A 64,159-nucleotide genomic window follows, 5' to 3' on the forward strand; every position below is an offset into this window, starting at 1 on the left:
TGTCGATTGCCAAGGTACAACGTTCAAGATTCATTTTCAGTGTGCAACGCACAAGTACCAGCATTGCTGCTCCCTTCCGTTAACTATGCATCCGAAAATGATCAAAGTGGAGCATCAAAGGCAATCCCAATGTCACTGCAGAATTTGTCTATTGATGACTGTGGCAGTTTGAACACTGCAAATTCCAAGGTCAGCCAGGTAAAGAAGCCTGAAGGAGTGAAGGTTGTTAAGAAAAGAGCCAGGCCAGGTGAAAGCACACGGCCAAGACCAAAGGATCGACAGCAGATACAAGAGCGCGTCAAAGAGTTACGTGAGATAGTCCCGAATAGTGCAAAGGTAAGAATTGACCACAATATCTTTCTTTGTGTTTAACCTGGTGATTGATGGCTGTCTCTTATCTCTTATTCTGCACAACAGTGTAGCATCGATGCTTTGTTGGACCGAACAATCAAGCATATGCTCTTTCTACAAAGTGTAACAAAGTATGCGGAAAAGATTAAGCAAGCTGATGAACCAAAGGTACGTCATGCTGAAGAATGTAGATACCTGAACCTTCTAAATGTTAGCTTCCTTGTACTGACTTTAATCTGTATTCATGTGAAGATGATAAGCAAGGATAGTAGCGCAGTGTTAAATGATAACTCAAGTGGTGTCGTCCTGAAAGATGATCCAAGTGCTGGAAGCAATGGAGGTGCCACATGGGCCTATGAGGTTGCAGGGCAGACTATGGTTTGCCCAATAATCGTTGAGGATCTTGCACCGCCTGGTCAGATGCTTGTCGAGGTATGGTTCCCAAATCACGGGTGATCTAGTGCTCTTTTCACATAATGCAGAAGTTTGAGATGAAATGTTTGCTATTTAACAGATGCTATGTGAGGAACGTGGATTTTTCCTAGAGATAGCAGACACCATACGTGGATTTGGACTGACAATCTTGAAGGGACTGATGGAACTTCGTGATGGCAAGATAATGGCTCGATTTCTTGTTGAGGTAAATAAACTCTTCTTTTGGGATGTTTTTCCATTTCTGGTGAGCTTCTTGGCAGACATTTTAGTGTGTTGGTGATTTTTCAGGCAAACAAGAATGTGACCAGGATGGATATATTTTTATCACTTGTTCAGTTACTGCAGCAGAATAGCCACAATAGATCTTCGGACCAGCTAACTAAGGTTATTAACAATGGCGTTCCATCTTTCGCGGAGCATCAGCAATCTCCTATATCAATTCCAGTCGGCCTTGCCGGGAGATAGCAATGACCAATATTTGGAGTGCCGATTAGTGGTTGGTGATGACCGTCAGGTGTTGATAGAGCTGACAATTGTTAAGGATGTAGTGAACGCACATTGCGGTGTGAAGAAAATTTTCTTAGAAGATGCACAAATTATCATGTGTCGAGTTTAGGAATATTGCTGCTGTGGCTTGTAATGTGGACACTGGTACGAGCTTATGCTGGTTAATTAGTTTGTGTGTAGTCATTATTGTTTGACGTACAAAAAAATTGTGAAGAAATGTGCTATTATCTTATCTGAAATTCTAATCAAGTGTGGCAAAATACACTGCTTACATGTTTGGTGCAAGAAAAGAAAGGGAGAATTTCACGCTCAGGAGCCAAAGTTCGTTGTCATTTTCAGTACACCTAAGTGATTATTTTTGGGAGAAGTTCAAATTACACCCTCGAACTATCGCAAAAATCCGATTTTCAACCTTCAATTACAAAACCAGATAACATAGGTCATCCAACTGTTGTGTCGCTGCGGGAAATGGGCGACTACAAAACTACTCGATTGCTCGTTTGTTGTGCGCTTGATCGGATATAGTCTAGCACGCAAGGACTCAAGGATTTAGACTGGTTCGGACCTGAAATGCCCTATGTCCAGTATGGGGGTGGTGTTCTTGCTCTATTGCTCTCGAGCCCGGGTGCTCAAAGTTCAGAGGGGAGCTTACAAGCTGGTCAAGCAGTGTCGAACCCGTCAGAGTCCAACCCTTTTCTACATGGGGGGCTTTCCCTTTTATAGTCCAAGGTGGGGCCCCCATTTACAGATATCTAGCGCTATGTCTTGACACCACCGGGGTGCAATTCGTCCTTGTCAGTCGTCTGGGCCCACTCGGTCGGTCGGGAGTGGGCAGGCTTGATCCTGGCGATCTTCTGGGGGCAAGGGATGATCTTGGCAATCTTCTTGGGCGATGCGTTCCCCCGGTGCTGTCCCATTCTGGCTCAGTCGGGGCGGCGCGGCCATTCGTACGGTCGTTCGGGGGTCTCCTCCGGTCTTGTCCGCCGAAGCCCGTGTTCCTTACCCGCGGGACTATCTTACGTAGCTTTGTCACCGGACAGCGCACCTGGTGAGGGGTGTCTTACCGAGGCCTTCCCGGTGGCGTCCGATCACACTCGCTGGCGTAATGAGGTGGTGCACAGAGGCCACCATCATTACAGCGAGGGGAGGCAGCGTCTGCGGACGCCCCCTCCTGTTGTGTCGCGGGGCCCGCGCGAGCGGCGCTGTCCCCTTGTCAGGGAGTCCTGCTGGCTTAGCCCTTACCGCAAGATAAGGATGGCTGGCGTCTCGGGGCTTGCATGGAGCCTGTCTTGGCCGACACGCCTTCCAGGAGGCGCGGCGCCCTTGGAGCGCACGTCCCGGGTCACCGGCATGGCTCTGACCCGGGGTGCTAGGTCGGGGGGCCGCCACGTGTCCTGGGGGGGTCACGCTCTCGGACTTGTTGGCTTAGCAGCGAAGGCAGTTCCCCGCGCGGGTTAGCGGGCCGTCCCGTTCTTGGCCCAATAGGTTTGCTGGGCCTTCTTTTACATGGGTTTGTATCCCCGTCAGAGGCCCCCGAGCGGCTCTATGATTTTAAATAATCGTGGAGCCGCTGGACTTGGTCTTGATGACCCCTGACCGGGGCGTCCCATCCAACTGCCCGCGCCCTCAGCTTTCGGCGTGTGCCAGTGGTGGCGTGACGGGATCTGGCCCGTCTTGATGGCCGGATGACGAGTCGTGGAATCTCGAGGCCGGTCGTCGCATCTTATCGCTGTGCTGCAGATGCCTCGTTTTCTCCCGCTCGGGGTCGCCTCCCATTGGTGGGTCGTGCGGCGATCGTGCTCCGAGTGGCGCGGCGGTTGCTCGGCGTGCTGGCGCCGCTCCGTCGGCATTTAAGAGGGGGTTCAGTTAGGTGAGGGCCTTTGGTGTGCCCCATTTGGCCGGCCAACTGACTGTTGGGACCGTTAGTGCCCACGTTTGCCTATAAATAGGGGTATTGTGGATACATGGTTCCACACAAGTAAACGGATCACGGAAATCCCTTTGGTAGTTCTCTTCCTCACACCCCACACCTGTCCTCCAGATGAGAGTGGGCGTGGCTTGTTTTTCTGGTGCTAGAAGAATGCTTGCAAACGGCATGGGATCTTCCTCAGGCATGAACTCGACAGCGAGCTCATGCCGCCGACCGCCGCCCGACGCCGAGGAGTTCGAGGGCTTGCCGTTGGAGTTAGGCAAGCCAGGCCACTGGTCTGCCGGCTCCCTTGCCAATCGGCGAGGGGGGCTCTCGGCTTCTGGTGGCCTCCTTGGACTCCTCTCGGCACCGGCTCGGAGACTTGGTGGTGGTGTGGACCCTCCCTGTCGTGGGGGTTGCCCCTCTGCGTCCTTCTTGCGGCTGCCGCTCCCCCGAGATCTCGGGGGGGCACCTCACGCGTCGTCCACTGCTCCATCTTCCAGCTACAGCTGGAAGGCTGCACAGCTCAGTGCTGTGCTTTGCGGCAGCGGGGGACGGTCACGGGCTTCTTGCTCATCAGGCAGGGTGGTCTTGCAGTCAAGATGGGTCTCCGTGCCTCTCTCTGGAGGCGAGTGGTTAGAGTGGTGCGCCTGGAAGACGTCGTGGCCAACGGAAGGAGATCATGGCCCATCTTCCAGCGCCCGAGGAAGATACCTAGAAGCAGGCGCCGGCGGGGAATTTTGGTCTAACCTCAGCCCCATTAAACTCCACTCGTCGGCATCGTCTGCCTCCACCTCCGCCAGGGGTTTTTCGGCGCGGCTGATGCTAGGAGAAGGCTTGCGAGGTGCTACAAGAAGTCTTGCGATGTTCTTTGGCCATGTCCTCTAGCTTGCCAGGTAGCAGCCGTTGTCTTAGCCCCTTTTTGTTGCTCCCTTGGTGGGAGTAAATGGATTTGATCCATTATATCCGCCGTTTCCCCGAGTCGAGGACAGCTAGCTTTTGCTTGATGTAACAGCTTTCGGTCGATTGTTGTAAGGAGATGATTGATGAAATAAAGTTTTGCCTTAGGGCGTTTTCATATGTTTATTTTCCGCACTGTTTTTTCATTTTCATGCCTCAACGATGAATGGCTCCATTGCGATTTGTGGCGATCGGAGGAGGTGAACCCTACCACTTGACCTAGATGGCCCAGAATGGCGGGTTCGGTGAGTTCGATAGTGGACAATCCGAGTGAAGTCCGACCCTGCCGCGGACGACAGGGTCGACGGAGCCCTATTGGGAGTACTCAACTGCTCTACAGGCCGCATCCCAGTCAGATACTCGAGCCGTCAGCCAGCTCGGGGGGGCTAGTTGGCCTCCCCCCTGGAGGGGATTTCGTGGAACGTTAGAGGCCGGATCGGACAAGAAAATTTGAGACGACCCGACTGCTGCCGGGGCAGGTCGGGCTTGGGCCGCTTGGTGCTCGTCTCGGTTTTTCTTCCCTGGCTCTTTGAGTCAAGGCGGTACGGAGCTCTCAGCGGTATGGCCTTCGAACCTTGAGATCGAATCGTGCAGTTGTGATTCGTTTGAGACATGGAAACGGTTCGTCGTCTTCCCTGCAATTGGAAACGAATTGACGACGGGGATTTAATTGGAATTGTGGAATACGCACCCGTGGAGTCGATGCGTCGCGCCGGTTGCTGTGGAGAGGCCCGCCTGTGGAGGCTCACATCTCAAGGCGTCACTTCGCTCGGGAACCGCTGCGGAGTGATGACGATGATCGCCTATTTAACCCTCTGGCTCCCGTCATCTCGTCTTTGTCGACATTGCTCCCTGCCATTTTCTTGGAGAAAGGACACAGAGAGGAGGGCGAGGTGAAGACGCAAGGAGAAGGAGAAGAAGGAGGAGCGTTAACAGCGTTCGTCGTCATCGTTGATCTTCCTCTGATGGCCGACAGCAAGCGTCCCCGCGACGAGGAGTCCAGCGCCAAGCCGCGTGGTTTGCCGTGGGTATGCCGCGAGCTCTTCCGGGGGAGGTATCTTTCGGCTTCATCCTCATTCTTCTGTCCCTACATTTTGTCTTGCTGCATACATGGTGATACCTGTGCGGTGGTTAGGGTGCCGTCGTCGGGTCCCGGAGCGTGGATTGCCGGTCAGGCGGGCGTTGGGCCATCGGGCGGCCCCGGGGCCTCCGAGTCCTCTTCGTCCCGCGGAATACCGGCGCGGGGTGGCGCTGGAACGTCTGCTACTGCCACCGGTGGCTCGGTGTCGTCCTCCGTTGCGCCGCTGCCGCCGATCGTTGCAGCGTCGTCGGTCCGCCGCTTCCTCGGAGTCCGGTTCCAGGGAAGTCAATTCGGACATACTGGCTCTGCAGCGGGAGTGCTTCTCGGCCACCTCGGTCGAAATCGAGCACCTGCGGGACAGCTTGCAGGCGGTCGAGGTGGCCGGGGTGCTGCCAAGGGGGAGGTGCGCGCGACAAGGTACGCCGCGGTGGACGCCCAAGCTCGTGCCTTCAGTGAGTTCTATTCTTGATTGCGTCTTCCATCCCCTGTTTTCCTTGCATTTCATGGTTTTTACCTGTAGTGCTGGAGGAGGGGTTGGAGGCCGTCCGCCATGAGGTGACGGACCTGCAGTGCCGCCTTGGCGAGGTGGAGGACCAGCGCGAGGCCCTGGAGGACGGCGCGCTCGCCGTTTTCCCTGTGGTGGAGCCGCAGGCGCCCATGCGGGTGGATCAGCTCCACGCCCTCCCCGAGATCATTCGCTCGTCGGTGAGGCTGGGGATCTGCCATGGCACCGCCACTGCACTGGCCTCCGTCCGTCTGCGCTCCGGGATGCACCTCGGGGGTATCGACCCCCGGGTTCCCGGAAACCTCCAACGCGGCGGTTCGTCGACGGACCATGCTGGACTTCGCCGGGTTCGGATGGGTCATCGCGGCGGAGATGGACGTCGACGACCTCCTGCGACGCGGCGCGGACCCGGAGCTGGATGGGCCGTAGGGTCTTGGCGGGATGGCGACGGAGTGCGGGGCCGGCCGGCGGCCACTTTTTATTATGTTCAATTATGATAAGTGTGTAAATGTTGTGCCCCAAGCCGTTCGTGCGGCTTGGGTGAACATCTGGGGCGTTCACCGTGTGCGTGGTGCCCTTAACTTATGTTTAGATTTGTGTTCGCTTTTCGTTTTTGCTCTGTTTCCGTCTCGCCCGAGTTTGTTTTTCGAAAATGTTCTTGCGTTTGCTTTTCGATTTGGTTGCGGGAGTTTCTGTGTGTTGTGTGACGAGGGAAACTGGTGTGTGCGTGCTGCGCGGTTTGTCCCAGTGAGGCCCTGTAAGGATCACTGGGGTGTCTGACCCTAGAGGGGGAGGGGGTGAATAGGGTCGCTAATTCGTTTTCTAACCTAGGGCTCAATCTACTTGCATAAGATAAACCTAACACGTCCTACACATGCTAGTTATGACTATGGTTTATCTATGCTACTCTCTGCTTACCCCAAAAGACTTGCAACCTATACCCAATCCTAATCAAACTAACTAGGAAAGTAAAGGCACACAAGATAGAGTAAGTGCGGAAACGTAATGCGGTAAGTAAAGAGGTAAGTGCAAGATGGATGCAAACTCCTGAGTAGACACGGTCATGTAACGTGGTTCGGCTCAAACGCCTACGTCCACGTGACACCGAGGCTCTTCCGATCACCGTCTTGCACTAGGCCACCAAGGCGCACTGGCAAGCAAAGGCAAGTGCCCACAAGACACCGAGTCTTGTGCACCGCCACCGTCTCTCTCGGTCACCCGGCCGAAATCCACTACGGAGCTTCTCCACCAAGGAGGGGGTGTCCTCTTCCCCCGTACAAAGTGTCGGCACCGCTCCACACCAAGTTGGAGGGTCATCGACGGGAATGCTTTGCTTGCCTCGGCAAGACTTCTCTTAAGCTAGCTCTCCCAAGAACTAAGCCTATACAAGTGCACAAAGCACTCTCTCAAAGCTTCTCACAAGCTAGATATGACACTAAGAACTTCTAGGATGGTTGGTGATGGATCTTTGCTTGGGCAGCACTTTCTTCAGCTCTTGAGGCTTCCAACCCTATGTGACAACCAGCCATGGGGGTATATATAGGCAGCACAAGCAAATATAGCCGTTGGAGAAAAGCTGCCTGAAAAGCCCCTAACGCCGGTTAATCCGACGCTCCTCCAATAGCCATCGTCGGTTCAACCGGTGATACTAAACTGCCCGCCTCAAAAACTAGTCGTTACGTGTTCGGGCAATCAACCGATGCTGCGTCGGTTTAACCGGTGAGTGTAGTTGTCCTGTGAACTCTGAAAAACCAACTCTCTGGACAACTGCACCGACGTTCACCAAGATCCAATCGTCGAGTCATCCGGTGTATAGACCTTGCCTTAGCTTCAGGATCCATTGCACCGACGTATTCATTTTTCCCATCATCAGTTCATCCGGTGCACTCTGCTGACTGAGTCTTCTCTGAACTCATTGCACTGGTGTATGTAATTTGCCTCACGTCGGTTTAACCGGTGAGGGCAAATTACCTCTGTCTTGGTCCTTTCGACCTGATTTCTTCGGGGTTTTGTATCTTTTCATCCCTTGGACCTATAAGCCTGATAATGATCATCTTAACACATATATTAGTCCAAGTGTTGTGTGTGTCATCAATCGCCAAAACATTATATTGAAATATGGCATGAGAGGCCATTTTCGCTACAGGCCCCCGAGCGCCTTAGCCTGAGAGTGCTCAGGGCTAGGGCTGTAGAGGTGGGAAACAGCTGAAAGTAGGATGGTCGAAGACCATGGTCTGGCCCCCGAGCGCTCTGAGCCAAATGTGTATGGGTCGGGGTTCTAGAAACCAGATGGCTCGTGTGTGCTGTGAGCATGTAAGAAATTCAGGTGTACGGCCCCCGAGTGACTCCGGGCCGCGGGTGGTCGGTTCGGGATGCCGTGTGAGTGCATTGTGTTGTGCGGGGAGAAAAAATAGACAGGTGTCGGGCCCCCGAGTGCTCCGAGCCGGAAGTGGCCGGGTCGGGGCACTTGGGCTGAGCCACTAGTGCTGCTTACGGGAAGAAACGCCGTAACTGTTCTATATTCCAAGAGTTGGTCAGAATATTACCGTCAGAGTCTTTTAGCTTGTAGGTGCCTGGCCGTATCACCTCTGTGATGCTGTAGGGTCCTTCCCATGGCGGCGAAAGCTTGTGCTTGTCCTTCATCGACATGACCCGTCGTAGCACCAGATCTCCGGCCTGCAGTATCCTCTCCCGTATGCGCCTCTCGTGGTACCTGGGTAGAGTCTGTTGGTAGCGAGCCGATCGGCACAGCGTAGCTAGCCTTGCTTCCTCCGAGACTTCCATGGCATCCCTCTGGGATTCGGCTGCCGTTGTCGGGTCAAAGTCTTTGACTCTTGGCGCCCCGTAGTCCAGATCGGAGGGCAGGACGGCCTCGGAGCTGTATGTCAGGAAGAAGGGTGTTAGTCCTATGGACCGGTTAGGTGTGGTTCGCAAGCTCCAGAGCACTGCCGGCAGCTCTTCCACCCAACGACCCGCGAACTTTTTGAGCATGTCAAAAATGCGCGGTTTGAGCCCTTGGAGGATTAAGCCGTTAGCTCTTTCTACTTGCCTGTTCGTGCGCGGGTGTCCGACCGATGCCCAGTCAATCCGGATCTCGTATCCTTCCGTGAACTCTTAGAAGTAGTGACCTGTGAAGTTGGTCCCGTTGTCGGTGATAATGGAGTTGGGCACACTGAATCTATACACGATGTCCAGGAAGAACTTGACGGCCTCCTTGGAGTCGATCGTGGTTATCGGTTTTGCCTCTATCCATTTTGTGAACTTGTCAATTGCGACAAGTAAGTGGGTGAACCCCCCTGGTGCCTTCTTGAGTGGCCCCACCATGTCCAGACCCCATACTGCGAATGGCCATGTTATGGGGATGGTCTGGAGGGCTTGGGCCGGCAAGTGGGTTTGTTTGGCTTAGAACTGGCATTCTTTGCATGCACGGACGATGTCTTCCGTGTTGTGTAGGGCTGTTGGCCAGTAAAATCCTTGCCGGAAAGCCTTTCCGACCAAGGAGCGTGGCGCAGCGTGGTGTCCGCAGGTCCCGGCTTGTATCTCGAGAAGTAGCTCGTTGCCCTGGGCGATGGGGATGCACTTCATGAGAATGCCAGTCTCTGAGGGGCTGCGCTTGTAGAGCTCGCCGTCGATCACAGCGAAGGTTTTAGCTCGTCGGGCTACCTGACGGGCTGCGTTGCGTTCCTCGAGGAGGACATCGTGGAGGAGATAAGCCAGCAGGTCGGCTCTCCAATCTGTGTTGTCTGCCTGGCTTGGGTCGGATTGTCCCGTGGCGAGACAGGCTGGGCCCCCGGGTATCTGGTCGGGGGCTGGGTCGGAGGGAGCATGCTCTGTTTTCTCTGCACGCTCTGTTTCCCCTCTTTTTGTCCTGTCTGCTGCTGGCTGTTTCTCTCGCGCCGACGGCGCGTTCAAGTCGTTAATGAAAACACTGTTGGGTGCCGGCCTGCGCTCGGCGGCCATCTTTGCGAGAGCGTCCGCACCAGGGTTTTGCTTCTGTGGGATGTGATGGAGCTCCAGACCTCGGAATCTCTCTTCCAGCTTGCGGACTTCCTGGCAGTACGCGTCCATGAGAGGGCACTCGCAGTTGGCATTCTTCATGACTTGGTCAATTACTAGCTTGGAGTCGCCATAGACGTGCCATAGACGTACAGGTGGGTTGCCCCGATGTCGATGGCTATGCGGAGGCCACTGATGAGTGCCTCATACTCTGCAACGTTGTTGGATGCAGGGAAATGGAGGCGAACCGCGTACTGGAACTTGCCTCCTTATGGGGAGACCAAGACGACCCCGCCCCCCGCGCCGGGTCCCATGACCGACCCGTCGAAGTAGAGGGTCCAGTATTCGTGAGAGATTTCTGGGGTCGGAACTTGGACTTCCGTCCACTCGGCGATGAAATCGGCCAGGGCCTTGTGGCGGAACCACCCGAAACTACTGGCCCCGGGTGCACTGATCTTTGTTGCTAAGCAACTCTGACCCAAATTGGCACTCACCGGTAGTTCCTCGAATGAAGCCTCGATAAAAGCCACGCTATTCCAGGATCAGCAGACAACACTCACACGAAGGTGAGCCCAGAGATTACAACACCGAACATTTCATACATCTCAGAGTGATTGCAGCGGAAAGGAAATTTATTACAAACCAGGTTCAGAGTAGCAAAGTACTACAGAGTTCCATCTACTCAAATTATTCAAGTCTCATTGTTCAGCAGAAGCAGTAAAAGATAACTAGCGAAATAACGTGACGCATCGATAAAGCCCATACGAAAGCGTCACTCGGCGGGAGGGTGGTCAGCACTGGCTGAAGGACCATCCCACTCAACAGACCAGCCCGGAGGCAAGGTACACGGCCAAGAAAGACTTGCAAACAGACCTTCAAAGTTAGTCCCTGAAAAACAGTGCCACAAGCAAGGCTGAGTATACTAATACTCAGCCAGACTGACCCGTCACCGGATATAACATAGTCCGATAACTAGACATGCAAGGCTTTTTGGTTGTTGGGGTTTGTTTTGCCAAAAACGCTACTAAATGTTGATCCTTATTTTCATATTTTATTTAGCCATCTTCCAGTTGAATTAACCATTCTAAGTTTGCATCTATCTCTACTCAAGCATGGTAGAGCAATCATTTTAATCAACTAGTAGTATTATCATCATCATGTTCCACTTGTTACTTTGTGTGACCGAAAACATTAAGCAATCTCATACCGTGAGAGGCGGACGATTCTGAATCGAATTTCAACCTGGCCAGGGGAACCTAACACACACGTATGGGAACCAAGTCACCCACACAACTTTTCCCTTTTCTTTCCAGTCCGTGGATCCGGGTCACCCTCCCCGACTAAAGAGTCCGACGTCTCTGCACCCGTATGTCCGGACAAAAATAAAACCTACTTCTACTAAGAGGGTGAAAGGTCGTTCCACTCGCCGGTCCAATGAGGTACTTAAGCTTACCGATTACCATATTTCTCGGCATGTGGCTAGTACTTTCAAACGCTTAACGAAATGAGCCACACACCGCGACCTTAACCATTTTCGACTATACCAGCGGGGTATCACAACTACACAACCCCGCCCGTTGTCCTTATATTTCAGCAGAAATTAAAGTCATTACAATTCCTATTTGCTCGCGAGAGGCAGGAAACCCCTCGACTTCTACCGTACCTAATTAGCATGGCAAATAGTCGATAAAAAGATCCGGGTATCAAACATAGGTACCTAGGGATCATGCATCTAAGATTTTCGATCAACGCCTAGAAAACTTAAATGCTTGAAATAAAATTATTACAACACATTATAAATAGCTAGATGAATAATAACTCGGAAAATAGTGGGATTATGCACCGGGGCTTGCCTTTTTGTGCACTGTTCAAAAGTAGCCTTGGGCTCTTCCGAACATTGGTTCGGGTCTTGATTCAAGTCAGTATAATTAAGAGAGACACTCTCCGGAGTGGCAGTATTCGCGGGCACCAACTCGTAATCACCGTCGAGTAGATTTATCGTTTCTATATGCATGCAGAAATGATATTGTTACAATATGATATAAACATATTTCTTTCCTTCACTATAAAGTTGTAGTCCGGTATAGCATGTGTTTGTTGTGGTGGTCTTAGTTAACTTTATTTTCTGGGCAATCGTTTATAGATTAGTTCTTAAATTCACTTTACTTCATAAAAGAGCTGTGTGGCGGGTTTTATATTAAATGTAAACACCTAGTTGTTTGGCTATTTAACTTCATAAGTTAGGATTAGTTTCTGGAGCTAGAATTTTTATGTGAGGTACTTCGTCAACTCAGCTACTCCCAGTAAAAATTTCAACTAAAAACAATAAAGCATCTAGCCATGAAAATTATCCAAAACTGAGCATGTACTAATGAAGATGTATTTATCCAGACTCAACTACACTAGATCTGGAGTTCAAAATTTAACAACATCAACTAGACACGATGTGTGCTGAACTGTAATTTTTCCAAATTTAATCTGCGCACATAACATGAGATATAACATCGGCAAATTTAACATGCATTGATCAAACTTAAATTCTACAAAGAGTTCTACCAGGTTTCTGCACACAAAACTTTTACCAGAGCTTAACTTCTATCTAACCATGGTGTAGTAAAAATATGAAGGATTTTCATCACAATTAAAAATATCAAGGAATAAAACAATGTATACACATGCATTATTATTCGAATTATCAAGTTTGTAGTAAAGCATGTCAAACTTTTTCTATAGCATCTACACACACTGTTTAGTAAAGGAAGCAAAAATCATGAGCATTCCAGCATTATTGTTACCAGGACAAAAATAACAAATCTATTCATGGCATAACATGCACATTTTGTATCTACCGTTATGGTCATCAGATGGATCTCAAATTTTGTAGACATGCATTTATGACTAAAAGAGAGTCCCATAAATATTATTAGATTTTTCTACGCAAAGAAACTATTTATCACAAATAAAGCCTACTCATCAAGCATTAACTCAAATATACAGTTAGACTGATCTAAATTTCTCAAACTTGCGCAACAGTAAGGTTTTAGTGACATCACACAAGGAAAAAGTTTCATACACAAAGCCTCATTATTTCTACCAGCATAAATACATGAGCAATACTAGTAGATTTAGGAATCTTGGAACTTTGACCTAGTTAGTGGTGTCACAAGGCATTCAAATTTTTATGAAGTACTATCCACATTGCAAGACATCACCTAGCCAAAAACCAGCTATGGTTACTGAGCACAACTCCTAGAACATTTAGAGTCTATTTAATCTAACCTTTTTCCTAGATTAAAATGCAGACAGATTCTGAACATGTGCATGTAACAAAACTTGCAGATCTTGTTTAAAGGATTCCAGAACATTTTAGTTTGCATTTTTTCTGATTTTTATACGATTTTCTAGGCATTTTTGAAGTTTGCTGTTTTGAGTTCATTTACAACTTTTCATTTGGACCCCTAAACTTTTGTTTCTTCTCAAGGGAGGTCCCCGGCGGACTTGAACAGAACAGGGGAGGGTTTGTGCGGCGGTTCCCGGCGATGAGAGTCACCGGAGGTAGGGGAAAAGTGGGGGAAAATGGACAGGAGGTCGAGGCGCACCTTCCGGTGGTCTTGGGAGGAGCGGAGGTGGTCCGCAGCGGCGGCTCCACGGAGAGGGGCGGACGGCGACGGGTCTGCTCCGGCGCGGTGGTGCTCTGGCGACGGAAGGAAGGGGCGGCCGGGCTCAGGAGTTTCAGTGGAGCGAGGTGAAGCTAGTGGAGCCGTTGGTTTGGAGAATGTGGGGCGAGGCGATGGCTCCACGGTGGAGCTTGGGTAGCGGCGCTAATGGCAGGCCGCCGGGCGGGCTCACGCGCGAAGTGGCGAGCTGTGCCTTTTATAGGCAAGGAAGGTGGGGGAGGTCGAGCCGGGGGCGAGTTTGCTGGGGAGGACGGTGCTGGGGGAGGCACGCACGGCCGTGGCAGCTCGGCCGGCCATGGCAGTTGCCGTGGTGAGCGCAGGGGAGGGCTGGGCGCGTGTCGAGCTCTTGTGGCGCCAGGAAAGAGTGGGTTTGTGAAACAGGGGGCGCTGGGGGCTGGTTTGGCCAGGGTGAGGCCAAGTGGCCGGGACAGGTGGCCGCGCCGGCGTACGGCGCCGCCGTGGGCACGGTGCAGGAAGGAGCATAGGTAGGAGATGAAGGCAGGGGCAATTTTGTAAATAAATCAAAGTTCAAAAATCAGTTCTGTAATTTCGAATTTTCTCCCTCTTCTGGGCCTCAAATGAAAAAGTGTTGAATACCACTTTTGCTCAGTTTTTCGAGTTCTAGAACTTTTGTGTTATGCACTTTTTCATTAGAGCAATGGTTTGAGAGTTATTTAATTATTTCAAAAACTGCCATTTAAAGTACTTATCATTCCATGTGAGTTTTGGCACTTTTACTCCTAGGCTTCAACTAGACTTTTGTTTAACACGACATGGTGAATATGCCTATTCATTTTCATAGGCTTATTTGCATTGGTTTGAAGTTATTTTAACTTCCTTAACACTAGAAATAGAACTCTTGTTTATTTGAATGTTTAAATTTTGAATTAGCAAAAAGTCTTTTTAAATTAAACTATGTGCCCCAAAAATATGAGTGTGTCTTTATTCTATATTTTTGTGACCAGTTGAGCAAGAAAATTCAAGAATATTAAAGGAACAAGTTTTATATCCACACATACTCATATACAAGGATGCATTATTGTTTTGTATAAATATTTAACATTATGTGCTAAAGGAATGTTTAATCCTTTGTTCGAATTTTTATTTTGTTCCATTACTCTGAGTTTTCATTTGAGAATTAAGTTAATACTAAATATTTTCTTATTGGACCTCCGAGGTAAGTATGGTCTTTATGTCTTCTTTTCGTTAAAAAGATTTTCAACATTTCAAACTACTTGTGCATTGAATATTTGTGGCCTCATTTTATTATTTTGTTTGAACTAGCAGATCTTCAAAAATCATGAATGGTTCCATTAACCATTTCATGTGATGGTTTTCCTGTTTGAATTTGATTTGCATAGAAAGTTTATAGATCATTATGAAAGATGTATTTTAGTGCCTTATTCCCACTCATGTCAAGTCAAGTTTAAAAGTGTACCAAAAATTGTTTTTCAAGCACATTGCACTCAAACACATGCACTCATACATTTACACACAAGTTTGCAAGAACTAGACATAGGGTTCTTATTTAAGTTTTCTTAGCTCATTTGTGTGTGAAGTTATGTTAATTTCCTGGCTTTGGTTAAACTGACACCAGAGGTGTCACAGGCCTGGGATTTTATCGCCGTGCGTGGCACGAACTTGATGTCATAGCCCATAAGCTCGACTGCCCATTTAGAAATCCGTCCTATGGCATCGCAGTTGCGAACAACTTCTCCGAGTGGAAACGAGGTGATGACCGACACCTCGTGCTCGGTGAAATAGTGTTGTAGCTTCTTGGCCGACATGACGACGGCGTAGTGAAGTTTTTGCGTCTGCGGCTACCACAACTTGGTGTCGGTCAGTTCTTCGCTGACGAAGTAAACGGGTCGTTGTACCTTAAGGGCATGTCCCTGTTCTTCCCTTTCGACCACCAAGGCGGCACTGACCACATGGTTTGTGGCTGCCAAGTAGAGCAAAAGGGGTTCGCAGGGGTCCAGTGTGACGAGCACCGGTGGAGAGGATAAGAGAGCCTTGAGGCGGTCGAGGGCCCCGCCTGTGCCTCATCCGTCCAGACAAAGGTGTTGGATTTCTTGAGGAGTTTGTATAGCCGCATGCCTGGCTCTCCCAGTCGGGCGATGAACCGGCTGAGCACCGCCAGGCACCCGGTTAACCTCTGGACGCCCTTAACGCCACGAATGTATCCCATGTTGGTGACGGCTGCGATTTTATCGTGGTTGGCTTCGATGCCACGCTCGGACACCATGTACCCGAGGAGTTTGCCCTTGGGCACACTGAATGTGCATTTCTCAGGATTCAACTTGATGTTGAATCTTTTGAGATTTTCGAACGTGGCCATCAGGGTGGCGACTAGGTCGTCCGCGTGCGGTGTTTTGACGACAATGTCGTCAACGTAGACCGCGACCGTTGCCCGTGGCGGGTCCAGCCGGTCGGGGTCGATTGGCGGATTGATCTGGTCGGAAAAGCAGGCTTGCATGCATCGCTAGTATGTTGCCCCTGTGTTCTTGAGACCGAACGGCATCGACACATAGCAGTACGAGCCAAACGGTGTGATGAAGGATGTCGCGAGCTGGTTGGATTCCTTCATCGCTATCTGGTGATAGCCCGAGTAGGCGTCTAGGAAAGACAAGATTTCGCACCCGGAGGTGGAGTCAATTATCTGATCTATCCTAGGCAAAGGAAAAGGGTCTTTGGGGCATGCCTTGTTCAGGCTGGTGTAATCAACACACATCCTCCATTGACCAGTTTTCTTTTTACAAGGACTGGGTTAGAGAGCCAGTCGGAGTGGTAGACTTTCTTGATGAAGCCAGCAGCTAATAGCTTAACTATCTCCTCTCCTATGGCCCTGCGCCTCACGTCGTCGAAGCGGCACAGTCGTTGCTGGACGGGCTTGGATCCCGGCAAAATACGGAGCTCGTGCTCGGCGACCTCCCTTGGGATGCCCGGCATATCGGACGGCTTCTAGGCAAAAGTGTCCTTGTTGGCGCGGAGGAAGTCGACGAGCGCGTGTTCCTATTTGGCCGGCAGCTGGGACCCGATCCACACCGTCTTGGTTGGATCGGCATTGTCGGTGTCCTGACCCGGGGGTCCGGATCCCAACAAGTAAATGCCGTGTGTTTCCTCGTCCCAGATGTTGATGCAAGAGGCAACACAGTAACGCGCGGGTTTATCCTGGTTCCGGCCACGGGGCCGTACGTCCAGCAAAGGGGTGTGCGAGGGCACTGTATTATCTTGCACCCGGAGTGCTTGTAGTAGGGGGTACAAGCGAGGCGAGAGAGGGAGGGAAGCTCCCAAGTCTCCACTAGAAGAGGAGTCAGTTGAGGTGAGAGCTCAGTGGTGCTGAGAGGTGACGATGATCGTGAATGTGGATGACTGTGTTGCTGATGTCCCGAACGTCCCCCTTTCAAGGAAGCCTGCCTCCTCCTTTTATAGTCACAAGGAGGGACGGTGTACATGAGTAGGGGAACGTGAAAGTCGTCGTCTTCCCCCGAATCGCGGGGGGTGCAGTGGTCGAACACTGCGGGAAGTACACTGTGGGGCATGGCGTCGGGCGTGGCTATCGTCCTGGATGTCGTCCGTGGTCTTGCGGAGATCGCGCCGGCGTCCTACCAACCCCAGCATGCGGCATGGTCGTCACTGTAGGATGTTCAGTCCTCCATATGTGACATCCCGTGGGCCCTGCAGGTCAGGGTCCTGCGTGCTCCAACGGCGGCGGAGCACGCGGCGGTCCCGGACCCCCATGGATAAAGTGCTGGTGCGCGCACTAAGGAGGTCCGAGGGTTGCGTGGAGGTCCCGGACCCCTCGAGGGGGGAGGTCCGGGACTCCGGCCGCGTGTGCTGTGCATTCCTCTTGGTGGGGCACGTGGCGTCGCCAGACCCCTTCCCAAGTAGGAGGTGGGTCCGGGGCCATACGTGTGATGAGGTGGAGTCTGGTCGGCCGGAGTTGGCAGAATAGTACAGGAGCAGTGCCGAGCATGCTGCGTCCCGCGTCGTAGGTCCCACAGTGCTGCCACAGCATTCGGGATGGCGGAGCAGTGGCCGGAGTTGGCGGATGGGACTCCGGTCATAGCCACTGTGGAGAATGGCGGCCTGATGCCGTCTGTCCTGAGCACTGTGGAGGAGTGGTTGACACTTAAAGCCTCCGTACGACGGGCAGGTGAGCGGCAGGGCCCTTTGTCCCTTATGCCGAGGGGTGGCCTCGTGCGAGGCGGAGATGGTTTGCCCGCGCGAGGGTAGGTTCGCTGCCCTCGAGCGAGGCGGAAATGATTTACCCGCTCGAGGGTAGGTTCTCTACCCTCGAGCGAGGCGGAGATGCGGGGCGCAGTCGAGGGGTCTCGACGGGAGCCCTCGAGCGAGGTGGAGATCGTTCCGCGGGCCCGAGAAGGGGGCGAATGGGCCGTATGCTGGGCTTCTTTGAGTTATTTCTGTGACACCCCGGCCCATGGCTTAATAGGATTAAAAAGATACTCATACCAATAAGTTGCAACTTATTTTCCGGAAGCCGGTCTCCAAAGAACTCCGAGGTTAAGCGTGCTTGGCCCAGAGTAATTTGGGGATGGGTGACCGACCGGGAAGTTATTCCCGGGTGCGTACGAGTGAGGACAAAGTGTGCAGAAAAGACATGTGTTGGTCTGTGAGGGCAGTCTATGTCCTAGAAAGCTGTCAGATGTAAGCGGGCCCGGCCTCGGGGAGGCGGGACGTTACAGAATGGTATCAGAGCCGACTCTCGCGGTTTCACGGGCACGTACGGGGGTAAGTGCGGAGGCATGAGCACGGGTGCGTGAGGGCGCAGATGCCACCGGCATGTGCACGGGCGCGTGGCGGGTCAGTGCGTGGGCATCTGGGATGCGCCGTTGGCACTGGACGCACGGACGTGGCATAGGGATCGTTGGCACTGGACGCACGGACGTGGCACATGGGCTGCTGGCACTGGACGTACGGGACGTGGCCAAGAGAGGACGTTCCTAGCTTGGGATTGACCGACGAGGACGTCGGTCTCTTAAGGGGGTGAGTATGTGACACCCCGGCCCAGGGCTTAATAGGATTAATAGGATACTCATACCAACAAGTTGCAACTTTTTTTTCCGGAAGCCGGTCTCCAAAGAACTCCGAGGTTAAGCGTGCTTGGCCCGGAGCAATTTGGGGATGGGTGACCAACCAGGAAGTTATTCCCGGGTGCGCACGAGTGAGGACAAAGTGTGCAGAAAAGACATGTATTGGTCTGTGAGGGCAGTATATGTCCTAGAAAGCTGTCAGATGTAAGCGGGCCCGGCCTCGGGGAGGCGGGACGTTACACTTTCCTTTCTTTCAGATCGGAAGGAGGCCGTGGGCCTTCGTGGGCCCAATTGCCTTAATCATGTGTTTGCGTTTTAGAGTGATCTTAGTACCCCAATTAGGGTGTCCCTAATCGTGATACCCGACAGGCGTTGTCGACCACGATCGTCTTGGTCTCGTTGGTTGAGACGAAGGCCGGTGCCTGGCTAGGCTTGCCAGGGTCAGGGCGGCATTCGGGAGTGGTGGCACGAAGCCGGCCAAGCTCGGCCGAGTTCGCCGCGGTGGTGGCGAGGTCGTAGTACTCGCGGCTGCTGACGTAGGGCTGCTTGAAGGAGCCGCTCACGGTGATGATCCCGTTTGGGCCCGGCAGCTTGAGCTTGAGGTAGGTGTAGTTGGGCACCGCCATGAACTTGGCCTAGGCGGGGCGCCCGAGAATGGCATGGTACACCTGGTCCACCACCTCAAACGTGAGGGTCTTGGTGCGAAAGTTGGCTTTGCTGCCAAACGTAACCGGCAAGTCGATGTTGCCGACCGGGTACGCCTTCATGCCCGGCAGGATGCCGTAGAAGGGGAAGAGGGATTCCCGCAAGCAGCCTCGCGGGATTCCCATGGCTTCCTAGGTATCGACGTAGAGGATGTTGAGGCTGCTGCCTCCGTCCCTCAATACCTTGGACATGCGCATGTTGCTGACGACGGGGTCGACGACGAGAGGATAGCTCACAGGTCGAGAGATGCTTGCCGGATGGTCGTCCTGATCGAAAATAATGGGTGTGGACGCCCACTTCAACTTTCTAGGAATGGAACTTGCGGCAGCACATACCTCGCGGAGCCAAACCTTCTGTAGTCGTCTGGAGCACTCGTCCTCCAGGCCGCCGATGATCACCAAGCACCGATCCACGTCCGGGAACTCTCCATCCGCCAGCTTCCCTCTGTCTTGGTCAGCGTCAGGCCTCTTGTCGCGGCCGTCGCCGTCGGTCTTGACTGTCCTGCGGAGGAGGCGCTTCATCATATCGCAGTCCTAAACTTGTGGTTCACCGGATAGCCATGGTTGGTGCTTGGCTTTTCCAGGAGTTGGCTGAAGTGGTCGTTTCTCGGCGGGCGCTTATCTTGGCGTTCTGTTGCTGCAACCTCACCGGCAGTGGGAGGTCGACAGTTCTTCTTGCTCTTCCTGTCCTCGCTGCTCGAGGAAGGCCTGTCGCGGTCACGTTGCTTTTCTTTCGCCGCGTGCTGGTAGCGCTCGAAGACGGCCCCAACCGCCTCCTCGCTGGAGGCGTGGCTGGTGGCGATCTCTAGGAGCTCGTGCATAGTGCGCGGCTTCTTGCACCCTAGTTTGTGGACCAGGGTCTTGCAGTGTGTCCCGCTAAGGAGCACGCCGATGGCGTCGGCATCGACGACGCCTGGCAGTGAGTTGCACTGCTTGGAGAAGGGCCAGATGTAGTCACGCAGAGACTCGCCGGGTCCTGCTTGTAGTTCTTGAGATCCCAAGAGTTGCCAGGACGTACGTACGTGCCTTGAAAATTGCCGATGAAGACTCTTTGAAGGTCTGCCCAACTGCCGATGGAGTCGGCGGGCAAGAAGTCCAGCCAGGCGCGGACGTTCTCTCCCAGGCATATAGGGAGGTACTGGATGATGAAGCGGTCGTCGCTTGCCCCTCCGGCCCGGCATGCAAGCCGATAGTCCTCCAGCCATACGCCGGGGTTCGTATCCCCAGTATATTTTACGACGTTCGCCGGCGGCCGGAAGCGTTGAGGGAAAGGCGGCCGGAAGCGTTGAGGGAAAGGCACCCCCCGGATCGCTCTGGAGAAGGCATTTGGCCCGGTGGGGTCCGGGCTCGTACTCCGGTCGCGATCCACGTCGGGGTCGCAGGGGCGTCCCTCGCGCCGAAGCGGTGAACACTCTGGGTTGGGCGCGTATGCCCGCGCATCTTCTGCTCGAGCGGCCGCACGGTCAATGTCGGCGTGGTGCCTCGCCTGCCGCCGGCCTCGGATCACGCTGCGCGCGTTGTAGTTGGGACCGACGCGGTCGTGAATCGGTGGCCTTGGCGGGAGAGGGGCGGATGCCGCCGCTGGGGCTGGCGCGCCGCCCGCGTCAGGCTGCCGTGCAGGTGGGGCGCGCTGTACTTCAGATGGCTCTCGCCCACTGTGGCTCGCGCCGCCGGCGGGACACGAGGCAGCGGCCTACCGACGGTTTAGCGAGGAGCTCTCCACCTGTTGGACGGCGGCGAGTTCCACCAAGTTTCTCACATGGCGGTGACGGTCCCTTTGGGCCGGATCCTCCGGCTCTGGCAGCGTCTGCAGAAGGATTGCGGCCGCTGCGATGTTCTGGCCTGCACGGAACTCTTGCAGGAGTTGCATGCGGGCGTCGTTGATGATATCGTGGTTGACCCTGTGTGCACGCCGGTGTGCGGAACCCGCGAGGTTCATACCTTTAGACCCAGAGGGGGGCCGCAGATTCTGGTCCGCTGGGGTGTGCGTCTGCTCGGACGGCACCAACTCTGGCGGCGGGTCGCCGTCGGCCATGGCGCACATGTGTGGTGGTGCGGATGTGCCCTCTAGGCGGTTGTCCCCCGTGCTAAAGGAATCGCTCAGGGGATCCTCATAGCATAGGAGATCGTGGACGGAATCAGGGTAGCTTTTCGTCATGCCCACGAACTGTGAAGCGGTCTGGAACCCTTGAGCGGCTTTGTGCACCTCCCGAGCGTAGACGCTCGCGGCGTTGCATAAGCCGAACGGAAGTCGCTCTGAGAACGAGCGGGGTGTCGAGAGCGAAGGCCCGCCCACGAGCTGTCGAGATACATTGGCCAGAGAAAAGAGGGCCAAGTTGACGTCCTCGACGGCGGGGTTGGAGGCCATCATGAGCGCGATGCGGAGGAGCACCGCGCGGGTTGGCTACGATGGCCCACGCTTCTTGATGCGCCAGCGAACTGATTGCCGACGCCTCAGGTTGCGAGGCTTCGGGGGAGCAGAGGGCTCCTCTGTGTCCGCCGGAGCGGTTTCCTTCTCATGGAGGTGCAGTGCGCCGAGCTAGTCGGTGACGAACTCCAGACTTCCGAACTGGAAGGTCTGGGTAGGCGGGAACGGTGGAGGTGCCCACAATCCGTTGCGGGGGATCGCGGGGAACTCCAGGGAGCCGAAACAGATTGTCTTGCCGCGGCTCGCCGCCGGAGCAGTGAATGGGGTGATCGAAACCATCCGATCGCCGAAGCAGTGAACGCACAAAGCGCTCCCCACAGACGGCGTCAAAACTGTCACTACGGGAAATGGGCGACTACAAAACTACTTGATTGCTCGTTTGTTGTGCGTTTGATCGGATATGGTCTAGCACGCAAGGACTCAAGGATTTAGACTGGTTCGGGACTAAAATGCCCTACGTTCAGTATGGGGGTGGTGTTCTTGCTCTATTGCTCTCGAGCCCAGGTGCTCAAAGTTCAGAGGGGATCTTACAAGCTGTTCAAGCAGTGTCGAACCCGTCAGAGTCCAACCCTTTCCTACGTGTGGGGCTTTCCCTTTTATAGTCCAAGGTGGGGCCCCCATTTACAGATATCTAGCGTTGTGTCTTGACAATGCCGGGGTGCAATTCGTCCTTGTCAGTCGTCGGGGCCCACTCGGTCGGTCGGGAGTGGGCAGGCTTGATCCTGGCGATCTTCTGGGGCAAGGGATGATCCTGGCGATCTTCTTGGACGATGCGTTCCCCCGGTGTTGTCCCATACTGGCTCAGTCGGGGCGGCGCGGCCATTCGGATGGTCGTTCGGGGGTCTCCTCTGGTCTTGTCCGCCGAAGTCTGTGTTCCTTACCTGCGGGGCTATCTTACGTAGCTCTGTCACCGGACGGCGCGCCTGGTAAGGGGTGTCTTACCGAGGTCTGCCCGGTGGCGTTCGGTCACACTCGCTGGCGTAATGAGGTGGTGCACAGATGCAACCATCATTACGGCGAGGGGAGGCAGCGTCTGCGGATGCCCCTCCTATTGTGTCGCGGGGCCCGTGCGAGCGGCGCTATCCCCTTGTCAGGGAGTCCTGCTGGCTTAGCCCTTGCCGCAAGATAAGGATGGCTGGCGTCTCGGGGCTTGCACGGAGCCTATCTTGGCCGACACGCCTGTCAGGAGGCGTGGCGCCCTTGGAGCGCACGTCCCGGGGTCACCGGCATGGCTCTGACCCGGGGTGCTAGGTCGGGGGGCCGCCACGTGTCCCGGGGGGTCGGGCTCCCGGACCTGTTGGCTTAGCAGCGAAGGCAGTTCCCCGCGCGGGTTAGCGAGTCGTCCCGTTCTTGGCCCAATAGGTTTGCGGGGCCTTCTTTTACAAGAGTCGGGCCCGTTAGGGGTCCTGGGTTTGTATCCTAGTCATGTTGAAACCGAGCAATTTTGGCCCTTGGGTAGTTTCTAAGGTGGTTTTGTATTTTTTTAAAAAAAATAAAAAAATCTTATTACCTTTTATAAAATCAGAAAAATATGAAACTAGTACCAATTTTTTAATAAAAATGTAATATTTTTATTATTGCTCTATTTGAATCTTAGTTATTTAAAAATAATAGACATAATTACAAGCAACTAAATACTATGAAAATAAAAAATTGAATCTGAATAACTGACTGTACCAATAGATAGGTTACATTTTTAGAAAAATTCTATCCATTTTGTACTTTTTTATTTAAATGAATTACTTATAAATTTTTAGTCTAAATTTGAGTATTTTTAATTCTCACAAAATAGAAAACCACCCAAATTTGCCCGGTTCAACAGTTGGATGGTCGTTGTTATCCGGATGGTCGTTGTTATCCGGTTTTGTAGTTAAAGGTTGAAAATTGAATTTTTATGATAGTTCAAGTGTGTAAAGCGGATTTCCCCTTTTTTTAGATTAAGACTCCTCATGATTATACAGCTGAAATCACTTGAGTGGAAGCTCAGAAATGCATCTGATGGCCTAGTTATACGACTGTATTTTTGTGAAACGTAAATACATGTTGAACGCTAGCTTGGACCTGCAGCCTGTAATATAGCGCAAGGCCTGTATTTTACAAGTCTATTTACAAAAATTCGCACCATGCAATGTGAACACGAGCAAGTTCAGGACTCCAAACTTCTCTGAAGCGATCCAAATGGCCGAACCAGGGAGAAGGCAGAATCCATTTCCAGTTAGAGTGAACCGCGAGCAGTCGCGTTTCGGAAAATGTCCCCAAGCACGCCGTCCATTTCCAACCCTTCAGATATTTGCCTGAATGGATCCCGATGGCAGTCAGAGTCGAGGAGCAGGTCCAGAAAATTGACCCGGACTAGTCCCCAGAGCCCCACACCGTTATGGAACCCGGCAGATTTTACTCCTGCTGGCGGCTGGCCCTTCTTGACTCTATCAACCAGTTGCGGCGCAGAAGAACGGCGAGCGCCGAGAAGACTCGAATTGTAGGCACGACTCGAGGACTGGGCGACTGGCTGTCGTCGCCGGTTTAGCCAAACGGATGGAGAAAACGATCTGCCGGCGATCGGGCGATGGCCGGCACGGCCGCACGGGTACGGCAAGTGGCAGACCTCTCGCCGGCGTGCCGCCGGCGAACGAAGTTGCCGGAGCACCCAACAACAGGCCTCTCGCCTCGGTCCGGCAACAAGGTATAGCAAAAGTCCGGCGCGCGGCCAGCGAATCCAATCGGAAACAGGCCGAGACGTGAGGCCGGCCCACGAGAGCCCAAAACCCCTCTGCTCCCACCATCTTTGACCGGGTCCCCCCCTGGCGACGTCGTCTTCCTTCCCCAGTCCCATCCATCCCATGCGCCCGCTCCTCTTCCTCCTCCCTCCCTCCTCCATCTCACCCGCCCCTCTCACCGCCTTGTTAATTTTTCGCCCCCGTCTTTGAACGCCGCGGCCTCCATCTCCACCCCTCCCTGGCCTCCTCGCCCCCCTCCGATCCCGCGCCCGCCTATAAATCCCGCCACCGCAGCCGCAGCCGCCGCAGCGGACCCCGCAAGCGCCCGCACAGCTCGCTGCTGCTTCCCCTCCCCGCCGCGCCCTGTCGTTCTCCCGTCGGCCCGGGGCGGAAGGGGGTTCTCGCGAGGCGGTCGGGCGGGCGGGCAGGCGGGGATTGCTCGGGTCGGGAGCCCCCCGCGCGATGGCGAAGCTGTACGTGCAGGCGTTCCCGCCCGCGGATCTGAACAAGAACACCGAGTGGTTCATGTACCCGGGCGTCTGGACGACCTACATCCTCATCCTCTTCTTCTCCTGGCTCCTCGTCCTCTCCGTCTTCGGCTGCACCCCCGGCACGGCGTGGACCGTCGTCAACCTCTTCCACTTCGCGGTAACCGCCTCTCCCGATCCCTTCCTTGGCCTCCCACGCCTCGTGCGCGCGCGCGTGCGGGGTCCCGGTTCGCTGCTGAATTCGTGACGGCCGGAGTCCCTTCGCGGATCTGGACTCCTCGAGAGGCTGTGACGGATGCCTCCGTCCGACCAGCTGTGGGTTTCATGGAGGGCGTTAATGCGACCGTCCTGTGCGGCTGGTGCTTGTACGGTGTTTGCTCACGTATGCCGCGCTAAGCTTGTTTCGTGGTCCCGCAATCGACAAATGGATTGATGAGGACATCCAAACATCTAGGAGTGTGTACTTTAGGTCCTTCCACCTGGCAGAATTCGGTTGAGTAGTTGTTTGTGTACGTGAACTTTTGGTATGCCTCGGTTGTTATAGTTGGGATTGGCCGGTAACTTGTGAATTTCATGGTGCTTCAAAATAAATTGTTTCTGTTCAGAGCAGTGAGCGTGTAGTCTAGAACACAAACAAATATTCATGTTGCCATCAATTGTGGGAACAACCTTGATGGCTTTCCACACCTGCGCTCGGTTAATATCTGGTTCAAATTGATTGAGTTCTATCATTACGGAGGGAAAGGGAGGTTTGTAACTCATACTGACCGAAGGCCAAATTAACATAAATACCCAGATTGATGACATTGCTACTTGTTCTGTTAGTTTCACATGTAGCCCAGTCAGTTTGTTCAGGAACATATTGTACATTTGTACACAGTACTGTAAAATCACACATTAATGTTGTTGCTTCGGATGATTAAAGTTCTCATATAAAGCCAATCGAGATAACATTGCAAGTTGGTATCAGTGGAATCTCTACTTCGTTAGCATGCTGGTGTTTTAAATGTTTCATGATATCTTTAAAAGAAGCAGCAATACAATGCGTACGCATTAGCCATTAGTACAAGGTGCAGTTTCTTGAAGTTTAATATACTGTCTCTTAAACATTTCTCTGTGTGACTTCCTCCAACTAACTTTCTTTCCTGAATGTTCTTCTATTGAAATATTGAATCCTATTTTTTAGATCACATACCACTTTTTCCATTGGAAGAAAGGAACACCTTTTGCTGATGACCAGGGAATGTACAATGCATTGACTTGGTGGGAACAAATGGACAATGGCAAACAGCTTACTCGTAACAGGAAGTTCCTCATTGTCGTTCCTGTAGTCCTGTAAGTACTACCTGCTATTTTTTCTGTTCCATTTGATTTTCATTGCTTAATCCTTATGGCTAAATTTAGGAGAAATACTATGTGATATACACACTCACGATGTTTCCTTGACCTAGATCACAATGTCGCGATAGATATTTGAAACTGCTAGATGCTGATTTCTGTAGAATATGATCTATTGTTAACACAACTGAAAATTATAATTTCTTTCCAGTGTATTAGATAATGGATGGGCATTCTATTTTTTGTTTTATAATCTGGATTCATTCCGTGTTGTGTTTTGTTTTTCACTTTTTTCATATATAATTAATTGTCTGTGCACCTCTCTGACGTCGATGTTCTTGTGATGGTTGACTTAATAGGAATATTCCAAAATCAGCATCTTGATCTGAGGCAATTGTAATATTAAGCTAAATTAATATACTCCATTAGTGCACTACATGTTCCTTTAAAAAAAGATTCTGCAGTTGCTGCAGTCATATGCCATTTTTCAATCTATTCCACACTAAATTTTTCACGGATACTGTAATCATTATGAACTCAGACCTGTCAATGATATCTTATATTTCAGAAGTTCAATTGTGGCAATTATTTTGGAAAATTTCACTGTTTGCTACCCTATTAGCCCATTTCCAACATTGTTTCATGGAAACCATAATCTGTATGACCCCAGACCTGTCGATAATATATTATATTTTAGAAATGCAATCAAGACCACTATTATAAGAAGTCTTACTCTTTACCCTCATCAACTGTGTTGTTTGAGGTTTGACATATGGTCCATAACCCTATCCTTGCTTTGTAGAAAATTGTAATTTGTAAAGTTTTCTGTGTGTTCTCTAATTCCATTAGTGCGCCATTTCTTTTGCACATATTAGTTTTTTATTTCGTCATTTCCATATCCGCATCTTTTTATGCAAGGAAATCCTGCTACTCAGAGACACACTTTGTGTAGGCAACTGTGAGCTATTTACCCTAATAGTTGACCGTGTTACCATCCCTGAGTAGATATGACATTAAAACCAAAAGAAGGCAGCCACAGCCACATTTTTTTCCCTACAGTGGGCGAACCTGATTAAGGGTTGTTTTCTCTTAACCTACCTACCAAAACGATCAAGTTTTCTGGCAATTGAGGGCCAGGGTTGCTGATCGTGAGAATCCCTGAAGCATCTACAAAGGTACATAATGCCTCCAAAGACTTCTACTAGATAGAAGCGGCAGTCATTAAATCCAGCCAACCTAACCACAGAAGTAACAGGAAACCAAACACGCAACCTCATAGCATAATCCAGAGTTATTGGTGTGCTTCCAACATTACTGTATCAGCACCATCCTGATATCCTCCTGTGTGGCACCTCTTACACCACCGCCTTCAGGACCGCCGCACAAGCCTCCTGTGCCTCTTGATCTCCTGGTTTCTGTAGTGACTACAATGTGCCAGCCACCGCCACATAGTAGTAACTATATGGCCTAGCTGTCCAGTAACATGGAACTAGGATGCCATCTGTTCGTGTAGGTACCCTATTAGTCGTGTTTTAAGAACAGTACCGTAGAAATAGGTCATGGAAAAAAATCTAGTATAAGGTGTGACCTGTTTACATGTGTAACTATTATCATGGTTCTGAAGGGATGAAATGAAAACTTTGCTGCCAATTTAATCCTCTGATGATCTTGTCCTAGGAAAATAGTCATAACTTTGCCCTTCGGAGATTAAAATTTTCTTAATATAGGCTCCTTGCAGAGAGTCAGAAAAATTCCTGTGACAAGACTTACCTTTTTATGCCTGGTAGCTTCTTACTATGACTTTAGCAGCGATTTGATTCTGTTAAACATTATTATGAGCTATCACAAAGGAGACTTTGTGCATGTCCCTTTAATGGTCTCAGTTGTGCAATATGAGTGCCTGATTTACACTCAATATGGAGTGCTGGAGTAGCATTATCTTTTGCTCACCAAAGACAATTATGGTTTCCACGCCCATTTGATGACATTATTCACTTAGGAAAATTGCCTCTACTTGCTATTGCTACTAAGAGGAAAAGGACCATCTTAAATGAATTAAATCATAATATGATATTTTAAGAAATCAAATGTTCACTTTGTGTAGCAGCCACACTTTCTGTTGAAAGCAGCCTAGTTGGCAATTTTGAATCTTGTACTGTGTCCTAAGTTTGGTTCTCGATGCCCACACTTGGAAGCACTGGAAAAAATTTGCTCCTTAGACTTTGTGGTGATCTCTTTCAATTTGGGAAATAATGGTTCTAAATTAGGCTATGTAATTGGCTTTTGTCATTCTACCAGCCTGCCAGTACTCTGGGCCTACAAGCACGAACACATTTTTCTTTCACTGTCAAGAAAGGAACAGACTGCACGTGAAAAACAGCTTGTGTAGCATTAACATAAAGCTATAGTTGATTTTCATGGAATAAGCATCATTATGAATAAAATTGCTTGGGAGATAAACCGTGTTGCCGTGTAAGTGGTGGAGCACATTTTCTAGTTGTAGCGCAGAGTAATTTGAATCTGTCTGCCATAATGTATACTATACTACAATTCAATGCTTTACCTACAGTGGCATAGTATAATCATAATGTTGTTCAGGATAGTGCAATGCTGCAATAGTTCTGACAGATATTGGTCAGCTTGTACACATTAACATTATTGACTGTTCATAATTTCGAGTGTGTTATACAACTGTAGAGCTGTAGAGCAATTAATATAGACTGATCTTTCATGTGACTTCTGCGTTATCCTGTTGCTAATATTTTCAAGCACTGCATCAGATTCACATGCATGCTAGATTGTAGTCAACCCTAAAGAATTACATTACAGACTGCTTTTCACACCCAAGCCCTATTCATTACTATTCTTATGCTAATTGCGAATGAGAAACTTAATGTAAAATCACACTATTTTTAATCATGATGCCACTGATACTTTCAGCTAGATGATGCTTTTTTCACTAAATAATAATTGTCACTAAATGCAGCTTGTTTTTTCCCCACATTTCCTTGACAGGTATCTGATAGCTTTGCACACCACAGACTACCAACAACCTATGCTCTTTCTCAATACCCTCGCGGTTAGCGTGCTTGTGGTCGCAAAATTACCGAATATGCACAAGGTTCGGATTTTTGGAATAAATGCTGAGAACTAAGCAGCAGCATCCTTCAGCAGACATCTACCTATATGCTTTCTCAGAGTGGTCTGTATGTTCCCCTTCTAGTGCTTAGTTGGGCTCATGGGAGTACCAGTGAGTAGTGTTTAAAAGTTGTTAGCAGATGGGCCTTGGTCGTTGTATAGAGAAATGCTCAGAGGCTGGAAATGTGGCTGCTGTACATTTGACGTGCACGGATTCTGTAGACTCTTAATGTTGCTATATGCTTTGTTGCAAGCATCTGTCAGTTGCTACATGTACAGTATCATATTCTTCGAGAGCAATATTTCCTCAGCTACCATAAATCCAAGATAGCAATACTGTACTGCCTGTCTCTATGGTGATGATGGATACAGGGGCAAAATTATTACAAACAGTTTGCATAGGCCATTGAGAATTCCTGTTTTTTTGTTTTTTTTTTCTGTGCGTGTGTGGGGAAACTTTGCCTAACATTGGCACAAACGAATCAGATGAATCATGCTCCGAGTCGTATGTCACGAGACTCCACTCTGAATTTGTTGGTGAAAAACCCGTCTGGGCTTAGTTGGTATGTCAATTGCTTGCATTGTCTTGGTGAAGGTTGAATTCAGGCATGGAGTGCAGAGTGCTGAGAGCAAGCAACTCCTGCCGGACGAAGGTTGAATTCCGGCATGAACCTAGCAGTTACCAACTTACCATCAGCCATCAGAAGGTGGCTTCCTTCCGGACGAAGTCTAGCAGAGTGACCCGCCACGCGGTAACAGTAACGTCCACTGCAAGACTCGCGTGTTGCACAACGCCGGCTCTAGCCAGCACAGGTATCGACGAGCTGACGAGGCGAGACAGGTTCGCTGTCGTCTTTGGACTCATCAGAGAGCCCGGCCGGCCGGCTGCTGGCTCACGCCTTCTCAACGAAGTCGCTAGCAAATTCGCTTCGTCTATCGATCGGCCATGACATCGCCGGGCGGCCGACCGAGGTGAATGGAGCGGCTTTTCCGCTGCCGGCCGGCCCGGCCGGGGTCCGCCGGGATCGCGGTGTCCGCCAATGCCAGTGCGCGGGCGACGGTGAATGAGAGCGCTGGCAGTGCCATCGCCCGCGATTCCCTGCGGGTGGCACGCGTTTTCACCGAGACGGGGAAACTTGCCCGACCTTTTCTCCCTGCCACAGTGCGAGGCATGCTTCCCCTCTCCCCGTCTTTATCAAGTCACCTGCCGAGCAACTACAGTCTACAGTCCGCGCATGAAACATGTTTCTTTTTGGCAAAAGCATGCGCTCCAGTGTTCTCGCTGTTTCTTTCTTTCTTTTTTACTGTGAAGGGCGACACGCGACAGTGAGCTGCTCACATTGACACAGGAGAAATGCCACATCGTTTGCAGTATGGACTGAAGCGGTGAAGCATCTACCCGACCGAGACTCCTGCCGGTTCGTACTGAAAAACAAAACTGGTGGAGAAATTAGCTAGTGGATCTTCCAGCACGAGCTGCTGCAGCGAGTAATGGCGTTCAGCTCTCAGCTGCACACCAGCTGCTCAGTGCTGACTCCCGAGGTTCCATGATTGTGCTGCTCCAGCCATTGCTGCCACGAAGGAGAACATGTCTAAATGGACAGCAGCGGCATGCACCGGCACATGCATGCACGCCGGTCCTTGCTGACAGGAGCAACATTGCCCGCGCTGCATCACAATGGCCGCCCGGTAGCCAGCCTTCCACTTGTGTGTAGTCTGCCGTTTTTATGCTTGCACAGGAAGTGTTCTGCTCGTCTCGTATAGATCACGTCCCTGCTGCCAAGGGTGGACGCAGGATACATTTCCTCGTCTGCCTTCCCCTTTTCCAGGCCTTCCTCCTTTCTGTCCTTTATTTTTCTCTTACTTATCATTCCTCTTCCCTCTCTCTTCTCTCCATGGTGCATGTAAATGGTTATATATGAAAAATGCAAGATGATGATACTAAATATGTGGTCTATTGAGATCATACACAGAGCAAAAATAAGGATAAACTTCGACAGAAAATTTTCCACTGGAAACTACGACATGGACTTTTTTTCATGTTTGAATATACCTTTGGATATTCTATTGATGCTTAAATGTAAATAAAAATAGAGTAAAATGCACTGGGGGTCCTTAAACTAGTTGGTCTATTCTGTTTAGGTCCATGAACTTCGAAAATGCATTTATAGGTCCACAATCTATTCAAGTGTGTCATCTAGGTCCAATTCAGCCACGCCATACCCTAGAAGCTGATGTGGCAGGTTGACTGTGCGGTGACGTGGATCCTTACATGTGGGGCCCCTATGTCGGCCTCCTCCCTTCTTCTTCCTCCTCCGGCCTCAGCTCCACGCTGCCGCGGCCTCTCCCCTCCTCCCTCGCCGCGCCGCCCCGATCCTCCTCCTCCCTCGCCACGGAGGCGCCCCGCTGCCGGCCGGATCCGCGCGCGGCGCGGCGTTGCCCCGCCCCTGGCAGCGCGGACCGAGCTCGGGCCGTCTCTCTGGCCGCCGGCCATGGCGGGTCATGGCGCGGCCATGGCAACGGCGGCCCCTCCTCCCTCCCTCTCCCTTTCCCTCCCTCCTCCCTCCCTCTCCCTCTCCCTCCCTCCTTCCTCCCTCTCCCTCCCGCTCGAGCTCACGGGGGGGGGGGCAGAGCAGGGCGCCGCCGCGGCCCCTGCTCCGTGGCGAGCAGGGCCGGGCACGCGCGGCGGGCGAGCGTCCTCCCTGCTCACGCAGAGCAGTGAGCCGCGCCGCCCTTCCCCACCTCGAGTTGGCCCACGCGCTGGCACCGGCGGCGCATAGGAGGTGCGGAAGACGGCGGTGTCAAGGAGGCGGCGGTGGGGCGCCGGCCAAGGCAGGAGGTGGCGCCACCGGATCTCCGCCGAGGAGGTAGGAGCGCCGGATCCCGTGGGATCCTGTTCGCGCCGCCCTCCCCGCCGCCCTCTGCGAACGCCATCCGCGCAAGCCGCTCGCTTGAGGAGCCAAGCCGCCGGGGGGCAGGAGTGGGCACCGCGAGCTCCGCCGCCGGGGGCAGGGGCTAGCGCCAGCCCGCGCACGCGCGGAGCTCCGCCTTGCCGCCGTGGTCACCCCGCCGTGCACCCGCGCGCCATGGCCGCCGTCCCGCCGCCGCGCAGGGGCTCGCGCAGGCCGGGGAAGGAAGAAGAAGGGAGGAGGCCGACATAGGGGCCCCACATGTAAGGATCCACGTCACCGCACAGTCAACCTGCCACATCAGCTTCTAGGGTATGGCGTGGCTGAATTGGACCTAGATGACACACTTGAATAGATTGTGGACCTATAAATGCATTTTCGAAGTTTATGGACATAAACAGAACAGACCAACTAGTTTAAGGACCCCCAGTGCATTTTACTCATAAAAATAACAAGGATACACTACGAATATATTCTTTTTGGAAAAGTAAGTCCATTCACTTAAATTCTGAACTTCGAAGTTATTATTATCCTTGATAAACCTAATCGTTTCCGTCTTTGGTATATATCCTTTGAATCTTTAGCATCATTCTAGTTTTCAGTATGCTTATCCTTATGAGTAAGTATATAAAATATACACCTCTTGATGAAATCATAACGACTTACTTCAATTTTGACCCTATCATATCGGTATTTATATAGAGTTACTTTGATTTTGACCCTGTCATATCAGTGTTCATATAGAGCTAGACCAGATATTTCTTGAAATATAGCCCATGATGATGGTGTATCATGCTCTAGGTGAACGCAAAATGTTCTTTTACTCAAATATAGCATACACTATTTTGTTCGGCATAGTTTCTCCTATTTTTATTTTTATAAAAAAAAGATGTTTGAGATAGATGTACACTCCATGAAACCCGAAGTAAAAATATACTCGTTTATCAAAGTAATGATGTAAAGATAATAAAATAGTCTATCTTGCCTATGATATTTATAAATACCTTATTCTCCTAATCTGTTTCCCCCCACTTCAGCATCCATGTGAAGATTCAAAAATATTAAACCGGACATTGTCCTCTACATTTAAATTTTATACCATGTTCATTCCTATGGTGGTCAAAATGTGTCTTATATTTTTCTCTAAAATTAGATAAATAAAATTTTTGTTAATTATAACAATACTAAACTAAATAGTGTGGACAAATTAACTAGTTATAGGATCTCAACTTACTAGTTCAACTCAAGGAAAATATGCTGAATAAAACAAGCGGATGGGTCAGTGGCCTATACTACGACTGTAGGGCGTAGGCCATATGGTGCACACTTGCTTGCACACACACACCCAAATTTAGCATACCTTATCCTCCTTATGACCGGTTTCTATCAGCACATTCATATTGCATTGGGTAGTTTGTTTATTATAGATTTATAGGGCGACCAAATGCCAACGAAGGCGGAGTTGTACTCGGCAGGGCCTCATCCCTAGGTGAATGTTTTGGTGGTCCCACAATATTAAGAAGGGCTCTTCCATTCGGTGGAGAAGTGTTGCTATAGGGCCTGACCATCCACTGAAGAAGACACGCACAGGCCTGGCCAAGGCCAGAGCATGTACATGGAAATGGTAAAGTGGGTGAAAGCATATAATTTGATGGCAACTTTCTGGTGTGGGCAGTTGAACTCTGCAAGTGAATGCTCAACTAGCTGCAAAAAAAAGTGTAATGTGTTCATCTTCTATACACTTGGCATGAGAGCGAGGTGCAGGAGAGGGCAAAGGAGCATAATGGTAAGAATGAGGGGGCACCCTTTTGGTTTAGAAAATATAATGGGTTGTAGTACCAATGGCCTGCAGAAGCACTTGCAGATGGCCTAACATATGATTATAGTACCATGTGGAGAGACAGAGGGTGCAAAAGCATGGAGTTTGCCATACTTACATATTCCTTTCCCCTTTCTCCACGACGGCCCTCTTCTTCCTGCTCTTCCCGGTAGTGCTTTTCATGGCTGGAAGATTCTTGGTTTCGTGCATGATGATGGCGTCGAAATATAACATCTCAGAGCTACCCTGCTAGAAGAAGAAAAGGGCTACTAGCACACAAGGAAATGGAGATACATCTAGAGAGAGAGAGATCAGAGATGACTGATATCAATAAAAGAATAAAATAATGTACGAAGAATAAGAAGACAAATATAGACGACGTATACTTGTATAGACGATACACAAGGGCTAGTTGAACACGATATAAATGAGCCAACCATAAAATATGACTGTTACCGGGTACCGTAAGATAGATCAGCACAGCACTGTATGCTCCCTCACATGATCTACTGATCTAGGACTCAACACTATACCGAACCAATTAACCAACTGTAGCACAATATGATCGATCTCTGATGATGCATGTGCATGTTCACTGCTGGCAGAACCAAAACAAAAACGACCAGGAAGATTATGTGTTAGTATCAAGCAAAGGTTTAAAAGCACAGCAACACGCACACAAACCTATGTGGTCCGTACATGTGCTTTTAACTTAGAACAATGTAGTAAAAGCCTGCTCAATTAATACATTCTCTACATGCACAACATTGACACATAATTAACACAGCTTGCTCCTTGGATTACACGATCAAGAATGATAGATCGTCTAAGAGAGAAGCTGTAAATCACAGGTTCATCACCACCCTTAATAATCTGTATATCCTGCTGTGTTAGCCCCCAAGTCGATCGCCACACACATGAACAACACCAAGAAACCGAAGAAGAAAAAAAAGAAACCAAACAACCAGAGAGATCAAACGCCATATGGTAACACTAATCACCTCCACCTCTTATTAACTCCGATCCTTGTCTTCTCTGTCTCTATCCCTATCTCCACATGCTGACAACGGCGCGTGCATGAGCCATGCATGGCGCGCCGCCTTACCAAGGCCCGCCGCCGCCATTGCTGCTGCCGTTCCCGAGGATGCTATTGCTCCAGAATCCATGGGCCTCGTGGCCGCCGGTGACGCCGCTGGCCCCGCTGCCGTCGCCTGCTTGATCTTTGCTGTGCTCGTACTGATCGGCTCCATTGTTGGTCGCGGCCCCGGCCGCGGTCACCGCCGGCTTCAAATCCTCGAAGGGGAAGAGCAACCTGCCGGCCGCGCTGTCCTGCACCCCTTGCAGCCCGGCGCTGTAACCCCCGGCCCCCGTGCCGTGCGTGTCCAGCGAGAACCCGAGCAAGCTCTGAGACTGCGGCGGCGGGGGCATGCGGAAGTCGCCGAGAGCGAATCCCGCGGCCGCGTACTCGGCCGGCATCCCTAGCTGCACGTGCTGCAGCGGGACGTAGCAGCCGGTGCTCCTCAGCAGCTCCATCGCCGAGAGCGCGCCCACGCCCCTGCCAGCGGCGCCGCCGTTGCCGGCCATGGTCGCCCCGGGGTTGCACACGCTGCTGCTCTCCAGGCTCGGGAACGCCGCGAACTCCGGCGGCTGCAGGCCGCGGCCGTTGTGGTGCGGGAACGCCAGGTTGAGGTCGTGCGCGCCCTCGTGCATCAGCTTGGGGTTCTTGGCAGCGAGCCCCACGGGGATCGTGCCGGACACCGCCGCGGAGGTGGAGACGGCCGCCGCGGCCGCGGACGACACGGCCGAGGACGAGCGCTTGTTCTTCCTGGAGCCGCCGCCCACCGGGACGTTGCGGAGCGAGCCGCCCTCGGTCCAGTAGCGGCGGCACGTCTTGCAGAAGTAGCGCGGCTGCTGCAGGCTGTAGTTGTTGTAGTAGCAGAACTTGGTGTTGGTGGAGTTGCACCGCGGGCAGTTGGGCGCCTTCTCCTTCTGCGGCCGCGCCCGCCGCTCCGTGCCGGCGCCGGCGCCGGCCGCCCCAGCGCCGGGCGCTGCCGCGTCTGCTGCCGGAGCGCCACTAGGCCTCTGGGAGCCGGGTGCCGCCGAGGGCGCGGCCGGCGGGGGATTCGGATTCTGGTTAGGATTTGTGTTTCCAGCCATGAGCATCTCCTCCATAGGCTTCCCTAGCCCTAGCCCCTGGTGATGGACACATATTGCTCATCGTTAGATGTTACCAAGCTTGAACAATGTTAATAAGAGGGCAACCAACAACTACTCCTATGAAGCAAGAACATGTAGTATGGGAAAATGAAGAGATGGCTAGCACATAGAAGAGGGGGTATATGAGCTAAGGTCTGAGGATCCTTATGGTGCAGTGCAACAAAGAACCAAGCAAATGGATACAAAGTGAGATTAAAGAGAAGGGGGGGAAACGCAAACAAAAGGTGAAAAAAAAAGCAAGGAAAAGATGAGAGAGAAGCACAGCACCACACAAAACTCAACTTTGTCTGTGCTCTTGTAGGGTTGTGTTTGTGGCGTAGCACTGCTACTTACTCCATCACCCAAGACATGGCTGCTCTTTTGATGCAAGGCGTTGGGAGGGAGAGAGAGTAAAGCTATACTAGTACTATGAGAAAAGGAGGGATAAAAAGGATGAGAGCTTGGAAAGGGGGATAAGATGGAAAGAAAGGGAGGAACAAAGGAAAAGAAAGGCGGTGCGTGTGCTCCTTTCAAGGATTAAAAGGGGAGACAAGGGAGAATTAAAGGCCCCCAAGGCCCTCAGCTCGAAGCCAATGGAGAAGAGACGGCACGCACACAGAGAGGAGCTGACGATACACACGCATAGATCTATGCAAAGAATAAAAGGTTCGCCATGGCGGTATCCAAGAAGAACAAAGCCTGCCTTGCCTGCCGGCGAGACGGATCATCATGCTGCCCACATAGTCCCATACTCCCATAAGAAAGCAAAGCTCCGTGACCAAGGCAGAGGCCAGAGAGGAAGAACAAGATCCAACCCCGGCAGGTGAGAAATCTCGTACGCCTATCGCTGATTCGATCGAGACGGTTGCGCGCGGATTAGCTCACCTGGTGCCACTGCGCCGCATCCATGCATGCAAGAATCCCAATTGCGCTCCTCGCCAGCGATTCTTCGCTCTCCCCGCGCGAACGTGGGCCGACGAGGAAGAGGACGAGCTCAGCAGGAGGAAGATGAGGAGGAGCCTGCTGGATGGGACGGGCGAGGGAGGAGGAATGCCCTGTGGATGGCCCGAGTGGAATTGCTCCCCCCTTCTCTAGTCTCCTCCTCCATATGTCCTGAGATAGTGGGATTCTTTTTCGCAATATTTTTATGTGCTCTAGCTGTGGCCGGGGCGCCGAAGGGAGGAGGAAGAGCAAGGGAAATTGGTGCCCACTGGCAGTTCTGGAAATGTGTCAAAATTCTTCTCTGGGTGTGTTTAGATCCTTGAAAAGTCGGTAAAAAAAGTCACATCGGACACTGTAGCATATTGTAGTACTTTTCGTTTGTTTGTGGTAAATATTGTCTTATTATAGGCTAACTAGGCTCAAAAAATTCATCTCGCAACGTAAATCAAAACTATATAATTAGTTTTTTTTATTTATCTACATTTAGTACTCCATGCATGTATCATTTGTTATATTTAATATTTCGATGTGATTTTGATGTTGGAAAATTTGGAAAGAGTGGAGAAGTATGTGGGATCTAAACACACCCCCTGCCGGACTTCAGTGTGTTTTGTGCGTGTTGCGAGATTTGGGCAGGTCAGGAGAGGGAGACGGGCAAAAAAGAAGAAAAAAAACAGTCGGTGACAGCAGTCAACACGAGAGGGCCGGGCAGCCCCTGAGCCCTGAGAAGAATGATGGCCCGTGGGGCCTCGCACGTGCGTAGGACACCGTGCCACGTGCCGGCAACTAACCGGGTTGTTTTTAGCGCTTAACACATTGTGAACTCGAGAACCCTGCTAGGTCGATCAAGGATATACGGAGTACCATATATAGTACTTAAGCTCAACAACATCACATTCCGAGTTCGATCACGAACCCTTGGTTGTAACCATAGTAAATTGTGTAGATGTTGAACAAAATGCGACTTGATCTGATCACAATTACAATTTACAGTCTAGCACTCCGTAGTTGTTTGTATACCTATTTACTACAAAATGTGATTTCCCTCTCCCACGCTTATCAGCACATTCATCATCAACGACCAGGCGTATATATAGTTTGCGCATAGCTTTGTTTCATCATCAGACAAATTTAGGGCTAGGTAATAATTTTGAAGGATGTATACTACAAAAGTTGATCTATCGTTTTAGACTGACTCCAACAGCGCAAGGCAAAAACATTTTTGCCTCGCGCTCGCCACTGTGCATCCACGAATTGAACTCCAAAAGCACAGGCAGCCGGCGAGGCATTTTGCTTCGCGAGAAGAGAGGAGAGCTAAAAATGAATCGCCTCTCTCCTGCTATGCATCTCTCCGCGGCGGTGGGCGAGCGGCGCGGCCACGGGCAAGCGCGGGCGTGGTGGTGGCGAGCGGCGTGGGCGCGGGCCGACGAGCGCTGGCCGCGGTGGCGGGCGAGCTTGGGGGCGGACACGGGCCGCGGGCACAACCGGCGGCCCCCTGCTTCACCTCCGGCGAGCGAGGCCCCTGCTCACCCCCGGCTCCCTCCTCGCCGCGGAGATCTGGAGGGATGGAGCGCGGTGGCGGCAGCGTCCACTCGCCTCGTCCGCTCCGCCTGGCCCCGCCGGCCGCTCCATCTCCTCCGGCGGCAGGCCTCCATCTCCTCCGGCGGCGGGCCTCCATCCCCTCCTCCTGCGACAGCGGCGGGCCTCCATCTCCTCCTGGGCGGCGCGGGCTGGTGCTCGACTCGTGGGCGGCGCGCGGCGGGACGGCGGCTCCAACGGCGGTGGAGGACGGCGAGCCTGAGCTTCGGCGTCCATGGAGCTCGCTCCCCTTCTCGTCTACTTCCCTCCCGTCGCCTCTACTCCAACCTTGCCACCTCGCCGCCAGCGTCGCCCGCCGCCAAGGGCGCCGCCTCGCCACGTCCCTAGCATCCAACGCCCGCGGCTGCCGCTCGGAGCGCCGATTTGCGTCAGTTGTTGGAGATGACCAAAAATGCGTTAGCAACATGTCGGTGTCCTGACCCGGGGATCCGGATCCCAACTAGTAAATGCTGCGTGTTTCCTCGTCCCAGATGTTGATGCAAGAGGCAACACAGTAATGCACGGGTTTATCCTAGTTCCGGCCACAGGGCCGTACGTCCAGCAAAGGGGTGTGCGAGGGCACTGTATTATCTTGCACCCGGAGTGCTTGTAGTAGGGGTACAAGCGAGGCGAGAGAGGGAGGGAAGCTCCCAAATCTCTACTAGAAGAGGAGTCGGTTGAGGCGAGAGCTCAGTGGTGCTGAGAATGATCGCGAGTGTGGGTGACCGTGGTTGCTGAAGTCCAGAACGTCCCCCTTTAAAGAAAGCCCGCCTCCTCCTTTTATAGTCACAAGGGGGCGGTGTACATGAGTAGAGGAACCTGAAAGTCGTCGTCTTCCCCCGAATCGCGGCGGTGCAGTGGTCGAACACTGTAAGAAGTACAATGTGGGGCATGGCGTCGGGCATGGTGGTCGTCCTGGGTATCGTCCTTGACTTCGCGGGGATCGCGCCGGCCTCCCGCCAACCCAAGCAGGCGGCGTGGTCGTCGCTGTAGGATGGTCAGTCCACCAAACGTGGCGCTCCGTGGGCCCTGCAGGCCAGGGTCCTACGTGCTCCAGCGGTGGCGGGGCACGCTGCGGTCCCGGACCCCCCGGGCGGAGTGCTGACGCGCACACTAGGAGGTCCAGGAGACACGTGGAGGTCCCAGACCCCTCGAGGGGGTAGGTCCGGGACCCCGACTGCGTGTGCTATGCGTCCCTCTTGGAGGGGCACGTGGCGACGCCGGACCCCTTCCCAAGCAGGAGACGGGTCCGGGGCCATACGTGTGATGAGGTGGAGTCCGGACGGCCAGAGTTGGCAGAATAGTACGAAAACAGTGCCGAGCGTGTCTCGTCCCGCGTCGCAGGTCTCACAGTACTGCCACAGCGTCCGGGATGGCGGAGCAGTGACCAGAGTTGGCGGATGGGACTCCGGTCACAGCCGCTGTGGGGAATGACGGCCTGACGCCGTCTGTCCTAAGCACTGTGGAGGAGTGGTTGGCATTCAATGCCTCCGTACGGCGAGCGGTTGGGCGGCGGGGCCGTTTGTCCCTTGCGCCGAGGGGTGGCCTCGAGCGAGGCGGAGATGATTTGCCCGCTCGAGGGTAGGTTTGCTGCCCTCGAGCGAGGCGGAGATGAGTTACCTGCTCGAGGGAGGTTCGCTGCCCTCGAGCGAGGCGGAGGTGATTTGCCCTCTCGAGGGTAGATTCGCTGCCCTCGAGTGAGGCGGAGATGCGGGGTGCAGTCGAGGGTTCTGATGGGAGCCCTCGAGCGAGGCGGAGATCGTCCGCGGGCCAGAGAGGGGTGCGAATGGGCCGCGTGCTGGCCTCCTTTGAGTCCTTTACTTTCTTCCAGATTGGAAGGAGATCGTGGGCTTTCGTGGGCCTAGTTGACTTAGCATGTGTTTGTGTTTTTTTAGAGTGATCTTAGTACCCCGATTAGGGTGTCCCTAATCATGGTTCCCGACACAACACATCTACTGTAGGGGATGCAAACACCGGAATGCATGTCCCATTTTGCTTTGCGTTGTTGAAGTCCTTAAGCTGAACTAATGACTAATGTTTCAAATAACCAGTCTGAATGTCAAAAAATCAAAGTCTATAGACGCTCAAGACATCAGAAAATCTTTAGCCAGTCAGGCAGACCTTTCGATGCATGGTAGCTTGATTATTCCTTGAGATTGTTGTGAAGTTTGATTGGTCCAGCATACTACAAAGCAAAGTTCGAAATTTCGCTGGAACACGAAGGCGTGATGCGTCCGACTATCCGAGCGACACAGTAGGGGTGCAACGGTGGCTTCCGTTGCATGTTACAGCAGACACGTACGCCACGTCCAACGCCTACCACCGATTAGTTGCGGGAGGTGCATCTGTCTAGCAGCCTAGTGGTCAACATTGCAAGGTTTTTTTTAATTTTTTGTCCGAGTTTTTTCTTCGAATTTGAGACATCTCTCAACAGGTTAATGGGATACGGCGAGGTACGATACGGAGTACGGATGTGTACACACGTCTTTATTCGCTTGCACGCGCTAGTCGTCCTCAGACACACACACACTACGCGCTGACCCGCGCGCGATGAAGCGTCAAAAAGCCCCGCGAAAACCCGCGGCTGCAGGTGCAGGGGCGCGCGGGTGGTGGCGGCGTGGAACGCGCGAGCGAGGCGATGGTCGTCAGGAAGGCTCCGTCCAGTAGTGGAACGGAGGGCCCGCGGCGGCAACCCACAGCCCAACCATCGGCGGGCGGGCGGGCTCCACACGCGGTGCAACGCGGGTGGCCGCGCGGAGAGAGATCGCATTCAGAGGCAGGCAGGCGTCATCAGCCACCGGGAAGGAACCGGGGCCGGCCGGGCCAACCGGGCGAGGGGCGCATGCATGCCAGCCATTGCCGGCGTCTCCGAACGCCCCGGCGCGGCGCGGGTCCCCCCGCCCCGACAGGCGCTAAAGCGGCCGCGCACGCCTGCGGGCTGCGTGGCCGCCCGGGCCCCGCCGGCTAGTGCGCGCGCGCGGATGGGGTCGCCCGTCGGCGGCGTGGTGGGATACCGGGATTCTCGGAGCCGCTAGCTCCTCCTCCTGCTGGCTGCTGCTGCACCGCCGGACGAGCGAGCGCGGTGCGGGTGGGGCTCATGATGGGCACGTACCATTGTTTGTCGGGGTCGGGCGCCGATCCATCCATCGAAATTCCCTTGCCGTGTCCCCATTCATCACCCACAACTGCTGCGCGCCGGAGGGCACGCACGCACCTTTCTTGGCGGGGCGTCCGTTGATCCACCCATCCGTCCGTCCGTCTGCTTCGGAAAGCACGGCCTCGTTTTGTTCTTCAGAATTACCCTACCCGCCGACGACTACTGTAGCAGCTCCACGGGGAGGGCCGTCCCTTCGCCGGGAAAAAGACGATTTGCACGAGGAAGCAGCTTTGCCATACATTAGGATCATCCTCCCGGTTCAGTTGTGCTTGGGCGCTCCCCCCTTTTATCTTCCTTTTCCGCGCTGTCTTTTCTGCTCGAGCGAGAGCTCGTCAGCTCGAGCTCGATCATGGCCGGTTTCATTTCGCCTGCTCTCTGCCAGCGGCGCCAATGTGGGAGCAAAAGTAATAATCAGCTGCGGCGCGCGCGCTTCCGGGCAAGTACGACTGTACGAGGCGGCCGGCCGGGCGGACTGGTGGCGCGAGCCGCCGATTGTTAATGCGTGTTCCAGATAATAGTTTGTTTAACTTTTTTTACTCCAAATTTGACTATTCGTCTTATTTAAAAAAATTATGCAAAAATAGTCAAATTAACTCATTCTTGAAGAACTTGTATTGATAAAGCAAACCATATCAAAAGAAGTGATATTTTGTATAAAATTTTAAATAGGATTGTCGGTACCCTACAACTGGGGTACCCACTCCTACTGTGCCAAGACTCGCGTAGTTATCCGTAACTACGCCCTAAGGAGCTGAGCAGCCGGACTCCTGGGTTCCGACTCCATCTCACCGGACCAACGGTGCCGGACCCGCTTCCCGTTTGGGGACGGGTCCGGTGTCACCACGTGTCCCAGAGGTGGAAATGCTCAGCACCTGTGGCCGCGGACCCGGACCCCCGCAGGCGGGTCCAGGACCTCCACGTGCCATCCGGACTCCCGCAGGCAGGTCCGGGACCTCCACGTGCCTACCCGGACCCCCGTGAGCTCTCGGCTCAGCAAGCTGCTCGGGTGGGGTCCGGAGCCGCCACGTGTCACGCGGGCGCGGGCGCCAGCCTTCCGCTGGAAGCTCCCTCACCCACCCGCATTAAGTGCGAGTGGTTGAGGCGGGATCTGCTGCCTCTGGGCACGGGGCAGCTTTTGTCAGTCCACACTGTGGATCGCCAGATACCGAGACAAGCATTAAAGACTCAGCGCTGCGCGCATGAGCGACGAGTCATGATGACCAGCTACTGACTGAAGCAACAGTGCACGCTGCTACAGTAGACTGAGTCAGTAGTTCGGCGCTTCATCGTGACCTCGACGCGCGACTGCAAAGGCTAGACTCTACTCTGACAGGACAACTCAAGACCATCCCTGGTCAGAAGCTACGCACAGAAGCCGACGACAAGATCTCCGGATCTGAGCCATTGAAGGCCAAAGTGTAGTTTATAATACATCGCCGGGTCCACATGTCGGGGCCCCGCTCAGTGTACGTGCTCCCCTTGGACATATAAAAGGGAGAGCACGCCCGCTAGAACACAAGAGGTTCACACATCATCTCCACAATACAGACTCAAGCTCTCGCACCTCCTCACGCTTGTGGGAAGGCAATACAACACACAGTGGATGTAGGGTATTACGCTCCGGCGGCCCGAACCACTCTAAATCCTGCTGTGTTTCTTGTGTTCTGAAGGGAGATCGATCTAAGACTAGCTACCCCCTGAGTACACACCCTCTGGGCTAGGGCGGGTGCCTTCCGCCACCCGGCCGTGGTTTGCAGCACCACGACATTTGGCGCGCCAGGTAGGGGCGCTAGCTGGTCGCATTTCATCATCTTCTTCGTCCCCATGGTTCGCGTGGACGACGTGGAGATGACGGAGGGGGGTGGCGTCCTCCACGCCACATGCCTCTCGCGTTCCTGCTCCAGGGGCAACTGTGCCTGTGGAGCAGCCACCGTTGGCGGCGGCGCGCGCCGCCCGCCGGCAAGAGTCAGGGCACCCGTCAAGGGCCCCCTCACAAGCTGCGAGCGGCGGAGCGACAAATCCCAGCTCACAGCATACCTCACTCATGAGAGGAAGCCCGCTCCGGCGGAAAGCCGACTCCAGTCGCACCAAGCCCGCTCCGGCGGACTGCCGACTCCGGTCGCACCAAGCCCGCTCCGGCGGAAAGCCGACTCCGGTCGCACCAAGCCGCTCCGGCGGAAAGCCGACTCCGGTCGCACCAAGCCCGCTCCGGCGGAAAGCCGGCTCTAGTGGCTCTCTCCGGCGGAAAGCCGACTCCGGTCGTACCCCCGACTCTACATCTCTGTAAGTCCTACTCTTAGAGGCCCAGCAGGGAATAAAATCTTTTCCTTTGTAACTATGTAGTACTTCCGTGTGGTCCAGTCCGGTGAGCCTCCCCCGTGGAGGGGTCCGGACCTCTGCGAACCAGGTTCAGGGAAGCGTATTCACCCTCCGGGGAGGTCCGGAGCCGTGTAGCCGCTTAGCCTGGTTCCGTACCCTAAGCCTGCATGCTCTACCTCCCTAGGGTGAGTACCGTAGTACCTAAGACTGGGGGCCCGGAGGTCCGGACAGCTCCGGCCTCATAAACCCGTGTTCTGGCTTACATCGCACATCTCATGTACATCTAGTTATAAAGGAAAAGTTTATTCTCAGTTCGCCTCTAAGGATGTTACATTCCAATTTCGATCTACGCATTCTGTTTGCGCTAACCCCCACGTGGCTTCTTACTCTTGTGCGGTGATTGTGGTCCGAATTGAGTTGGCTAGTTAGTGACTTAGCTCGAGACCCCTCATGGAAGAGAGGGGTTCGGACCCCTGGGAACCTGCAGGTTCAGGGAAGCGCACTCATTCTCCGGGGAGGTCCGGAGCCGTGTAGCCGCTTAGCCTGGTTCCGTACCCTAAGCCTGCACGCACCACCTCCTGTGAATGAGTGCCGTAGTACCTAGGACTGGGAACCTGGAGGTCCGGACTTTCTCTTAACCTAAAGGCCGGCCCCTTGAGCTTCGTTCACTGAACCTAGCTATCCATCTCAAAGGATTACAGCCAACAGGATTTGGGACCCGTGGGCACGCTACTAAGCATCTACCTTGAGTCATGTGCAGGTCCAAATGTGATGATCCAGCAGGTGACCCAAGGGATGGACGATACAGGGCAAGACCCTTGCGGCGCGCACCGCTGGGTGCCAGAAGCAGCCAAGTTGCTCACAGTAGTGGCCCCACCTGCGGGTTCGTTGCCTCTCCCGAGGCGGGCCCGGGGGCCACTGTCGGTACCCTACAACTGGGGTACCCACTCCTACTGTGCCAAGACTCGCGTAGTTATCCGTAACTACGCCCTAAGGAGCTGAGCAGCCGGACTCCTGGGTTCCGACTCCATCTCACCGGACCAACGGTGCCGGACCCGCTTCCCGTTTGGGGACGGGTCCGGTGTCACCACGTGTCCCAGAGGTGGAAATGCTCAGCACCTGTGGCCGCGGACCCGGACCCCCGCAGGCGGGTCCAGGACCTCCACGTGCCATCCGGACTCCCGCAGGCAGGTCCGGGACCTCCACGTGCCTACCCGGACCCCCGTGAGCTCTCGGCTCAGCAAGCTGCTCGGGTGGGGTCCGGAGCCGCCACGTGTCACGCGGGCGCGGGCGCCAGCCTTCCGCTGGAAGCTCCCTCACCCACCCGCATTAAGTGCGAGTGGTTGAGGCGGGATCTGCTGCCTCTGGGCACGGGGCAGCTTTTGTCAGTCCACACTGTGGATCGCCAGATACCGAGACAAGCATTAAAGACTCAGCGCTGCGCGCATGAGCGACGAGTCATGATGACCAGCTACTGACTGAAGCAACAGTGCACGCTGCTACAGTATACTGAGTCAGTAGTTCGGCGCTTCATCGTGACCTCGACGCGCGACTGCAAAGGCTAGACTCTACTCTGACAGGACAACTCAAGACCATCCCTGGTCAGAAGCTACGCACAGAAGCCGACGACAAGATCTCCGGATCTGAGCCATTGAAGGCCAAAGTGTAGTTTATAATACATCGCCGGGTCCACATGTCGGGGCCCCGCTCAGTGTACGTGCTCCCCTTGGACATATAAAAGGGAGAGCACGCCCGCTAGAACACAAGAGGTTCACACATCATCTCCACAATACAGACTCAAGCTCTCGCACCTCCTCACGCTTGTGGGAAGGCAATACAACACACAGTGGATGTAGGGTATTACGCTCCGGCGGCCCGAACCACTCTAAATCCTGCTGTGTTTCTTGTGTTCTGAAGGGAGATCGATCTAAGACTAGCTACCCCCTGAGTACACACCCTCTGGGCTAGGGCGGGTGCCTTCCGCCACCCGGCCGTGGTTTGCAGCACCACGACAAGGATGGTTGCTCGAAATTAGAATAAAAAAGGCAAACAAACTATAATTTGTTACGGAGGTAGTACTATCTAACTAACCCGGCCCTGCTTTTGTCGAAAGCCATAATGAATGAAGGCGATCCAGGAGAAGAACAAGAAACCCGCTTTCGGAGATGGAATGAACGACGATCGCTCGCAGGTTCTCCTCCCTCCTGCGTGTGTTGTGGTCGCAAAGGTGGTGACTCGTCTGAAGGGAATAAAGCTGCCGGCGATTACGCGGCTGCTTTGGTGATGACCTGACCGACCCCGCCCGGTCCAGGGGATAAGCTAGGTTTAAAGTTTAACCCGCTCCTTAATGATGACTTCGCGGCTCCTTTTGGAGTAGGTCACTAATTAAGCCTGAGAATATTGCACCTGTTAATTAGGTCGTCCAACGCGACTATTTAACCATTCCTCGCTTTTGTGCTGCCCTGAAAGTTCCTCTACGTACGTACGTGGCCCGGTGGCCGGGACACGGCATGCAGCCGTCTCCGATCCAAATGCGAATGCCCTTTTTTTTCCTCTGAAAGAAAAAAAATGCGAATGACTTTTTGCCCCGGGGTTGTTTAGCGTTTCTGCGCGCGGGTTCTGCCGCGGAAGTCGCACCGCAGATACGCACGGCGATCTGTGATCACTTGCGCGCTCGGCATCAGACGACCATCATTGCGTCGGCGATTAGTCAGCCTGCAAAGGGAGCGGATCGGAGTGCCCTGCACGCGCCCCGCTGCACCGTTTGAAAAAAAAGCACGATCACGGATCGACCCGCCGCTTCTTCTCATCTTCCCAGAATAATCCCCGGGGCTCCCCGGATCGAACCTGTCCAGTGGGCGGTACAATGTTGCTCTTCAAAATTGTGCAGGTCGCACACTTGCACGTCGGCACGCGAGGCACAATAATGATGCGTGGGTCGACCCGTGGGTCTCCAGGGGTCAACAGGGTCACGACTCTGCTGCTCCTCTCTGTCTTTGGGATCGATCCGCTTCAATCCACGGATTGATTCAAGGAGGGGAGCAATTTCGTAAGAGGGGCGACCCGGACCCCTTGGAGGGTGAGGATTAGGACGGGCGGTGACGACGCCGGGTGAGGTGAAACAACACCACGTCCACGTTCATCGCGTACGTATACACACACTGACACACACCTGATGGCGCGTGCCAAAAGGGCAAGGCTAGCTGCCCTGCGTGCGTGCTCGGCTGCTCGCACCGCTGCGGCAACAAGCCAACAGCAACCGACAAGACCGACGAGCTTTCCTGCCCACCAACACCAACACGACACACGAGAGAGGTGTGAGATGGTATGGTCTCGCTCTCTCGGCTCAGAGGCTCTCGCCCTTGCCAGCGTGTGGTGTGGAGTAGCGACGACGTACTACGTGCTGGCCGAAGGCCGATGGCGGCTGGGTACGTACGCCACTAATTTATGACCGCGACACCGCCTGCGGCAAGGCTGCGGCCGCAATTAAAGGAATCCATGGCAGGGGAGGAGAGAGAGCGGCGGATCATGCCCGGCGCATCCATCGGCATCCGGCCGGTCCGGCAGGGCACGCACGCACGCACTGACTTCCACCACCATGCCGGGGCAGAGGGGGGATCGATGGCATCGAAGAGCCGGCGCTGTTTGTTGCGTCAAAAATTTTGATCAACAATTAGGGGTACTAAATAAAATCAATTTACAAAATTAACTCCACAACCTTGCTCTACTTCGCGAGATGAATTGTAGCATCACTATAGCCAATCATTGATTAATTACTGTCATTAGATTCGTCGTGAAAAATTACACCCATCCATGAAAAAGTTTTACAAATAAACTTCGTTTAGTACTCTATACATGTGAGATTACTTTTTCGGAAATTGTGTGCAATGCTATGCTATGGAAAATCAAACACGGCCGGAGGAGCGGCTATAGCTGCTGCTGCCATCTCTCGCTGCCACGCCACGGCCTGAAAGCTTCTCGGCCTCTTTTATTAATGGCGTCCAGTACTGCACTCCGATCCCTCCATCCGTTGGACGGCTTTCTAGCTAGGGTCTAGCGTCCGCCGAACGGCGGTCACTGTAGTGGGCGGGCTATTTTTTTTCTTGAAGCTTCCCTACACATGTAGTATCTGTTCTTATACACGTCCAAAAGTGCACCACACACTCACACCCTTATATATATACACAGACCTACATCTATACACAGAAAATATGATCGCGTCCTTCGTAATATTGGCAGAGCCAGCTTGGTTCTGCAGATGACGGGCACGTCGTACTGACCATTATGACGTCACGCAGGGAGGCGACGTGAAGCTTCACCGACAACAGTCTCCTCTGCCAGAAAACTCACGCACCCAACGCTGCCGCCGGAGCACACGACAGCGGGCTATTGGCTAGCAGAGCGCTCGGGCATCTGTATAGGCGTGTCGCCGTGTCAGCGGAGCTGTGGCTCCGGTCGACGATTATTCGATCCTTGTCCACCCAGCGCAGCGCGTGCAGGCGTGGTGGTACTGTGCGTTGAGGCCTTGAGGGTTCAGGGCGCATGCATGTCCTCATGCAAGATGCAGATGCAGATGCAGACGCTGAAATGCAACGCCGAGGTCGCGTGGGTTTGTGTTGCCGCGAGCTGGGCAATGCAAACAGTACGCGCAGCAACTTTGGCCTCCTAGGTTAGGGCGGCACCGTGCTAGGCGGTTCTAGGGCCGTCGATCAGGTCGGTCCATCTCATACAAAGTCTATCTACTTGGGTGTATTTTACTGCTGTCAGATTTACCCATTTTTCTCAGGTGTATTTAAATGGCCAGCCGTTATTAATATGTTCAAAGAAAAACTCTACATGCAAAGGTATTTGCTAATCACAAAGTGGACAGTGATTTTTTTCCAAAAAAAATATGGATTGGCGATCCTTGGCCCACTCAGGAGAGAAAATATATAAAGAAGAAAAACACTCAAAAGATGATCAACATATTGTCTTGCTTTTTTTCGAACCCTGTGCTGATCTTCAGATGGAGATCATGCCATGCTCCGAGGAACCGCGGACGCCTATCGTGTCTAGCTGTGTCGTAGCGGAGGAAGCTGCGAGCCATGAGCATCGGCTCAAGACTTTCGCCGAGGAGGTTAGGCATCCTATCCGCTCACCTCTCGCACAGCGGCCGGTTGAGACTAAGAGGGATCCCATCCCTCCTCCGCATGGCCATCCTGGGCTGCCGAAGCACAGCGAACCGCTTGGCAAACCATCCTTTGGCTAGCGTAGCTTCCTCCAAGTGCGTGGAGATGATGCGGATGCGCTAGTTCATTGTTGTCCCGGAGGTGGCCGTGCCAAACTCAGACTCCAAGAAGGTCTACTCGCAGCTGTGCAAGGAGAAGTTCGACGACGACCATTTCGAGGCTGTTAGAGACCTTCTACCGGCGCTTTGCAACTCCTTGGCCATGGGCTTTTCTTGAGTGATGTACCCATGATGCCGCCCGCTGAGCACCTATCACTTGGGTTGTTTTAAGCGTGAGTAGTCCGTAGAGGATTGGCCCTGTAGGGCTTTGTTTGCTTCTTAGCACTAGGTTATTGGCTAATGTGTTCCGTGAGCTTTTTGCTCTACAGATTGCAAACCAACTTTTATTCTCCTCTTAATACAAGCGCAGTTCTCCTGTGTATTCGAGAAAACTTTTATTGCGAAAAACATAGAGTACTGTTTCTTTAGTATGTTCGCTACAAATTTATATTTATCACTTTTTTTATTTGGGAACACACTATACAACGCTACAATAACTGAACCTTTTGACTGTTACACAATTTGATTTTTCTTTTTCACAAGCAAATTAGCAAAAGGTTTCAGATCACAAAAAAGTCAGTGTGTTTTTTAAGAAGACTAGCCTAAAGGCACGAAATGCAACTTTTCACATTACATCCTCCAAATAACGGAATGAAAGCCTCGACCAATCTATACGAATCTTGGTGACCATACAAAACTAGTTTAAGAAGAAATACACTCATACATACACCTAAGGAGCTGTTCGAATCCATGTGCTAATGCCGCAAAGTGCTAAAGTATAGCTCTAAATAATTTTAAAAGAAAATGTACCCTATTTCTCCCATGCAACAACTTACTCCTAGCCAAGTACTAGGACCGGGTTCTTGTGCGCGCTTTTGTTCAGACAATGAAACCGCAGTTACTCATATTTTCTTTTGAGGCCTCCTAATTATCACCAATGATTACCACTCGAGAACAAAAAATCATCAATGGCCACAAGTACTATGCTTTTGCGGTCTCTCTCTCGGCGGTCACGTCAAAATTAATAAGCCCTGGCGCTTTCCGCAACCAGGAGTGCGGTGGTTTTGCCGTATCCGGGCTGTGTTCGTTTCCAAAATTTCTCCGTATAAACTTTGCTATTCATCTATCACATTAAATCTTTTACTTCATGTATGGAGTATTAAATATAGATAAATAAAAAAACTAATTGTATAGTTTTGATGTACATGACGAGACGAATCTTTTGAGTCTAGTTAGGTCAAGATAGGACAACAATTACCACAAACAAACAAAAAATACTATAGTACGCCACAGTATCTGATGTGACCTTTTTTACCCTATTTTACGAATCTAAACACACCCCGGTGTCTAGGCCGGGGTGACTGGTGAGTGCCTGTCCTGGCTCAACTTTCGGCTTGTATGTAGCCTACTAGTACGCCCTAGTCAACCTAGTAGTTTTCTCGCGGGACGACTTGTGGTTGGCCCGGCCGGTTTGTGCGCTTTGTTAGGTCGGGAGAGGAGGCGGTGTTTGTGTTTCTGTGTGTGACTTGGTTTGGTGGAATGGACCACACGACCAGAACCAGGCGTAAGCTGCTGTGCTTGGGGCACCGTCCTTTTCCACAAAGGTGAAATCGTCCAGACGCGTAGATCGTTGATGAGAGTGCCCTCTCGAGCCGGTTTCGCCGTTGGCTGCGTGTGCACCTCCTCCCTCTGCAGCTGTGTATTCCTGGCTCGTCTGGCAACACAATGCACGTTCCTGAACAGGCAAATTATAGCAGAGCCCTGCTATACATGCACATCGATTTCTTGCAGGTAAACGTCACCGGAAAAAAAAAGGCAAAAATGAACGTAACATGACTTGGCCGCGCGTAGAGTGGCTGACCGACTGACTGGTGGGTCGACCCGTTGACGGCGAGGTGTCGTCCTGAGGATCGGGCCGCGTGTGCGCCTGGACGCGCGGTGACAGGATTTTTCACCGCGGTAGACGGGCGGCCGGATCCGGCGACGAAATCCGGGGAGAGGAGGGAGGGAGGGGCCCCAGGTGTTGTCCAATCCCGTGGCACCTCGACGTGGGCTGCACGCCTCCGATCGCGGTAGTGGATTCTCGCATCAGCCCCTGCCCCGGATCCCTGTCCCTGCCGCGCCACCGCTTTCCCCTCAAGCAGAGAGGCAGGCCAACTGCCGCTTTCCCCTCCGCTTTCATCCATCTCTGCACACTGCTGAATGTTACATCTCAGTGCTTTGTATATACAGGCGCCTCTACACGCCTGCTCGTGTCATCGTTGTCAGCTTGCTCTTCGTCTTTCCTCCGCGCTCGCTGGAGTTGTCTCTTGCTGTTTGGGGGCATTGCGAGGTTCTCTGATCCGATCATGGCGGGCTGGAAACTTATATGCAAGTGGGAGGATGAGGGGTACGGCGAGAGGACAAGGAGTGGTTGCCTTGTCCTGGTAGCTGGGGAAAATAGTGGTTGGTCAAGCGTGACCGTCGGCCCAGAGGTCAAGCAGGTCTCAACAAAGTCAAATCGTTTTCAGACAAAGTTTCTTATTAATGCATGTCTGTTCAAAACTGCATAAGCATGTTTATATCGAGACAAGGGGATGGAGGCATAAATTAGACCAGCTACTGGAGGCGGATCGAATCTTAACTCTGTCATGGGCTGAGCGGAGGCTGGAACAGAGATGTCCAAAGGTCAAAAGTGAGCCCCGCGAGATGAGATGATCGAGCAGAGGTGGACGGTCGTCGATGACTGAAAATATTCAGCGAATCGCTCGGACAAGAACATGTCAAATCTCTGAACTGCAGACGAACGTTGACAGCACAGAGCGTTGCTGTGCTCGCCGTGCATGCCAAGGCCCAGGCGGCGTGGCTCGAGCAGAAAAAGGTGACGGCAAATAGCTTCGATCGGCAGCAGAGAATCGAGCAAGTACCTGCAGCTTCAGACGGCCGAACGCGCGGAAAATATGGCCAGAATACTGTCGCGACACTGTTCCAAAAGCCTTTGGCCGAACGCATCTGCTTTGGCCTACGTGCTTCCACAAAGTAAACCAACTGAAAAAGGCTTTGCGATCACGCACTAGTTAATTACCGTTCTAATTTCCAAAAGTCGTGTGTGCTCCAAAGCATGGACGCGTCCTTTTCATTCATCTTTGGTCCATTCCAGGGCGTGTCTTTTGAACTCTGAAAGCATGCCATCCCATGCATGCATGGATACCTGAAGCGCTTTTGATTTCTAAAGCGCAACGCGACACCAAAAACCTGCGATCGAATGTGGTACGGAAGCAGGTACTGCCAAACCTAGTGAACTTTCGTAGCGCAAAAACTCAAAAAAGCTAAGGAAGTTATTTGGTAGTTTTGGGCAAAAGATGTATATATGATATATCATTTCACTTGCTTTGCTTTTTATGATTTGATCCTCCTCATCTTTTTTGTGGGGAGAGCCAGGCGTACTAGCGCAATTCGTGAGGTCACGCATTCCACTTGTAAAGCCATGAGAGAGAAGCCGAGGTGTCGAGGTGACGAGCAAAGCTACGGTAGCTTCAAGGCTACGTTACGCTGCATCGCGCTCCTTTTGGTCGGGACAAAAAGATGGAAGCAGACTCCCACGGCCAAAAGTCTCGACGTCTCGTCTTCATCATGCAAATTATTCTGTGTTCGGAGAGACGGTTCAAATATTACTGCGGCTGCAAGGAGAGGACACGGTAAAATTCTAGCGGTTTCTAACGGCACTGGGCATATTCGTTAACAATATTTCCACCAGCTATTAATTAAAATAAAAGATCAAAGAACCATCGCACCAACGGAGTATAGACAGGTGGACGTCCAAGAAGAACTCTTCTCGGCGTTGCAAGTACACGCAGCTTCCTTTCATTTGGATTCCCCCTATCAAAGCAGAGCTGCTCCCATTTTTTAACCTTATTACCGTTGGTGGAGCTGCAAGAAATTTGGCCGAAGCTGACGAGTCTCCGAAGTTACTTCTAACACGGGTCTCCAACTGTCACCTTCATCTCCTCCTCGGTCCTCACCATCTCCACTTCATGTTATTTTATAGTTAAACTTAGTCCTCAGAGGAGCATCAGAATAGAATGACACGGCCGCCGGCGTGCGCCGGGGCCGGGAGAGCTAGGTCAAATCAAATCGCCCTCGCGTATCTGCCTCACCTAACACGCATACCCAGTGGCAAAATCCATCATTACAAGCACTCATAACCTCTTCTAATCACCTCTCGTATGGGTCATGACATGCATATGAACAGGCATAATCCCGAGCCTCTCTTAGCTTCTTCTTGGGTCAGCTGCAGGCTCTGGCTGATCTGATCTTGTCTGTGGATGCAGTTACACCAACTTGTGATTTGACACACGACATACCCAGGGCAGCAGCAGGCAACAAGTAGTAGCTAATGCTAAGCTAGCAACCACCATTATGCACTACACATGTGATCAGTGATGATCTTACAACTAGCAAAGCTTGTTATGGAGTTATTGGAAAAAGTTCCGGTTGTCCAAAAGAGCATGTGGAATGTAGCTGCTACACTAGTTTATTGTTTCATGATTCTTTTTTTCTCTCATTCTAAAGCTGCTGATGACGGCCGGACAAAATAATTCCAACCTCATCTCGTGTTTGCTAAGGCGCAGCCAAATGAGAAAAAACCAAACGAGCCGTCACTGTCGCGGGGTGTATGCATGAAGTGGCGGAGCCAGGAATCACGGCAGGAGGGGCTGCTTCCCCTTCTTCCTCCTCTAGCCCATCCCCTCCTTCTTCCTTCTCAAATTTGTAGGAGGGGCTTCATGGAGATTACAGCGGTAGGCGGGCTTGAGCCCCTCCCGCCCCACCGCTGCCTCCGCCCTGCATCAACCGCAAATCTCAGTGGAGAGTGGGGCCTCATTCGGGGGGCAGCTACCTAGTCTCATCGTCCTGCTGTGCTTCCGGTGTGAAAATAATGATGATCGTGCTGCTAACAAAACAAAATTTAAAACGCATTTAAAAAGTTTATACACGCCATCCACGGACAGGCCAGGCAGAAAGACGTACGCTCAAAGCATTTGTGCGCTACCAGCTAGGCGGGCCAGAGCCAGACCGACCGATAAAAATGGCCCGCATGGCCCATGCATGCATTTTAACTGGCGTGTGCAATTATTTTACAGGTAAAAAGAAATAGTTTTGGACTACACGAGGAGGACTGGAATAAGTGTACACGCTGTTGTTGTCTTCCTTCCACAGAGGCAAAGTGAAGCATGACCCGATGAGGTCAAGGCTGATGGTGACATGGTTTCAGTAGTAGGTCCAAGACTCTCAGGTGCACAGGCAGCACAGCTCAAAAAACTCCAACTCCAAATGCGGCTGGGGCCCCATGCAAGCAAAGCTTTGTTCCAGTACCAAGAGACTGGAGCAGATCCCATCTCAAGTCAAGCTAGGGCCCTGAATGGATGTGTAACCCAAAGGCCAAAACCAAACCCAATCTGGTAGGTTAGATCCAAGAACAGAGAGGGCGGCCCTATCTTAGCAGTGGCTGCTCTTAGCACACAAATACAGTATCATCAAGGCATCAAGAGCCATCAACCACGCAATAGTCCCTGTTTGGAGCAGGGAACATCTCACATGATTTGCATACAAACATGCACTATGCCTAGTGGTTAACACATCAAGAGTACGGACAAAGCTGTTAGCATCTTCATGTGCTAGGATCTATCTACTAGGTTCTTGGGGTTGGTTGGGTGGAGGACCATAGTCTCCTGTCTCGCGGTTTGACTTGGGGCAGATTGTTGAGATGTGGACACTGGACAGGTTGGGAGGAAGACGACTTTACAGTCGCTGGGGATGCTCAACAACAAGTCGTGCGTGTGGTGGTCGCCCTCCGTTGAAATGCTAACAGCAGGCTAACAGAAAGTCTAAGGAGCCCAGTTCCTTTCCTTCCTCGGCGGTTAAGGACGATGGCAAGCAGACACCAGGCCAGACATGGCATATGCGATGGGCACATATGCAGCTCGAATGGAGAGACCCACTACCTACAGGTTAGCAGGCTGCAGCACCTGTCCGAATGATTGCGAATTTGTGTGGTGGGCATGATTAAGACCATGTGTCTGATCGATAATTACCCATCTACCCTCAGTTTGATCTTGTTTTCACAGTCCAGGCAAGTTCAGCCCAATTGTTCGAGAAGATAAGAGTGCTGAACTCCTTCACTACCCCTTCTTGTAGGCAAGGGTAGTTTGTAGGAAGACCGTCTGTGCTTAAGTGATGAGGCTCATTCGTAGGGATTTAGGGAATAGTAATAGACGCTGTTCGCCTGTTCCGTACGTGGGCGCCAACAAGGTCTAGACGCTGCTGCTTGCAACAAAAGAAGGTTGGCGTGTAATATCTTGGCCAGGAAGGCTGGAACCACAACTTCAGCCCACATCCGGGTAAAGATCAAATGGAAGTAGTTAGAGCCCGTGAACACCAGAGCTAGCCCATGAACACCATTTTTTTAGATTATGGAAAGCCCATGAACACCATGACGCTTCATCGGGAGATGTATAAGATTAGCGAATGATTAAGGCCCCTCTGCGGCGCGCTTTTTTCATTTTTATATTAAAAAAAATCAAAAATATATGCCGAATAAGGAAATTTTCAAAAATGGGTGCCTGTCGCCCCCCTAATGGGCGACAGGCATGCGTGTCGCCCATCCAGTTGGCGATATGACCTAAATGTAAAAAAATTATATTTAGGTCCTGACGCACAGGGTGCATTAAACAGTGAACTTATAAAATCGTATAAAAATTAGAAAAATACAAACTCAACTGTTCTGGATTCTATGAAACAAGATCTACAACTTTTGTTACATAAAGTTTTTCATTTGATCAATGTATCTTTCTCTATTTTAAATACCAGTTTAATGCATTTTTATTTAAATCTCAAGATCCATCCTTTGGATGCATGTCATCTTTGGCCAGAGTGTTGCATATGGTGAGCATAGGCTTGTAAAAAATTGGTAGGCCCATAAAACATTTTTAGAATAAGTTTTTAAATTAGATCTTGCAATATGTCTAGTTTAAATGGGTTATTTATCCATGCTGCTATACTGAGTATTAGAAGCCATAACTTTTAGAGAACCATTATTTTATTTCCTAAGAGCTATAAAAAAAGTTTGGTAAATTTTAGATAAGCACAACTAGACCAAATGAATTATTTCATATTTTTCTAGGTATAAGAACTATTTTTCTTGATTTAGATACATTGATCAAATGAAAAACTTTATGTAACAAAGTTGTAGATCTTATTTCATAGAATCCATAATAGTTGAGTTTGTATTTTTCCAATTTTTCTACGATTTTATATCGATTTTAAAATTTACTGTTTAATGCGCCCTAGGTGTCAGGACCTAAATGTAAATTTTTTTACATTTAAGTCCTGTCGCCAATTGGATGGAGGACGGACACCCATTTTTGAAAATTTCCTTATTCGACATATATTTTTGAAATTTTGTTTTTTAAATATAAAAATGAAAAAAAGGCCCTCTGTGGCCCACGGGCAGCACAGATTTTCTGGGAGGCATGGTCGGCGGTCGGCCCACGTGAAGGCGTGAAAAGAAGAAACGGGCTTTGTGATCATGCGGGTGGTGGCTTGGTCCGCGGGCCCAGTAACTTTCTCAAGTTATCTTTTATCGTGGACCAGGCGCTGCGGTAATCAGCTCAGTGGTCCTCGAGATTTTCGTACCAGTCATCACTCATCAGCTGTCGTCTGTGGCAGGATACATTATGCTAAGCTGGTAACTTTCTGGTTCTTGGATAGGCTCTGGTTTAAATCCTCCAGTGACGAGGCATTTTTGACCAAGCCGTTTGGCATATCGCAAGGAAGCCTCAATTCAATTCCTTGTGACTTGGGCAGATCGCCGAGGACCGCGCGACAAAGGATGACCCTTTAGAACTAAAAAAGGTTTATATTAAAAAAAAGAACTCAGGGGGTGTTTAGTTGGTGAAAAAGTTTGGATTTGAGTACTGTAGCACATTCGTTGTTATTTGGTAATTAATGTCCAATCATAGATTAATTAGGCTTAAAAGATTCATTTCGTTCTAATCAGTTAAATTGTGTAATTAGTTATTTTTTCAAATACATTTAATGCTTCATGTATGTGTCCGAAGATTCGATGTGATGGGTACTGTAGAAATTTTTTGGGAACTAAACACCCCCTTTTCAAAACGAGGGTGGCCGCTGTCACCTATATGTCGATCAGTTGTTTAATTATTATTACTCTCATGTACAGCGAGAAGCACTTGAGCATGATAATTGATAGCTGGCTGGGCTCGGCTGGAATACTGTTTGCCAAGCAGCCGGCTGGGCTCGGCTGGAATACTGTTTGCCAAGCAGCCTTCGCCAAGCAGCCCCAGCCGAACCAGCCCCAACTGGGCCGCTCCTCCCCGCAAGCCGAACGGGCTGTTAATACATGTACTACTGCTGCTGTTAGATCTCTGACGACCATCAGATGATACAAAGAAGCTTTGGTTAAAGCTAATTAGTAATTAACCAGTAAGTAATTCAGTGATTCGTTCTGGTGATACAGTCCTAATCTCGAGTTTGAATGACCGATAGCTCTAAACCGCACAGCATTTTCTCATAGAATTCTGAAAAGGACCGGAGATGATAAATGAACTAACACATCACCAACTCACCAAACGGATGCACAGCAAAATATCCCCTCCATGCAAGAGAAGAGGGGACCTTACGTATTACGTTCGTAGAAAGGGACTTCTTTTATTCAGAGTTTGACCATCTTGTTCAGGAGTTTCGTGAGCAACCTACAAATCAAGCAAACAAGGGATATATATGCCAAAAACTGAATTTAAATTGCGCGTAAAAGCAAAAATAAAACAGGCCACATTTGCTAACAAGCAATTAGCATGCTCGTATCACTGTTGGCGCGATCATATATATATATATATATATATAATATATTATATTATATACATCAGCCGTTGAACGCGCTACTTATGCACGGGAACAAGTGACTGGACGCGTACATTTTTCACCTTGCGCTTGCAAGTTGCAGTACGATGTACGAAAGGCAAGCGCGAGCGGCGGGGGCCTCACCAACCGCAACCTGCAGCGGCCGGATCCACGGGCCGGCGCGCGTGGCTGGCCGCGCGCCGCCGGGCTGCCGGCCCCGACTGGTTGGACTCGACGGCGCTGTCGGGCAGCGGCCGGTCGAGCGGGAGCGGGAGCGGGGCGGCCGGGGCCTGCTGGCCGCCGCCCTCGGCCGGACTCGCCGCCGCTGGCCGGCGTCCCAGCCTGCGGGAGGCCTGGCGCACGTCGCTGCCGCCGAGCGCCTGCCTGACGAAGGAGAGCTCCATGCGGTCGAGGAACGCCGCGTGGCGCTCCTCCGTCCACCCCTCGCCGCGCGCCAGCGCCGCCAGATCGTCCATCTGGTCCGGCGCGCGCGTGGATCGGCTAGCTCGGAGCGCGTTCTTGGCCGCCGCCTGCCGGTGGAGAATGCTCGCAGGGTGCCGCGGCCGGCCGGAAATATCTAGCGAGGAAGCTGTGCCAGCTGGTTGGCTAGCATTATATGACGCCGTCGCCGGCAGCCGAGTGCTGCCATTAACTGACGTGCCACCACATTGGCGGGCCACGGCCCACGGGGAGGGAGCACGACGGCGCACGGTGGTCCAAAGTGTTTAGACGAGATATTTTGTTTGTTACGGTTCCGAAAGTGCGTGATTGGCAGTGTACGTCATCGGTCATCTCGATCCCCCGGATCAAAAGCGCCGCGCTTTGCTGACTCCACGGCGTGGTTACTGGTTGGGTTGGTGCCCTGGGCATGTGAAACGAACATGGCACCATTTATGTCATTTCGAGTGATTTTGGTGATTGAATGACAACACAACACTTGGAATAATATGATTGTTAAGATGACTATTCTTAGGCGTTTAGGTTCAAGTGATGACAAAGACAAGAGAAGATAGGCGTAGCAAGGCCCAAAGAGCCGCCCCTACGGGGGTTCCGCGGACGGGGGTCGAGGGGGAGCCGCCCCTCGCGGGGCTCAGGGCAGCGCCCTGAAAGCTCTTCGGATCAGGTCACCGGAAGAACCGATGCTTAAGCATCGGTGCATCCGACGCTTGTCGGAAGAACCGACGCTATGATATTTGGTGCAGAAGAGAATCGAAGCCAAGTCAGCCTAGAGGCACCGGTTGAACTGACGGTCCAAGAAAGGGCATCGGTGCATTGGGCGTAATGTGTACCAGAGACGATGTCAAGTGCCCAGGAGAAGTTTCTTCAGCACCGGTTCAACCGATGGTGCATCGGAGTATTGCGTCGGTGCAATAACGTCAGCACCAAGGAGAAGATTCTTAAGCACCGGATGAACCGGTGATGCATCGGTACAAAGCATCGGTTCAACCAGTGATCACCGCGTCAGCTGTCAGAAGTTCAACGACTACTTCGGGTTATGAGTGACCGGAAGAACCGACGCTACCTCAGCCAGAGGCATCGGTTCATCCGGTGATACGTAGATTTTCTGCTGACCGTTGGAGCAACGGCTACAAGACTTGGTGGCATATATATATGCCTCACCCTGGCCATTTGAAGTTTGCTGGAGTTGCTGGACATCCCACACACACCCAAGAACATCTCCAAGCCATACAAAAGCGTCAAGATCATATCCTTAACCCTTAGCACACTTCGAGAGTGTTGTGTAAAGGATTAGCTCTTAGTGAGTGAGTTTGCAAGGCTTCAAGCCTTTGTGCTGTGGTTCATTAGCGAACTAAAACAAGAGCTTGGTGTGCCGGCACCTTGGAGCGTGAAACTCGCCGGCAACGTCATCGACCCTCCGACTTGGTGTGGAGCGGCGATGACATCTTTGTGCGGGGGACGTGGAGACCCCATCCTTTGTGGAGAAGCTCCTTAGTGGAACCCGGGGCCAAGATGACCGTGATTGTGTAAACAGAAGAGACTTGGTGGCCGAGTAGCAATACTCTTAGTGAGTGCTACAACAACGTGGATGTAGGTGTGCCTTTGTGGCTAACCGAATCACGGGATAAACACCCGCGTCAAGAGTTTGGTATCTCCTATCCCGCTCTTTAAGCTTCCGCATTTCATACTAGCAATTTGTGTGTCTTTACTTTCAATAATTTTTTGATATGAAATGGTATATGTTGCTAAACTCTTTTGGGATAGGGGTTTCACACTAGAACAACCTAGTTGCACATCTAAATAGCATGTTTTAGTTTATGTTTTGTGCAAACTAGTTGGAGCTATAGATCAAAGTTTTTATTAGTGCATAATTCACTCCCTACCCCATCTTAAACTAGAACACCCGATCACTTTCAGCATGGCAGGCGGCAGCAAGCAGCGGCGAGCCGGCAAGGCAGACAAGGTTCCAAGCGCCAAGAGAAATATCTGGCAGGGCCATTCCAGCGAGGAGGACGGATTCGATCAGCGGCGGCGCGCCGTGCGGCCCATGCTGTGGCCAGTCGCGTTCCGATTCCGCTCTTTCAGCTGACGGCCGCCGGAATCAGCAGGGGAGGCGCTCGTGCAGTCCATTCCGGCGCATAAATAAAGGAACAAAAGATGATGCAGCTCCACGTGCCGTGCGCTTGGCTGGAAGGGAGGTCCATTCCGTGAGCGCAAAATATCTGGCACTGTTGAGCAACTGAAAGAGTTTGGATAACTGCTACTGCGGATATCCCACTGCCAGACGTCATTTCAGCGTGCATAGCCAATCAGCTGCCAGCTTCTGCTGATGCGGTGTGCCTGAATTTCTTTCTTTCTTTCTGACGGTGCCTTATGCCTGAATTTCGGCCGACGCTACACTATCGATATCGTTACGAGGGCGATCGTTGGATCCGCGTACAGGTCAGTCTCGAGCACCGGATAAGTTATGGTCACTATTCCCTCCATTCACACAAAATGCAATTCTCATTTTTTTGATAAATCAAACCGTTTGAACTTGACTAAATCTATTATCTTATTATTTGGTCAACAAACGGAGCCTCCACATTTGTTCTCAAGGCCTAGAAATTTCCACATTAATCAGAGAAAAATAAAAATTATCCACCACTGCCATTATGATAAAAATAGCCTAAAATATCCCTGTGTCTAATTAAAAATCACCAACCAATACCATTATGAAAAATTAAATATAAAATATCATTTAGGTATGTGTCAGTTATAAACATATACTATTATTAAAAACTAAAGCTAACAACAATCAATCAAAATAAAAAATAAGAATAATTATATGCATCATATTATTAAAACTCAACAAATCAAAATGTTATTACAGGTAGATCATATTTAAATTATTTTAGCCAATAATAAGACAATTTACAATAATGAATAGGGTGATGTGGTAAAAAAATAATAGTATAATTTTTAAGTATACAACGACATGCGAATTTTTGAATTTTCAATACTAGCCGCGCAAATGCGCGGACTATACGTCTAGTTTTTTAATAAAAAGTAATAACATTCATGCTACAAAATAAATATCATTAGATTAATTATAGAATATAAATGCTAATACTATTTGCTATAAATTCGATCAAACTCGAACTAGTTTGACCCACACGGATCCGATAATTATATTTTTTTTTGTGGATAGAGGAATTAGAGCAACTGTTAGAGGTACGGTGGACAAGAAGGGTCCAGCACAACGGCAGCACCCACTGCCGACGAGAAGAGGTGCCGAGTCCAGGACTGTTTTGCCGCAGGGGCTCCAGGAACGCATTATCGCCATTGCGGGAATCCTAGACATATATAGAAGGGAAAGTGAAGCCTGTGTTTCTACGGAGGCTTTGTCCCCTGCACTATATGGTACTGAACTAGTGAACTAGTGAACTTGGGGGGTGGGGAGTGGGAAGCAGGAGAAGATGAGTAGAGATTTTTCTTCGGCGAAGAGATTATTTATTTTTGGAAATGAGCATTTTCATATATACCGCTTGAAGTATTAATGGCGTTGTCACATATTTATTCAAAGATCATGGCCTGGGTCCCCTTTTATGCAAGGCGTATTTTGGTTGAAATATTAGTTCGAATGTAAGTGATTATAGTTCTTATCATGAGACATTTTCCCATTTTTTACAATATTTTATAGAAAATACTACCATCAAAATAAGAAACAAATGCACTGTGAACACATAGTTATGGAGTTAATGAATCTAATTTGACATTGTAGATGTTAAGGTGGATTTTCTATAAATATGATCAATGTTAGAGAAGATTTACTTATAATAAAATAATATATTTAAAAGGATGAAGTATATTAACATTTAATTTTATATGTTATAAATCAGCACCATATTGAAAACAATAAAACAAGCATTTATTAGTGCAAGAGCTTCATACTTTGTAGTTTAATCAATTGTTTTGTAACACACGACCTTTCAAATGAAAATATTCCATGACTCTGGCTTCGACTTTGTCCTAAGTCAAAAAATTATAATTGTGATTATATCTTTTATATTCATTAATATCTATAGTATTAAAATTAATAAACCATCAAAAGATATTTCATTGTGGGTTCAATGAACACTAATTGAATGATGTCATTGTGGGTTCAATGAACACTAATTGAATGATGGAAGTGTTGGTGCCTTTTCTACAAATTTGGTCTATAGCACCAAAATAATGTTAAAAAATATTTCATTGTGGGTATTAATGAACACTAATTGAGTGATGGAAGTGTTGGTGCTTTTGTCCAGTAGAGTGTACACGGGCTACACAGCCGTTTACGACAACATTGGTGGTGCCTCGATCACCTGAGCCGATTCCTCATTTTGTCACAGATCTTCGGCTATCCACAAGAAAACTACCTAGAAATCGAACTTCTGCTATAATCCTACCGGGACTCCTATCTTGTAACTGAATAGTATACCATCCCTGAAGTTTATAAAGGAGAGGCAAGGGTACCTAGATCGCTAGAACCAACTCAAGTCTAAATTAGGATAACACAACATTCAAATGCGGGGCCTGAGATACAATACTCGAAGAGGTGACTCCAACATATCTAACTCTGTGTCTTGTGACCTTACTTTTATCTTCAAGTACCATAGTCAGTGATACCTCACCAAATAATCTCCTACCTCTTAGAGTATCCCCAGATAGGTTGGTAGTAAAATTAAAACACCAGCACACACGTCACATTAGCGGTTGTGCCTATGAAGCTGAGTGCAACGGTAGCCCTTCGGCCCTTCCATTCCCGGCACGCCATGGGCCTCAACTTCAGCCATGGTCGCACCACCGCCGCAGCTAGCTGAGCCCCCATTCCCGGCGCCGTGCCCAAGAGCTCCTGCCCGCTAATTAGGAACGAGAGGAGGGGCTGTCAGCGTGTCGCCATCACCGGACCCAAAAGGGGGTGGTCATGAGAGTGGGCACGACGGACTGCAGCGGTGGCTTACCTGGTGAAACACGGACCCTTTATATGACCGGGTCGGGAGATGAAATAAGGGCTAGGGTGGACAGTAAATGAAATACCGTCCACCTCTAGTCCCTCGCCGTTTGATCGGAGTTGTACGACCAAGATATCCATATGTGTGCCGTTTCATGGGGATTATCTGTGGAAGTTATTGACTGTTGTCAACTCGGGCGAGCAAGAGTCTGATGTGGTGACGTTGGATCCAAACTGTGGGTATCGCTGGTGCAAAAATGTCCACGACCCCGAGCGCCCTGGCGACCACGTCCGTGCAGTGCTGACCCGCGCGCGGACCCCCGGCGGCGGCCCCGAGCGCGGGCAGCGCCGAC

The 64,159-nt window shown here is 51.4% G+C and overlaps 4 protein-coding genes across 6 annotated transcripts in view; 2 read left to right on the forward strand and 2 right to left on the reverse strand.

Moving 5' to 3' along the window:
- LOC120656782 (transcription factor bHLH157-like) overlaps nt 1–1,564 on the forward strand; it is a 6,227-nt gene extending 4,663 nt beyond the window's left edge. For both annotated transcript variants that reach the window (XM_039934961.1, XM_039934962.1), the window contains 5 exons: nt 1–336; nt 418–519; nt 604–783; nt 866–991; nt 1,075–1,564. The exon at nt 1–336 is cut by the window's left edge and continues 1,038 nt beyond it. In XM_039934961.1, the coding sequence (XP_039790895.1) occupies nt 1–336; nt 418–519; nt 604–783; nt 866–991; nt 1,075–1,251 (921 nt within the window). In that variant the 3' untranslated portion in view covers nt 1,252–1,564. The remainder of the gene's footprint in view (nt 337–417; nt 520–603; nt 784–865; nt 992–1,074) is intronic.
- A 22,886-nt stretch (nt 1,565–24,450) lies between these two features.
- On the forward strand, nt 24,451–29,634 carry LOC120656783 (ORM1-like protein 3). Its single transcript, XM_039934963.1, has 3 exons — nt 24,451–24,972; nt 25,999–26,147; nt 29,166–29,634. Exons 1-3 carry the CDS (start codon nt 24,787–24,789, stop codon nt 29,302–29,304), a joined length of 474 nt encoding a protein of 157 aa, XP_039790897.1. The 5' UTR covers nt 24,451–24,786; the 3' UTR covers nt 29,305–29,634.
- A 5,071-nt stretch (nt 29,635–34,705) lies between these two features.
- Nucleotides 34,706–37,436, reverse strand: LOC120656784 (dof zinc finger protein 2-like). 2 transcript variants are annotated; one of them, XM_039934965.1, is made up of 2 exons: nt 37,098–37,436; nt 34,706–36,209 (listed from the first exon to the last, which is right to left on the reverse strand). In XM_039934965.1, the coding sequence occupies exons 1-2, from the start codon at nt 37,119–37,121 to the stop codon at nt 35,118–35,120; spliced, it is 1,116 nt and encodes a 371-aa protein (XP_039790899.1). In that variant the 5' UTR covers nt 37,122–37,436; the 3' UTR covers nt 34,706–35,117. The 2 variants fall into 2 exon arrangements, with proteins under 2 accessions (XP_039790899.1, XP_039790898.1); XM_039934964.1 differs by lacking the exon at nt 37,098–37,436 and adding an exon at nt 36,516–37,091.
- Nucleotides 37,437–58,251: 20,815 nt separating this feature from the next.
- LOC120656785 lies at nt 58,252–58,983 on the reverse strand. Its single transcript, XM_039934966.1, has one exon. It carries the CDS (start codon nt 58,846–58,848, stop codon nt 58,513–58,515), a length of 336 nt encoding a protein of 111 aa, XP_039790900.1. The 5' UTR covers nt 58,849–58,983; the 3' UTR covers nt 58,252–58,512.
- Between the last annotated feature and the right edge of the window lie 5,176 nt (nt 58,984–64,159).

The sequence above is a fragment of the Panicum virgatum genome, chromosome 1N (assembly GCF_016808335.1).
Source record: "Panicum virgatum strain AP13 chromosome 1N, P.virgatum_v5, whole genome shotgun sequence".
NCBI classification, from domain to species: Eukaryota; Viridiplantae; Streptophyta; class Magnoliopsida; order Poales; family Poaceae; genus Panicum; species Panicum virgatum.

Bases quoted from the DNA above. Each gene is read 5' to 3' on its own strand.
- LOC120656783 (XM_039934963.1), top strand. From the start codon at position 24,787: ATGGCGAAGCTGTACGTGCAGGCGTTCCCGCCCGCGGATCTGAACAAG. The intron at 24,973-25,998 runs GTAACCGCCTCT...CCTATTTTTTAG, and splicing joins TCAACCTCTTCCACTTCGCG to ATCACATACCACTTTTTCCA. The intron at 26,148-29,165 runs GTAAGTACTACC...TTTCCTTGACAG, and splicing joins ATTGTCGTTCCTGTAGTCCT to GTATCTGATAGCTTTGCACA.
- LOC120656784 (XM_039934965.1), bottom strand. From the start codon at position 37,121: ATGGATGCGGCGCAGTGGCACCAG. The intron at 36,210-37,097 runs GTGAGCTAATCC...GTCCATCACCAG, and splicing joins ATGCGGCGCAGTGGCACCAG to GGGCTAGGGCTAGGGAAGCC.
- LOC120656785 (XM_039934966.1), bottom strand. From the start codon at position 58,848: ATGGACGATCTGGCGGCGCTGGCGCGCGGCGAGGGGTGGACGGAGGAG.